Source organism: Salmo salar, chromosome 20 (assembly GCF_965601325.2).
Source record: "Salmo salar chromosome 20, fSalSal1, whole genome shotgun sequence".
NCBI classification, from domain to species: domain Eukaryota; kingdom Metazoa; phylum Chordata; class Actinopteri; order Salmoniformes; family Salmonidae; genus Salmo; species Salmo salar.
The window spans coordinates 38,329,435-38,393,782 of NC_138310.1; the positions used below are offsets into that span (position 1 = coordinate 38,329,435).

Below are 64,348 nucleotides of genomic sequence, written 5' to 3' on the forward strand. Positions count from 1 at the left end.
CAGGAGGGGGCTGAGCACACACCCATGTGGGGCCCATGTGTTGAGGATCAGCATGGCGGAGGTGTTGTTGCCTACCTTCACCACTTGGGGTCAGCCCGTCAGGAAGTCCAGGACCCAGTAGAACAGGGAGGGGTTCAGACTCAGGGCCCTGAGCTTAGTGATGAGCTTGGAGTGCACTGTGGTGTTGAAGGTTGTGCTGTAGTCGATGAACAGCATTCTTACGTAGGTATTTCTCTTGTCCAGGTGGGAAAGGGCAGCGTCCAGTGCAATGGCGATTGTGTCGTCCGTGGATCTCTTGGGGCGATATAAGAATTATAGTGGGTCTAGGGTGTCGGGTAAGGTGGAGGTGATATGGTCCTTAACTAGCATGATGACAGAAGTGAGTGCTACGGGGCCATTTATTTCAGTTACATTTGCTTTCTTGAGTACAGAAAAAATGATGGACATATTGAAGCAATTGGGGACAACAGACTCGGACATGGAGAGATTGAATATGTCCGTAAATACTCCAACCAGGTGGTCTGAACATGCTCTGAAGACACGGCTTGGGATGCCGTCCAGGCCAGCAGCCTTGCGAGTACTGACACACTTAAATGATTTACTCACGTTGGCCACGGAGAATCAGAGCACACAGTCCACGTCATCGGTTCAATGTTGTTTTCCTCGAAGTGGGTGAAAAGGTGTTTAGCTCGTCCAGGAGTGAGACATCGGTGTCCACGACATGGCTGGCTTTCCCTTTATAATTTGTACACATCCATGTTCCCAGTCATCTTGCAAGGGTTAAATGCGATGGTTTGCACTTTCTATTTTGCGTGAATGTTGCCATCTATCCACAGATTTTATTTTGGATCTAAAGTTCTAATCACAGTGGGAACAACATCCTATATGCACTTCCTGATGAACCTAGTCACAGAGTCAGTGACCACGTTTAGGTGCACACCAATATCCACACCAATATAATTCGGTATACTCAAGTATTCTGTTTTTGTGTTGCTGTATATAAAACCAATTAAACACTATTCTGATAAGACTTCAGTTTGTCTTGGGTCCGTATTTTATGTGGTTAAAAATACTGTTTGCTTGCATAAGTGTCAAACACCACATTACACACGCATTCACATTTTATCAAGAGATGCTGGAAGAAATCATATTTCTCCACTCCTGTTCCTGAGAATAAATGACCATTTGTGAAATTTTCCTGCAAGAAATGCATAATTCTGCAGGAGTTTATATTATATTACTCTACATGTGAGAGGTTATAGGCCTACAGTCAGTGTCCAGATTTCAGTTACTATTCCATTTAACCCATATGAACCAATTAGGAATATTATGTTTATTCATGGATACAGGGATACTTGTGAAAGGGATATCAAAGGTGCATGTAAACAGCATATCCCAAATAAGACTAAGTGGGATACAAGCTATCTGGAATACTGTGTGTATGTAAATGTGGTCACCGTATCCACAGTTTCTAAACCCAGAGGTGCAACATTGCAAGACTTCCCGGAATGCTTGCGAAACAGACCAGGCCATGGTTTGGGGGTTGAGAAGTCAATGATAGAAGTGAAAAATTCTTCCTTGACTGTACATTTTTGTGAAACCTAAAGGCACAACTTAGATTCGAGCCAATGTCTTAGGTAGTTGAACTTGTTATTACTCAAAACTCGTAAAAGTGACAAACTGACACGTTTTCATTTTAGTCAAAAACAACTTTATATCGAAGGAGTGCCTTTGATTTAATAGTTAGCGCAAGATGACCATTAGATCTGATGTGTTCCTATGCATGAGCTTAGCTAGCCAACACTGCCATGATGTCGCCGACACGTGTGATCTGGGATTTCTATTGAAGAAGCAGATTTAGCCCATCGTCATACTGTACTGTCTTTGGTGTATATGGAGCTGGAAAGGGCCTTGTAGCCATCCCATAAGGGAGAGTAGCAATGATCCAGGGTCCGTGTTCTACGTGTAGCATAGGAGATGTGTTGATATAATTTTGGTAGCGTCATACATAAGTTATTCTGAATTATGTAAATTATTATACCGTTATATTCCCTGAGTTAACCACAGCCAACAAAGTTAAGTCACTCACAGTATTTTTTATTTTATTTATATTTTACTTCAGTTTATTTTAGTAAATACTTTAACACTTATTTTTCTTAACTGCATTGTTGGTTAAGGGCTTGTAACTAAGCATTTCACTGTGAAATGTATTCGGCACGTGACAAATAAAATTTGATTTTGATATTTGTACATGTTTTATAATAATTTCATTATATTTTTTTACAATATGATACAATACATAGAAATGACATTGAAACAAAAATCCTGAAAATAATTTAAGACTCAAAAACCAGTGTTTTTAGTTCCTATTCTGGAATTTTCCAAGCTGTTTAAAGGCACAGTCAACTCTGTGTATGTAAACTTCTGACCCACTGGAATTGTGATACAGTGAATTATTAGTTTTGGCAAGTCAGTTAGGACATCTACTTTGTGCATGACACAAGTAATTTTTCCAACAATTGTTTACAGACAGATTATTTCACTTATATATATTTCACTGTATCACTGTCACGCCCTGACCTGAGAGAGCCGTTTTTCTCTGTTTAGTTAGGTCAGGGTGTGATATGGGGTGGGCAATCTATGTATTTTATTTCTATGTTTTGGCCAGGTATGGTTTGCAATCAGAGGCAGCCGTCTATCGTTGTCTCGGATTGGGAACCATACTTAGGCAGCCCTTTTTCCCTCCTTGAGTTGTGGGATCTTGTTTTTGTGTAGCTGCCTTTGAGCAGCCCCAGAACGTCACGTTTCTTTCTGTTTATCCTGTTTATTGTTTTGTTCGGCTTCACTTCTAAATAAAGGATGTGGAATTACCGGCACGCTGCGCCTTGGCTTATTTATAACAGGGAGTTCGAGGACAGTGATCGTGACAATGACAATTCCAGTGGGTCAGAAGTTTACATACACTGAGTTGACTGTGCCTTTAAACAGCTTGGAAAATTCCAGACAATGATGTCATGGCTTTAGAAGCTTCTGTTAGGCTAATTGACATCATTTGAGTCAATTGGAGGTGTACCTGTGGATGTATTTCAAGGCCTACCTTCATACTCAGTGCCCCTTTGCTTGACATCATGGGAAAATCAAAAGAAATCAGCCAACAGCTCCGCACCTCCCGCAGCTACTTGCACAAGCCTCCCCAGCTTCTTCTTCACCCAAATCCAGATAGCAGATGTTCTGAAAGAGATGCAAAACCTGGACCCATACAAATCAGCTGGGCTAGACAATCTTGACCCTCTCTTTCTAAAATTATCCGCCACCATTGTTGCAACCCCTTTTACCAGTCTGTTCAACCTCTTTTCCTATCGTCCAAGATCCTTAAAGATTGGAAAGCTGCCGAGGTCATCCCCCTCATCAAAGGGGGTGACACTAGACCCAATCTGTTATAGACCTATATCCATCCTGCCCTGCCTTTCTAAAATCTTCAAAAGCCAAGTTAATAAACAGATCACTGACCATTTCGAATCCCACCGTACCTTCTCCGCTGTGCAATCCGGTTTCAGAGATGGTCACGGGTGCACCTCAGCCACGCTCAAGGTACTAAACAATATCATAACCGCCATCGATAAAAGACAGTACTGTGGAGCCGTATTCATCGACCTGGCCAAGGCTTTCGACACTGTCAAACATCGTATCCTTATCAACAGACTCAACAGCCTTGGTTTCTCAAATGACTGCCTCACCTGGTTCACCAACATCTTCTCAGACAGAGTTCAGTGTGTCAAATCCGAGGTCCTGTTGTCCGGACCTCTGGCAGTGTCTATGGGGGTACCACAGGTTTCAATTCCCGGGCCGACTCTTTTCTCTGTATATATCAACGATGTCGCTCTTGCTGCTGGTGATTCCCTGATCCACCCCTACGTAGACGACACCATTGTGTATACATCTGGCCCTTCTTTGGACACTGTGTTAACTTCTTATGGGCAGGTGGGACTCTACCAACATCCGGTGAAATTGCAGAGCGCGAAATTCAAACTACAGAATTATAAATATTTAACTTTCATAAAATCACAAGTGTAATACATCAAAATAAAGCTTAACTTCTTATTAATCCAGCCGCTGTGTCAGATTTCAAAAAGGCTTTAAGGCGAAAGCACACCATGCGATTATCTGAGGACAGCGCCCCGCATACAAAACCATGAAAAACATATTTCAACCAGGCAGGTGCGACACGAAAGTCAGAAATAGCGACATAAATGCCTTACCTTTGATGATCTTCTTCTGTTGGTACTCCAAAAGGTCCCAGTTACATCACAAATGGTCCTTTTGTTCGATAATGTCCTTCTTTATATGCATAAAAACTCAGTTTAGCTGGCGCGCTTCAGTCAATAATCCACCCAGTTTCCCTCCATGAAAATGCATACAAAATGAATCCCAAACGTTACTAATACATTTTTCCAAACAAGTCAAACAACGTTTATAATCAAACCTTAGGTACCCTAATATGTAAATAAACGTTAAAATTTAAGACGGAGTATTGTTATTTAAATACCAAAGAACGCGTTCTCATTCACACGCTTGGAAACACTACAGCCAAAATGGGAGCCACCTAGAAAAACTACAATTTCTGTCTCATTTTTCCAAAAACCAGCCTGAAACTCTTTCTAAAGACTGTTGACATCTAGTGGAAGCCCTAGGAACTGCAATCTGTAAGGACATCGCCTTATAATAAAAGTGACAGCCATTGAAAATAGTGGTAGGCTGGGATGGTTTGTCCTCGGGGTTTCGCCTGCCATATCAGTTCTGTTATACCCACATACATTCTTTTTAACAGTTTTTGAAACTTTAGAGAGTTTTCCATCCAAATCTACCAATTATATGCATATCCTAGCTTCTGGGCCTGAGTACCAGGCAGTTTACCAAGAGAGGTTAACCTGTTGAGGACAGACGTTCCGCTAGCGGAACCCCGTTCCGCCTACGGAACCCCTAGCCAACAGCCAATGGCATCGCACGGCGCAAAATACAAAACCAACAAAAATACCACAATTCAATTTTCTCAATCAACTATTTTACACCATTTTAAAGATAAGACTCTCGTTAATCTAACCACATTGTCCGATTTCAAAAAGGCTTTACAGCGAAAGCAAAACATTAGATTATGTCAGGAGAGTACCCTGCCAAAAATAATCACACAGCCATTTTCAAAGCAAGCATATATGTCACAAAAACCAAAACTAAATGCAGCACTAACCTTTGATGATCTTCATCAGATGACACTCCTAGGACATTATGTTAAACAATACATGCATGTTTTGTTCAATCAAGTTCATATTTATATCCAAAACCAGCTTTTTACATTAGCATGTGATGTTCAGAACTAGCATACCCACCGAATTTACTAAATTACTCATGATAAACGTTCACAAAATACATAACAATTATTTTAGGAATTATAGATACAGAACTTCTTTATGCAATCGCGGTGTCAGATTTTAAAATATCTTTTTGGCGAAAGCACATTTTGCAATATTCTGAGTACATAGCTCGGCCTTCATAGCTAGCTATTTTGACACCCACCAAGTTTGGGACAGACAACCTAAACTCAGAATTACTATTAGAAAAATTGGATTACCTTTGCTGTTCTTCGTCAGAATGCACTCCCAGTACTTCTACTTCAACAACAAATGTTGTTTTGGTTCCAAATAATCCATAGTTATATTCAAATAGCTCCGTTTTGTTCATGCGTTCAGGTCACTATCCGAAGGGTGACGCGCGAGCGCATTTCGTGAAAAACAAATTCCAAATATTCCATTACCGTACTTAGAAGCATGTCAAACGCTGTTTAAAATCATTTTTTATGCTATTTTTCTCGTAAAATAGCAATAATATTCCAACCAGGCAACGTTGTATTCATTCAAAGGCTGAAAGAAAAAAATGGAGTAGTCTCGTGAACGCGCATCTCCAGTGTCACTGTCCCCAGGCTGACCACTTACAAATTCTCCTGCTGTTCTTCGCCCAGAGACAGCAGACACCCCATTCCACTTTCTGTCGGCTTTAGAGAGCAAATGGAAGCCTTAGAAAATGTCATGTTACAGCACAGATGCTGTATTTTCGATAGAGATGCAACAGAAGGACAACAAATTGTCAGACAGGGCACTTCCTGTATGGAATCTTCTCAGGTTTTGGCCTGCCATATGAGTTCTGTTATACTCACAGACACCATTCAAACAGTTTTAGAAACTTTAGAGTGTTTTCTATCCAAATCTACTAATTATATGCATATTCTAGTTTCTGGGCAGGAGTAATAACCAGATTAAATCGGGTACGTTTTGTATCCGGCCGTGAAAATGCTGCCCCCTATCCCAAAGAAGTTAACTAACCTCCAAACGAGCTTCAATGCCATACAACACTCCTTCCGTGGCCTCCAACTGTTCTTAAACGCTAGTAAAACTAAATGCATGCTTTTCAACCATTCGCTGCCCACGCCCGCCCGCCCGCACGCCCGACTAGCATCACTACTCTGGATGGTTCTGACTTAGAATATGTGGACAACTACAAATACCTAGGTGTCTGGCTAGACTGTAAACTCTCCTTCCAGCCTCATATTAAACATCTCCAATCCAAAATTAAATCTATAATCGGCTTCCTATTTCACAACAAAGCCTCCTTCACTCACGGCGCCAAACATACCCTCGTAAAACTGAATATCCTACCGATCCTCGACTTCGGCGATGTCATTTACAAAATAGCTTCCAATACTCTACTCAGCAAACTGGATGCAGTCTATCACAGTGCCATCCGTTTTGTCACCAAAGCCCCATATACCACCCACCACTGCGACCTGTATGCTCTAGTCGGCTGGCCCTCGCTACATATTTGTCGCCAGACCCACTGGCTCCAGGTAATCTATAATCAAATCAAATATTATTTGTCACATACACATGGTTAGCAGATGTTAATGCGAGTGTAGCGAAATGCTTCTGCTTCTAGTTCTGACCATGCAGTAATATCTAACAAGTAATCTAACAATTTCACAACAACTACCTTATACACACAAGTGTAAAGGAATGAACAAGAATATGTACATAAAAATATATGGATGAGCAATGGCCTAGTCTATGCTAGGTAAAGCTCCACATTATCTCAGCTCACTGGTCACAATAACAACACCCACTCGTAGCACGCGCTCCAGCAGGTATATCTCACTGGTCGTCCCAAAAGCCAACACCTCCTTTGGTCATCTTTCCTTCCAGTTCTCTGCTGCCAATGACTGGAACGAATTGCAAAAATCGCTGAAGCTGGAGACTTATATCTCCCTCACTAACTTTAAACATCAGCTATCTGAGCAGCTAACCGATCGCTGCAGCTGTACATAGCCCATCTGTAAATAGACCACCCAATCTACCTACCTCATCCCCATATTGTTTTTATTTACTTTTCTGCTCTTTTGCACACCAGTATTTCTACTGCATATCATCATCTGCTCATCTATCACTCCAGTGTTAATTTGCTAAACTGTAATTACTTCGCTAATATGGCCTTTTTATTGCCTTACCTCCTCACGCCATTTGCACACACTGTATATAGACTTTCTTTTTTTCTATTGTGTTATTGACTGTACGCTTGTTTATTCCACGTGTAACTCTGTGTTGTTGTTTGTGTTGCACTGCTTTGCTTTTTCTTGGCCAGGTCGCAGTTGTAAATGAGAACTTGTTCTCAACTAGCTTACCTGGTTAAATAAAGGTGAAGTAAAATAAAAAATCCTAACTGACCTAAGACAGGGAATTTTTACTAGGATTAAATGTCAGGAATTGTGAAAAACAGAGTTTAAATGTATTTGGCTAAGGTGTATGTAAACTTTCGACTTCAACTGTATTACTGCACTGTTGGAGCTAGGAACACAAGTATTTTGCTACAACCGCAATAACATCTGCTAAACATGTGTATGGACCAATAACATCTACTAAACATGTGTATGGACCAATAACATCTACTAAACATGTGTATGGACCAATAACATCTACTAAACATGTGTATGGACCAATAACATCTGCTAAACATGTGTATGGACCAATAACATCTACTAAACATGTAGATGAGCTACAGCAGCAAAGTGATAATGGCTGGAATAAATGTTGTTTGTTTTTGCTGTTCTCCAAATAGCATTAGAGTTTTTAAATTGAGTAGAAATGCATTAAATGAGCATCAATTTTATAAAGATTCCTCCCCCCTGGTCACTTTGTAATATTAAAGGTTTAGCTGAGATGATGCCCCTGAATATGTTTCTCAGCTCCCCATAGCTTATCTGGTGCTAGATATTGCAGTTGTGTCTGTTGCGGTGTTCAGTACCACCTTTCTTGAATAAGGGGACATTGCCACTAGAGCAATAAATAAAGATCACCACATATAACTCAACTTATAGAATCATACAGTGCATAAGTAAAGTATTCAGACCCCTTCGCGTTTTTCACCTTTTGTTACATTACAGTCTTATTCTAAAATTGATTAAATTACTTTTTCCCCCCATCAATCTACAAACAAAACCCCCTAATGACAAAGCAAAAACTGTTTTAAAAAAACTGTTAATTAAAAATAATAAACAGAAATACCTTATTTACATACGTTTTCAGACCCTTTGCTAGACTCGAAATTGAGCTCAGGTACATCCTTTTTCCATTGATCATCCTTGAGATGTTTCTACAACTTGGAGTCCACCTATGGTAAATTCTATTGATTAGACATGATTTGGAAAGGCACACACTTGTCTATATAAGGTCCCACTGTTGACAGTGCATGTCAGAGCAAAAACCAAGCCATGAGGTCGAAGAAATTGTCCATCAAGCTCCGAGACAGGATTGTGTCGATGCACAAATCTGGGGAAGGGTACCAAAAAATGCCTGCAGCATTGAAGGTCCCCAAGAACACAGTAAACTCCATCATTCTTAGATTGAAGAAGTTTAGAACCATCAAGACTCTTCCTAGGGCTGGCCGCCCGGACAAACTGAGCAATCGGGGGAGAAGGGCCTTAGTCAGGGAGGTGACCAAGTACCCTACGGTCGCTCTGACAAAGCTCCAGGGTTCCTCTGTGGAGATAGGAGAACCTTTCAGAAAGACAACCATCTCTGCAGCACTCCGCAATTCAGGCCTTTATGGTAGAGTAGCCAGATGGAAGCCACTTCTCAGTAAAAGGCACATGACAGCCCACTTGGAGTTGCCAAAAGGCACCTAAAGACTCTCAGACCATGAGAATCAAGATTCTCTGGTCTGACAAAATCAAGATTGAACTCTTTGGCCTTAATGCCAAGCGTCACGTCTGGAGGAAACCTAGCACCATCCCTACGGTGGTGGTGCCAGGAGCTCCCAAGTGGCACAGCGGTCTAAGGCACTGCATCTCAGTGTTAGAGGAGTCACTACCGACCCTGGTTCGATTCCAGGCTGTATCACAACCGGCTGCGATTGTGAGTCTCATAGGGCGGCGCACAATTGTCCCAGCGTCGTCTAGGTTAGGGTTTGGCCGGGGTAGGCCGTCAAGAATTTGTTCTTAACTGATTTGCCTAGTTAAATAATGGTTAAATAATAAAACAAATAAACAAAATGGTGGTGGCAGCAACTTGCTGTGGGGATGTTTTTCAGTGGCAGGGACTGGGAGACTAGTCAGTTTTGAGGGAAAGATGAATGGAGCAAAATACAAGATCCTTTATGAAAACCTGCTCCAGAGCACCAAGGACCTCAGACAGGGGCAAAGGTTCACCTTCCAACAGGACAACAACCCTAAGAACACAGTCAAGTCAACGCAGGAGTGGCTTCGGGACAAGTCTCTGAATATCATTAAGTGGCCCAGCAAGAGCCCAGACTTGAACCCGATCGAACATCTCTGGAGAGACCAGAAAATAGCTGTGCAGTGATGCTCTACATCCAACCTGACAGAGCTTGAGAGGATCTGCAGAGAAGAATGGGAGGATCTCCCCAAATATACAGTAGGTGTGCCAAGCTTGTAGCATCATATCCAAGACTCAAGGATGTAATCGCTGCCAAAGGTGCTTCAACAAATACTGAGTAAAGGGTCTGAATATTTATGTAAATGTAATATTTCAGTTTTTATTTTTGCTAAAAAAATCTAAAAACCTGTTTTTGCTTTGTCAAAATTGGGTATTGTGTGTCGATTGATGAGAAGAAGAAAACAAAATCTGCATTTTTGAAAAAGGCTATAAAGTAACAAAATTTGGAAGAAGTCAAGTGTGTGTGTGTGTGTGTGTGTGTGTGTGTGTGTGTGTGTGTGTGTGTGTGTGTGTGTGAGAGAGAGAGAGAGAGAGTGAGGGCACCTCCCTGGCACATGTCCTTCAGAGAACAAATATAAAGGCCACTCCTTTCTTCCTAATTCTAAACAGCATTATATAACTCCCATCACCACAGAAACATGATGGCACACACACACACACACCATTACTCATGCACTTAGCTATCATATGTACGAAACAGTGATGGAATACATACGTCTCCAAAGAAAATGTGTATGTTTTTTTATTTCCCATGATAGTAGCGTTTGAGCAGCCTACAAACCAAACTATATGTAAATCATGTACAAAATAAAACATCATAATTGCCAGAATTGTATTATGGTTAGGGCAGGCTATTCTATGGTCAAAGAAAGACACCAACTGATACTGTAGACTTTGCTGACTTAAATTATGAGTTTCAGTGTTCAACAGAGGAACTGAAACTCAAACTGGGCCCTATTCAATCAAATCCAATATAATTTATCTGGGTAACAAATCAACATTCCTCTTGCACTATGAAATGTTTGTTCCAGTTGCATCTACAAAGCAATAAAATCATATTTTTTTCTATTCAAACTGTAACCTGACTTATCCCAATTCAAAAATGCAATCTTTCAGCTGTCATGCCTATCGTGGATATCCAATCATGATCAAATCGCACAATGTGTGAACTCAAACCCACTGATATAAGCCAGACGTCATGGACCCGTGGTATGTGCAGAGAGATAGAGCAGAGGAAATCTGTATAGTGTAAAGGTATCATGACTGTAGATAGCTAAATTCACAGTCACCCTTCACCTCTATGGGAGTACAGTACAGTAGAGATAGGCAGCACGTTATACCACCTTTACCACAGATAGAGGCTCCATAAACCCTGATGTGGCATTGAGCAGAACCAGGGGTCCAGGTGAGTGAGTGAGTGAGTCAGAGAGAAAGAGAGACCAGTGGTATCTGGAACTGAGATCTGAAGGACATGCTGGTATGGCATTGCCATGACCCCACACTTAGTGACTAGATAGCAGCTCTAATCAAATCAAATTGTATAGGTCACATACATGTGTTTAGCAGATGTTAATGCGAGTGTAGTGAAATGCTTGTGCTTCTAGTTCCGACAGTGCAGCAAAATCTAACAAGTAATATCTAACAATTTCACAACATATACCCAATACACACAAATCTAAAGTAAAGGAATTAAATTAAGAATATATAAATATTCAATATTTATATATTTTTAATTACATTCCTTTACTTTAGATTTGTGTGTATATGTTGTGAAATTGTTAGATATTACTTGTTACTTTTAGACTTTTATTAGACTTTTTATTTTACTGGGTGACTCTTACTTTTACTTCAGTCCTTTTCTATGAAGGTATCTTTACTTTTACTCAAGTATGACAATTTAGTACTTTTTCCACCACTGGATGTGGCTGGGGGTTAAAGCATTTCTTTCACATGACCCATCAATTTGGACAAGTGTGTCTGGGTAAGCGTCATCTAATATTTATAAAATATTTTTTATCTGGACACTTTCTGTTTACCTGGGATTTTTCCTTATTGTAGGCTACTACCACTTTTAGTCTTAATCTTTACTACACTACTCACTGTTCAGCACATGACCTGGTTTAAGAGGGTGCGAACAATGCTGAATGGATGTAGACAAAGGAGAACTTTCCAGTAGGTACCAAAACATTCTAAAGCCTTTTTCTCAAAAGTAAGTTTACAAGTTTATCAACTTTCAAAGCAGAATTACTTTCTAATTGTTCCTCAAAAATGCAGTGTATGATATACAATTTTGTAGCTCTGAGTCTCTACTTTTTACCAATGTAAAAAACCCAATTTCAAATTTTGCTAAGTAAGACCGAATCCAGGTGGTGAGTCACATTTGGACAAGCAATGTCAGAGCGGCATAGACTAAGATACAGTAGAATAGTATAGAATACAATATATACATATCTTGCATTACTCATCTCATATGTAAACATTATTAAAGTGACTAGTGTTCCATTTATTAAAGTGGCCAATTCATTCAAGTCTGTGTAGTCTAGTGATGGCTATTTAACAGTCTGATGGCCTTCAGATAGAAGCTGTTTTTCAGTCTCTCAGTCCCAGCTATGATGCACCTGTACTGACATCGCCTTCTGGATGATAGCGGGGTGAACAGGCGGTGGCTCAGATGGTTGTTGTCCTTGATAAACTTTTTGGCCTTCCTGTGACATCGGGTGCTGTAGGTGTCCTGGAGGGCAGGTAGTGTGCCCTCAGTGATGCGTTGTGCAGACCGCACCACCTTCTGGAGAGCCCTGCGGTTGTGGGAGGTGCAGTTGCCATACCCGGCGGTGATACAGCCTGACAGGATGCTCTCAATTGTGCATCTGTAAGGGTTTGTGAGGGTTTTAGGTGACAAGCCAAATTTCTTCAGTCTCCTGAGGTTGAAGAGGCGTTATTGCACCTTCTTCACCACACTGTCTGTGTGGGTGGACCATTTCAGTTTGTCAGTGATGCGTACGCCGAGGAACTTAAAACTTTACATCTTCTCCAATGCTGTCCTGTCAATGTGGATAGGGGGTTCTCCCTCTGCTGTTTCCTGAAGTCCACGATCATCTCCTTTGTTTTGTTGACGTTGAGTGAGAGGTTATTTTCCTGGCACCACACTCCCAGAGCCCTCACCTCCTCCCTGTAGGCTGTCTCGTCGTTGATGGTAATCAAGTCTACTACTGTTGTGTCGTCAGCAAACGTAATGATTGAGTTGGAGGCTTGCTTGGCCATACAGTCATGGGTGAACAGGGAGTACTCCAAGCAGTTAGAGCATTGGGCCAGTAACCGAAACGTTGCTGGATCGAATCCCTGAGTGGACAAGGTAAAAATATGTCGTTCTGCCCTTGAACAAGGCAGTTAACCCACTGTTCCCCAGTAGGCCATCATTGTAAATAAGAATTTGTTCTTAACTAACTTGCCTAGTTAAATATAGGTTAAATTTAAAAAAGTATAGCAGGGGGCTGACCGCACACCCTTGCGGGGCCTCAGTGTTGAGGATCAGCGAAGAGGAAGGGTGGTTTCCCACCTTCCCCACCTGGGGTCGGCCCGTCAGGAAGTCCAGGCCCCAATTGCACAGGGCGGGGTTCAGCCCAGGGCCTTGAACTTAAAGATGAGCTTGGAGGGTACTATGGTGTTGAATGCTGAGCTGTAGTCAATGAACATCATTCTTACATAGGTATTCCTCTCGTCTAGATGGGATAGGGCAGTATCCAGTGGATTGTCTGTGGACCTATTGTAAGCAAATTGAAGTGAGTCTAGGGTGACAGGTAAGGTGGAGGTGGTATGATCCTTGACTAGTCTCTCAAAGCACTTGGTCATGTAATGAGTACTGTATTGTAAGGTCAGGGGAGGCATGATGGTAGAGATATCTCTGCTATGCACATAGTATCTCTGTGGTGCACTGTGCACACATCCTCACATTCAAACATACACGCACATCCAAACATTCTGATTATGAAAATAACCTTTTTCTAAACAGTTCTGTTGGCTCTACACGACAGGATTAGAGTGAGCCTAATGAGTCAAAACCGAATCAAATCGTTCAGGTCACTACAATGAGACCTTCAAATTATTATTTTTTCATTCAACTCAAACATCCGAGTGGTGTGTATAGACATAATAAACGAGCAGTATCAGTGACACTAGTAGAATCACCAATAAAACCAACATAGCTTACCGCAATGTGTGGTGGTTTCATTGATCAGGAAGTTATACCCTGATGAAGACATCTTGTCTGTCGAAACGTTGGTTATTAACTTACTGAATCTGAGCTTCTAGAGTGTGCGGCTCTCCTTTTCTTTTCAAGTGTTCTACTCCGCTAGAAAGCACCTCACCTAAACAGGTGTGGGTTTCTTTCGCCTCCAGATTGATTTCTTGCTTTCCAGTGTTAATTTGCTAAATTGTAATTACTTTGCTACTATGGCCTATTTATTGTTTTACCTCCTTACTCCATTTGCACACACTGTATATAGATATTTCTATTGTTATTGACTGTACTTTTGTTTATCCCATGTGTAACTCTGTGTTGTTGTTTTTTGTCGCACTGCTTTGCTTTATCTTGGCCAGGTCGCAGATGTAAATGAGAACTTGTTCTCAACTGGCCTTCCTGGTTAAATAAAATATATATATTTTTTAAATGACTGCCTAACCTGGTTCACCAACTACTTCTCAGAGTTCAGTGTGTCAAATCGGAGTGCCTGTTGTCTGGACCTCTGGCAGTCTCTTTGGGGGTGCCACAGGGTTCAATTCTCGGGCCGACTCTTTTCTCTGTATACATCAATGATGTTGCTCTTGCTGCTGGTGATTCTCTGATTCACCTCTATGCAGACGACACCATTCTGTATACTTCTGGCCCTTCTTTGGACACTGTGTTAACAAACCTCCAGACGAGCTTCAATGCCATACAACACGCCTTCCGTGGCCTCCAACTGCTCTTAAATGCAAGTAAAACTAAATGCATGCTATTCAACCGATCGCTGCCCGCACCCGCCCGCCCGTCTAGCATCACTACTCTGGACGGTTCTGACTTAGAATATGTGGACAACTACAAATACCTAGGTGTCTGGTTAGACTGTAAACTCTCCTTCCAGACTCACATTAAGCATCTTCAATCCAAAATTAAATCTAGAATCGGCTTCCTATTTCGCAACAAAGCATCCTTCACTCATGCTGCCAAACATACCCACGTAAAACTGACTATCCTACCGATACTTGACTTCTGCGATGTAATTTACAAAATAGCCTCCAACACTCTACTCAGCAAATTGGATGTAGTCTATCACAGTGCCATCCGTTTTGTCACCAAAGCCCCATATACTACCCACCACTGCGACCTGTATGCCCTCGTTGGCTGACCCTCACTTCATACTCATTGCCAAACCCACTGGCTCCAGGTGATCTATAAGTCTTTGCTAGGTAAAACCCTGCCTTATCTCAGCTCACTAGTCACCATAGCAGAACCCACCCGCAGCATGCGCTCCAGGAAGTATATTTCACTGGTCATCCCCAAAGCCAACTCCTCCTTTGGCCGCCTTTCCTTCCAGTTCTCTGCTGCCAATGACTGGAACAAATATCAAAAATCACTGAAGTTGGAGTCTTATATCTCCCTCACTAACTTTAAGCATCAGCTGTCAGAGCAGCTTACCAATCATTGCATCTGTACACAGCACATCTGTAAATAGCCCACCCAACAACCTCATCCCCATATTGTTATTTATTTTTTGCTCCTTTGCACCCCAGTATCTCTACTTGCACATTCATCTTCTGCACATCTATCACGCCAGTGTTTAATTGCTAAATTGTAATTATTTTGCCACCATGGCCTATTTATTGCCTTACCTCCCTAATCTTACTACATTTGCACACACTGTACATAGACTTTTCTATTGTGTTGGCCTACCTGTTTAAATAAAGGTGAAATAAAATAAAAACAAAAAAATTGGATCAGGAAGTAACATTTTTGGTTATTATGGCATGATCATGAATAATACTTCATTTATTACTGTATACAGTAATGTATGGGATTAGCAAATTAGAAAAATAACCATTATTGAGAAGAAAAAGAACAGACAATGAGGGCATGACGCTCACACAGGTGTGATAGATTAGGATTGGAGTGAAAACGTACAGGACGGTAGCTCTCTAGGAACAGGGTTGGCGAGCCCTGGTTTAGAGGACGTATTATAAGACATTCAAGAACTACTCACAACTCAGTTTTGACCTTACAAACATGTCTGACTGTTTTGTCTGTTACGTAAGACGTTGTGCAACACGTACATGTTGTGTACGCGCCGGGTAACAGTCCAATTTCGCGGGACATACTTATGCTCTTTTGAAAGCACAAACTCCTCTCCACAAGTAAACGTGCATTTCAACAAAATCGCATTTTTGTCACGAATAAAAGGCCAGTAAAGGTAATGTAAATACTTTATTTAGCGCAATGACGTTTTTCGGTTTTCGCAGGACACTGCTTTTGTTGGCAACAACAAGACGTTAGCAGCTAGCTCAGGTAGCTAACTAACTGAAGCTAAAGTATTTGCGAGCTAACGTTATTAACCACACTCACATTTGCAGATCACGTTACAATCATTGTAACTATTAATGAGCTGAGTTGAGGTTTAGCTAGCAGTTGTGGAGATGGCATATGGACTGTTCAAACTACCTAAACTAGCAAGGATACCGTGCTCATTACAGCTGCAATGCATGATCCCATATCATGTGTTTAATTTGTTAACCGTCTCCCCAGGCAGCCATGTTCTCTGAGGTAAGCGCCCCTCAGGAGGGTTCCTGTTCTCTTCTGTTGTGTCGTCCTGGCTCCGAGGACCAGGAGCCCTCTGTGTTTGACAGGGTCAAGCCGGCCTACTCACCCTGCTCTGAGCGTTTCAAGCTGGGGGAGCGCAGCTTCAACCGCCAGTATGCGCACATTTACGCCACACGACTCATGCAGATGAGCCCCCTGCTCACGGAGAGGGCCCAGCAGAAATGGGGTAAGTGTAGGGTTGACACCTAGCTCTCCAATTTGCTGCAACAGTTCATACACCAATACCTTGCTGAGAGTAAACTCTGTCCTGACTCCCTCCCTGTCAGGTGCAGATGTAAGGATCAGGAAGTTGTGTGATCTGCAGATGGGTGAGCAGTGTTGCATTGTGGGAACCCTGTTCAAGCACATGGAACTGCAGCCATCCATTCTGAAGGAAATCAGTGAGGAAGTAAGAAGTTGCTAACATAAAATCAATCAGACTTTGATTGTCATGAAACAAACAGGATTGTTTGCCAAAGTCTGTATACTGGTTCTGGTAGTAACTCATCAACTACATCTCTCTCTCTTAGCACAATCTGCTGCCCCAGCCTCCGCGCACCAGGTACATCAGCGACTCAGATGAGTTGATACTGGAGGACGAGCTGCAGAGGATCAAACTAGAGGGCAATATTGACGTGGACAAGTTTGTCACAGGTTTCTGTCTCCTCTGTACCTTCTACCTATTGTATCAGGATAGACACATTTGTCTCAGGTTTCTGTCTCCTCTGTACCTTCTACCTATTGTATCAGGATAGACACGTTTGTCTCAGGTTTCTGTCTCCTCTGTACCTTCTACCTATTGTATCAGGATAGACACGTTTGTCTCAGTTCTCATGATCATGTAGTAATTATGACCGCCTCCTTTGTTTTGTTGTTTTCATTATTTATGTTTCTCGCTCTCCTTTCTCACTCTTAGGTAGTGTTATTGCTATTTACGGTGCAGAGAAGAATGATGGGAAATTCACAGTGGATGATTTCTGTACTGCTGACCTCCCCCCGCAGACCCCCAGAACCACCCTCAGCTCAGACAGGTACACACAATACCTAACCTTGTGAAATGTCAAACTTTAGTAGTGTACCAGTATCACAACACTACAAAGGAAACTAAACAGGAAGCAGGCCTAAATTCTAGAGGAAAACAGTCGTAATGTTGGATTAAACAGCCTTGTGTTGTCACATTTGTTTATTTTACAAGCTATAGCACACAATATTTAACAAAAGTATGTTTTAAAGGACCAAAGCATAGTCTGCTTTTTCTTTTTTGCCAAGGAAAATGTGGTATTGTGATAACACTAAACTGTAATATATTATGTTGTGTGTAGGTTTGTGCTGCTGTTGTCAGGTTTGGGTCTGGGCGGTAGTCATGCAGACAGTATGCTGGCTTTACAGCTGCTTGTTGACATGGTAACGGGTCACCTAGGTGACCAGGGGGAGCAGAGTGGTGCGTCGACAATCTCCAGGGTCCTCCTGGCCGGGAACCTTCTGAGCCAAAGCACACAGGACAAGGACGCATCCACCAAGGTGAGGGGACTTATTTAGCTGTGACATCTATTCATTTCAGTTGATGAGAAAGTGAGCTATTACCGTAGCTAACACTTATCAAATCCTTATAGTAAAAATGTCTTGACTTAGAGGCTACTGGTTCATTTTGAACTGTCCAGTGTGTGTGATGTTTTCCTAACTGTGTATTGTCCCTCCAGGCTAAATACTTGACTAAGAAAACCCAGGCAGGCACTGTGGATGCCATGCGTCTGCTGGATGAGATGCTGATGCAGCTGGTGGTGAGTTCCAGAGATTCCTACCACCTACACCAGGGATGTCACAACCTGGGTAATATTTATCTAGTTTGCCATAGAATGTGCCATTCATTCAGTTATCTAACGTGTGTCCTCCTCTCTTCTAGTCGTCAGTTCCAGTGGATGTGATGCCGGGCCAGTATGATCCTACTAACTATACCCTGCCCCAGCAGCCCCTACACCACTGTATGTTCCCCCTCTCCTCCACCTACCCCACCCTGCTGCTGGCCTCCAACCCACACCAGGCCACCCTGGACGGGGTGAGGTGAGTCAACAACCCTGGGGCTTCTGGACCTAGGGCTGGGAAACATTTTGTTTGTTTTGACCAACTTCACAAAGCTTTCTCTGTGGAAGAGTAATGTGGTCACTGTTTTCAAATGGGATTTTGTTATTGCCATAACCTTTTGCATTAAGCTAGCAAATGTATTTCCTGATGCCCTTTGTACTACAGATATGTGCTAGCTAGGTTTAAGTTGGGTTGTGTATGTCATGTGAAGTTGTCTGTAAGGAGCCAATGCAAAGGTCTTTCCTGTATGCCGTAGGATCCTGGGGACGTCAGGGCAGAATGTGAAAGACATCCAGAAGTACAGCAGCATGGACAGTCACCTGGAGATACTGGAGAACACACTGAGGCTTAGACACCTCGCCCCTACTGCACCTGACACACTGGGTATGAACACACACCTCACCCCTACTGTACCTGACACACTGGGTATGAACACACACCTCCCCCCTACTGTACCTGACACACTGGGTATGAACACACACCTCCCCCCTACTGTACCTGACACACTGGGTATGAACACACACCTCCCCCCTACTGCACCTGACACACTGGGTATGAACACACACCTCTCTCCTACTGCACCTGACACACTGGGTATGAACACACACCTCCCCCCTACTGCACCTGACACACTGGGTAAGAACACACACCTCCCCCCTACTGCACCTGACACACTGGGTATGAACACACACCTCCCCCCTACTGCACCTGACACACTGGGTATGAACACACACCTCCCCCCTACTGCACCTGACACACTGGGTATGAACACACACCTCACCCCTACTGTACCTGACACACTGGGTATGAACACACACCTCACCCCTACTGCACCTGACACACTGGGTATGAACACACACCTCACCCCTACTGCACCTGACACACTGGGTATGAACACACACCTCCCCCCTACTGCACCTGACACACTGGGTATGAACACACACCTCACCCCTACTGTACCTGACACACTGGGTATGAACACACACCTCCCCACTACTGCACCTGACACACTGGGTATGAACACACACCTCCCCCTACTGCACCTGACACACTGGGTATGAACACACACCTCACCCCTACTGTACCTGACACACTGGGTATGAACACACACCTCCCCCCTACTGCACCTGACACACTGGGTATGAACACACACCTCACCCCTACTGCACCTGACACACTGGGTATGAACACACACCTCCCCCCTACTGCACCTGACACACTGGGTATGAACACACACCTCACCCCTACTGCACCTGACACACTGGGTATGAACACACACCTCCCCCCTACTGTACCTGACACACTACATGCACAATACCCATCAATGCAGTTGCTCATTACCATAATAACACTTCCCCATGCCAATGCAATGCATTTCCAATCTGATTATATTACAAACCAAACATTTCCAATCACATCACCGAAATCAAGCAGTAGACTTGGCAGCAACGCCAATAAAGAAAATCACGCCTCTTTCTGACATTTGCCACGCATTTCCAAAAGCTCGCAAATAACTAAATAATGCAAGCCCAGCCAGGCTGCCTGTTCTTACCCAGGCTCAAAAGAGTTGCAGCCGCCTTAAGGCTGTGTTGAACCTCCTCAGCAGTCTCGTTCCACTCCCCCCGGAATTTGCTTGTAAGATCCTTCTCAAATGCTGGTTGAATCAGCTGCGCTTTCCTCCTGTACAACATGCTCCATCTGTGCTCACTGAATACGTTTTTCAATGTTGAAAAAGAGTTCTCGCAAGTTGCCATGGATGCTCCAAATGTTAAACCCAGCTTCAATGCCATCATCACAGTAGGCATTGCTTTTAGAGTCCCGGAGTATCTATCCAAAGTGCTCTGCGTAGGCCATTTTTCTAATCCAAATTGGGCGATTTCAGTCTGTAGAAATTGCCGTGCGACAGTAAACTCAGTTTCCACAAAGTCTCCTGAGATTAAGTCCAGCAGTGGTTTCACCATTTCCACATCATAAAGGTTTCATTCTCTAGTTGCAAGGCAACTTAAATCTTGCTGACATTTCTCCCAGTACAGCATCCAGAGTGCTGAAAAATGGTATTTTGCACTGACCTCTCATTATCCCCTTGTTGTTTTGACCACGTATTCTTTCAGATTATTACTCACTACTCTTTGCCAGTTGCTTGGAGCGAGGTGTCCATGTGCTTGTAATTCCTTGCAGGAATATTCCAGCCACTCTCTGCCTTTGAACCACGCGCTACAAAATGCCCGTTTTCTCCCACAGTACAGGCGGTTGGTTATTTCCCCAGACAAACCTGCGCTGGCTCCTCATCACCAAGGTCGTCAGGCACTAATGGAGGCGTCGGTGCTTGTAATAACCTGGTGGTGCTGCTGCTAGGATCTGTCTTGGTGGCTGCAGGCCCCTCGGGTTGGTTACCTCCTATGTCACCAGGCTGCAAGACAGTTGCGCAGGTGCCTCTGCTGCTGGGCTCGGCGGCCTTGGCCTCGGTGATTTAGCGTCGGCTCGGCGGCCTTGGCCTCGGTGATTTAGCGTCGGCTCGGCGGCCTTGGCCTCGGTGATTTAGCGTCGGCTCGGCGGCCTTGGCCTCGGTGATTTAGCGTCGGCTCGGCGGCCTTGGCCTCGGTGATTTAGCGTCGGCTCGGCGGCCTTGGCCTCGGTGATTTAGCGTCGGCTCGGCGGCCTTGGCCTCGGTGATTTAGCGTCGGCTCGGCGGCCTTGGCCTCGGTGATTTAGCGTCGGCTCGGCGGCCTTGGCCTCGGTGATTTAGCGTCGGCTCGGCGGCCTTGGCCTCGGTGATTTAGCGTCGGCTCGGCGGCCTTGGCCTCGGTGATTTAGCGTCGGCTCGGCGGCCTTGGCCTCGGTGACAGGCTTCTCCCCCTCGCCGCTGCTTTGATCCGATCCTGCCGTTATACCCTGGCAAAGCATGGTGGATATTATAAAGCGGCTATCAGCTACCTACCTAACTTAACATTAGCTATATTCCATCCAGGTGCTAAGTGAAAAAAAGGTTTCTTCGCAGTACGTAACTTTGAAAGTAAACCCAAACGGTCAAATTGACCCCGCCCTTCTACGTTTTTTTTTTAACTGGTAAAATGTGTTTGACGTACGTATGATGCGTGCAAGGGAATTGCATGTATGAAGCATACACAACAAATCGGTTGGGCATGACGGAGGGGGCAGATTGTGGGACAGAATTAGGGATACAAACTGAGGGGGAACAATATTCTACCTAAGGGGGCATTGCCACCTCATACCTGACCCACTAGGTAACAACACACACACACCTCCATACCTGACCCACTGGGTAACAACACACACACACCTCATACCTGACCCACTGGGTAACAACACACACACACCTCATACCTGACCCACTGGGTAACAACACACACACACCTCATACCTGACCCACTGGGTAACAACACACACACACCTCATACCTGACCCACTGGGTAACAACACACACACACCTCATACCTGACCCACTGGGTAACAACACACACACACCTCATACCTGACCCACTGGGTAACAACACACACACACCTCATACCTGACCCACTGGGTAACAACACACACACACCTCATACCTGACCCACTGGGTAACAACACACACACACCTCATACCTGACCCACTGGGTAACAACACACACACACCTCATACCTGACCCACTGGGTAACAACACACACACACCTCATACCTGACCCACTGGGTAACAACACACACACACCTCATACCTGACCCACTGGGTAACAACACACACACACCGCATACCTGACCCACTGGGTAACAACACACACACACCGCATACCTGACCCACTGGGTAACAACACACACACACCGCATACCTGACCCACTGGGTAACAACACACACACACCTCATACCTGACCCACTGGGTAACAACACACACACACCTCATACCTGACCCACTGGGTAACAACACACACACACCTCATACCTGACCCACTGGGTAACAACACACACACACCTCATACCTGACCCACTGGGTAACAACACACACACACCTCATACCTGACCCACTGGGTAACAACACACACCTCATACCTGACCCACTGGGTAACAACACACACCTCATACCTGACCCACTGGGTAACAACACACACCTCATACCTGACCCACTGGGTAACAACACACACCTCATACCTGACCCACTGGGTAACAACACACACCTCATACCTGACCCACTGGGTAACAACACACACCTCATACCTGACCCACTGGGTAACAACACACACCTCATACCTGACCCACTGGGTAACAACACACACCTCATACCTGACCCACTGGGTAACAACACACACCTCATACCTGACCCACTGGGTAACAACACACACCTCATACCTGACCCACTGGGTAACAACACACACCTCATACCTGACCCACTGGGTAACAACACACACCTCATACCTGACCCACTGGGTAACAACACACACCTCATACCTGACCCACTGGGTAACAACACACACCTCATACCTGACCCACTGGGTAACAACACACACCTCATACCTGACCCACTGGGTAACAACACACACACTTTCTCCCTCACTCTCTCCGGTTATACAGACTGAGGTACATGGCTTATCTTGTGTTGTTCTCTCAGGGTGTTATCCGTTCTACCTGAAGGACCCTTTCATCCTGGAGGAATGTCCTCATGTCTACTTCAGTGGCAACGCCCCCTCCTACCAGGCCAAACGCATCACAGGTGAGTCCCCACCGTTACTGGAAACCTGGCGTGACTGTTTATTCACATTGGAGCATTGCACTGTGCTGGTCCAGTATTACACACTGATAGTTGACAGTTGCCTGTCCTTTCTACACTGAACAAAAATATAAATGTAACATGCAACAATTTCAAAGATTTTACTGAGTTACAATTCATATAAGGAAGTCAGTCAATTTAAATAAATTCATTAGGCCCTAATCTATGGATTTCACATGACTGGGAATACAGCTATGCATCTGTTGGTCACAGATACCTTAAAAAAAGGTTAGGGTCGTGGATCAGAAAACCAGTCAGTATCTGGTGTGACCACCATTTGCCTCATGCAGCATGACACATCGCCTTCGCGTAGAGTTGATCAGCCTGTGGAATGTTGTCCCACATTAGGGCTGTGGCAGTCATCAAATTTTGTCAGCTGGTTATTGTCATGCAAAAGACTGCCTGTCTCAGTAATTTACCGTGAATTAAGATTAGCATGTTTAGTCTCCAGGCTTCCACACATACACGCCAGCTGATGCATGCCTTAATAAAGTGGAATAAACTAGTTGAATGTACACCATCACAATAAATCCTTGATTTATTTTGGTCAGGTCTAAAACATTATGATATAATAAAACATTTTACACTTTGCCATCCGCCAAACCCAGGTTAGTCCATCGGACTACCAGATGGTGAAGTGTGATTTATCACTCAGAACGCATTTCCACTGCTCCAGAGTCTAATGGTGGCGAGCTTTACCCCACTCTAGCCGATGCTTGGCATTGCGTATGGATGATCTTAGGCTTGTGTGCGGCTGCTCGAAGGAAACCCATTTCATGAAGCTCCAGACGAACAGTTCTTGTGCTGACGTTGCTTCCAGAGGCAGTTTGGATCTCGGTAGTGAGTGTTGCAACCGAGGACAGACTATTTTTACGCACTTCTGCACTCAGCAGTCCTGCTCTGTCAGCTTGTGTGGCCTACCACTTCGCGGCTGAACCGTTGTTGCTCCTAGACGTTTCCACTTAACGATAACAGCACTTACAGTTGACCGGGGCAGAAATTTTACAAACACTTGTTAGAACGATGGCATCCTATGACGGTGCCACGTTGAAAGTCACTGAGCTCTTCAGTAAGGCCATTCTACTGCCAATATTTGTCTATGGAGATTGCATGGCAGTGTGCTCAATTTTATACACCTGTCAGCAACGGGTGTGGCTGAAATAGCCGAATCCACTAATTTAAAGGGGTGTCCAAATACACAAAAGTATTTCAGGTACATAGAATAGGAATTGTCCTACTGTAGGACTATGTTATCAGCCTATGCATCATACTGTAGGCCTATGTTATCAGGCTATGCATCATACTGTAGGCCTGTGTTATCAGGCTATGCATTATACTGTAGGCCTATGTTATCAGGATATGCATCATACTGTAGGCCTATGTTATCAGGATATGCATCATACTGTAGGCCTATGTTAGCAGGATATGCATCATACTGTAGACCTATGTTAGCAGGATATGCATCATACTGTAGGCCTATGTTATCAGGCTATGCATCATACTGTAGGCCTATGTTATCAGGCTATGCATCATACTGTAGGCCAGTGTTATCAGGCTATGCATCATACTGTAGGCCTGTGTTATCAGGCTATGCATCATACTGTAGGCCTATGTTATCAGGCTATGCATCATACTGTAGGCCTATGTTATCAGGCTATGCATCATACTGTAGGCCTATGTTATCAGGCTATGCATCATACTGTAGTACTATGTTATCAGGCTATGCATCATACTGTAGGCCTATGTTATCAGGATATGCATCATACTGTAGGCCTATGTTATCAGGATATGCATCATACTGTAGGCCTATGTTAGCAGGATATGCATCATACTGTAGGCCTATGTTAGCAGGATATGCATCATACTGTAGGCCTATGTTATCAGGATATGCATCATACTGTAGGCCTATGTTAGCAGGATATGCATCATACTGTAGACCTATGTTAGCAGGATATGCATCATACTGTAGGCCTATGTTATCAGGCTATGCATCATACTGTAGGCCTATGTTATCAGGCTATGCATCATACTGTAGGCCAGTGTTATCAGGATATGCATCATACTGTAGGCCTGTGTTATCAGGCTATGCATCATACTGTAGGCCTATGTTATCAGGCTATGCATCATACTGTAGGCCTATGTTATCAGGCTATGCATCATACTGTAGGCCTATGTTATCAGGCTATGCATCATACTGTAGTACTATGTTATCAGGCTATGCATCATACTGTAGGCCTATGTTATCAGGATATGCATCATACTGTAGGCCTATGTTATCAGGATATGCATCATACTGTAGGCCTATGTTATCAGGATATGCATCATACTGTAGGCCTATGTTATCAGGATATGCATCATACTGTAGGCCTATGTTATCAGGATATGCATCATACTGTAGGCCTATGTTATCAGGATATGCATCATACTGTAGGCCTATGTTATCAGGATATGCATCATACTGTAGGCCTATGTTATTAGGCTATGCATCATACTGTAGGCCTATGTTATCAGGCTATGCATCATACTGTAGGCCTATGTTATCAGGCTATGCATCATACTGTAGGCCTATGTTATCAGGCTATGCATCATACTGTAGGCCTATGTTATCAGGCTATGCATCATACTGTAGGCCTATGTTATCAGGCTATGCATCATACTGTAGGCCTATGTTATCAGGCTATGCATCATACTGTAGGCCTATGTTATCAGGCTATGCATCATACTGTAGGCCAATGTTATCAGGCTATGCATCATACTGTAGGCCAATGTTATCAAGCTATGCATCATACTGTAGGCCAATGTTATCAGGCTATGCATCATACTGTAGGCCTATGCTATCAGGCTATGCATCATACTGTAGGCCTATGTTATCAGGCTATGCATCATACTGTAGGCCTATGTTATCAGGATATGCATCATACTGTAGGCGTGTTCATTTATCTGACAATATATGTTTAAGTCCCGTGCCATTTTTTTTATATGATTTTATAGTAAGAAGAATATAATTTGAATTTAGCTGAATAAAATAGAAAGGATATTTTTTTCCATTGCAGAGTGAGTTTGCGTATGAAGTGAATATATTGAGCATAAAAGTGATCATTTGAAACAGGTCCTATATGCTAGATTTAGTTATTTGGCAACTTTAGATGTGAATGATACAAACCTTAGAAATCAACATATACGGACTGCATGGTGCGACTATATAGGCTATTAATGTAGCAAAAAAAGTTTGCGCTCTGTTCCTGGCGTCAGGCTGTTCTCTCAAGTATTCATATTTTCACCCATCAGACTATTCTCCAATTGAATCTTTACCAATATTCAAAATTAGTTTTAGATTAGAATGGCCCATTATCAAAATGGCAGGGGGAAAAGACATGTAATCTGTATGCACTAGAATAGTGAATGGAGGCCGCGTGCTTTCCCGCCGGTCGGTTTTGTAGCGGAGCATGTGCTTAATGAGCAGCTGAAAAATGTATATAAGAACACTTATTTCACTCCATGCATCAGCCACTGTTTGAGGAGCATGCTCTCGCTGCCTGACTGGTGATATTCCTGTTTGAGGAGCATGCTCTCGCTGCCTGACTGGTGATATTCCTGTTTGAGGAGCATGCTCTCGCTGCCTGACTGGTGATATTCCTGTTTGAGGAGCATGCTCTCGCTGCCTGACTGGTGATATTCCTGTTTGAGGAGCATGCTCTCGCTGCCTGACTGGTGATATTCCTGTTTGAGGAGCATGCTCTCGCTGCCTGACTGGTGATATTCCTGTTTGAGGAGCATGCTCTCGCTGCCTGACTGGTGATATTCCTGTTTGAGGAGCATGCTCTCGCTGCCTGACTGGTGATATTCCTGTTTGAGGAGCATGCTCTCGCTGCCTGACTGGTGATATTCCTGTTTGAGGAGCATGCTCTCGCTGCCTGACTGGTGATATTCCTGTTTGAGGAGCATGCTCTCGCTGCCTGACTGGTGATATTCCTGTTTGAGGAGCATGCTCTCGCTGCCTGACTGGTGATATTCCTGTTTGAGGAGCATGCTCTCGCTGCCTGACTGGTGATATTCCTGTTTGAGGAGCATGCTCTCGCTGCCTGACTGGTGATATTCCTGTTTGAGGAGCATGCTCTCGCTGCCTGACTGGTGATATACCGCCCAAACTGTATGTCATGGGCTCTCCAACCTTGTTCCTGCAGCTACCCAGTGCTTAATATGGGAAACCATGTGAAATTTGTTTGGGAACATCGATAGTAACATGTTTCAGCAAATGAAATATATTTCAGTAAACTGTTGACAGGCCGTCTGCGTGCTGGAGAATGGATTAAAGGAGAGCGAGGAGGATTTGGAAAGGCATGGTGGTGAGATTCTGTATAGCTAAAGGTAATGTCACCCAATTAATTATGAAAATATAAAAAAAATGCCTTATTACTAGACTATTCAAATACAAATTCACTATAATTGTAGGCTAACTCTAAGCCGCCCTTCAGTCAATGAACCAACCGCTTTGCCTAGGGCTGTACGTTCCCTCCCAGACTTATGGATAGACATTTTGGTTTAGCATAAGGTAACCAGTCCATCCAGTATGCATAAAAGTACAGTCCACACTCAAAGGCAATTACTGAAATTCTGTTTGATTTTTGGAGTATAGGTTAGACTAATTATGTACCAAAGACATCTTAAATCTGTTGAGTTTTTCTGCCATGGTTATATGGGGTAGGCTATGTATTGTACGGCACAATCATCATTTTAATTCCGTTTTTTTTCCCGGGCCTGGGCTCATTAAGCCTATGCATAAGCTCTAATGAAGCCCCCTAATACAGCCAGGTCATCTGATTAGCTGGCTGCCTCAGACAGATTTGCATATTTCGAGTTGTAACCGAACACGTGGATGTCAATTTTAAGGCAGCCTCCCGCACCTCTGATTCAGAGGGGTTGGGTTAAATGCGGAAGACACATTTCACTAAACTGAAAACATTGACTAGGTATCCCCTTCCTTTAATATGCTTGAAGGTGTTTTGAATTAATCATCACCTTATAAAGCGCTGTCTGTTGAGTTTAGGCTTTGAAACAACATCCACAGCAACCATGTTTTACAGTTTCAACCCCGTTGAACTTTTCTTCAAATTGATCATTATAGTGAGGTGAGTTTTAAAAGTATGATAGGCCTAAGTGTTGGATGTGATTTTTGATTACGTTTGCTTTGATGTCAGTGGTTTGAGGGACAATAGAGCCCTGAGTACCAGGCCATTAAGACCTGATGGTAATTAGCAGGTTGGGTACTACCAAAGCATGTCCAGGGTGCATAAAGGAGATTACCATGACTCAACGGTCACATGGAATTTTACTGCGGTCATGACTGCTGTTGTGGCGGTAATACAGTTACTGCAGTAGCCCTAGTCCCACTGCTCTTCAATGGCTGTGTGAAGTTTCTGGATATTGGTGGGAACTGGAACATGCTGTTGTACGTGTCAATCCAGAGCATCCCAAACAAGCTCAGTGGGTGACATGTCTAGTGAGTATGCAGGACATGGAAGAAACTGGGACATGTTCAGCTTCCAGGAATTGTGTACAGATCCTTGCGACATCGGGCCGTACATTATCATGCTGAAACATGAGGTGATGGCGGCGGATGAATGGCACGACAATGGGCCTCAGGATCTCATCACGGTATCTCTGTGCATTCAAATTGCCATCGATAAAAAGCTATTATGTTTGTTGTCTGTAGCTTATGCCTGCCCATACCATATCCCCACTGCCACCATTGGGCACTCTGTTCACAATGTTGACATCAGCAAACCGTTCGCCCACGCGACGCCATACTCTGTCTGCCATCTGCCCGGTACAGTTGAAACCGGGATTCCTCCATAAAGAGCACACTTCTCCAGCGTGCCAGTGACCATCAAAGGTCAGCATTTGCCCAATGACGTCGGTTACGATGCCAAACTGCCGTCAGGTAAAGACCCTGGTGAGGACGATTAGCACGCAGAAGAGCTTCCCTGAGACGGTTTCTGACAGTTTGTGCAAAAATCCTTCAGTTGTTCAAACCCACAGTTTCATCAGCTGTCTGGGTGGCTGGTCTCAGACGATCCCACAGGGAAAGAAGCCAGATGTGGAGGTCCTGGACTGGCGTGGTTACACGTGGTCTGCGGTTGTGAGGGTAGTTGGACGTACTTCCAAATTCTCTAAAACATTGGAGGTGGTTTATGGTAGAGAAAAACATTCAATTAGCAACAGCTCTGGGGGACATTCCTGCAATCGGAATGCGAATTGCGCGCTCCCTCAACTTGAGACATCTGTGGTATTGTGTTGTGTGACAAAACTGCACATTTTAGAGTGGCATTTTATTGACCCCAGCACAAGGTGCACCTGTGTAATGATCATGCCATTTAATCAGCTTCTTGATATGCAACACCTGTCAGATGGATGGATTATCTTGGTAAAGGAGAAAAGCTCACTAACAGGGATGTAAACACTTTGTATGCAACATTTTCTGGGAGCTTTTATTTCAGATCATGAAACATGGGACCAACACTTTACATGTTATGTTTAATTTTTTTGTTCAGTGTACATTGTATGGGATCTTTTGCCATATATATATGTTTTAGCAACTGGTGTACTGTAATTGCATGGGTGACATGGGGTGTAATCTAATGACCAGTTACACGCCCCACCCTCCCTAGGTGCTGAAGGTCAGGAAGTCCTCCTGGTGGCTATCCCAGAGTTCAGCAGCACTCAGACAGCCTGCCTGATCAACCTCCGGACTCTGGAGTGTGAGCCAATCCGCTTCTCTTCCTTCTCTGCTGGTGATGACGAGGAGAGTGAGATGAACATCAGCCACTGAAGGAGCAACACTCACTCATTCCTCAGCCCCTTCCCCTGGTCCTCAAATGGAATCAGGTTGTACACTATCAAAATGTTTGTAAAGTGTCTGCTGAAGTCTCTCATTGGTTTCTCTTGATCAGCAAAGATATCAGTCATTTCATATATATATATTAGTAAATATGGAGGTTCAATGATGCTGTTTGAGTAGAAGGAAACGTGTTGCTAATGAAAGGTGTGTGTGTGTGTGTGAAAATAATTGTGATGGAACGGACTGTCTACTGAAGCGCTTTGTTTGTGTGCCGGTGCCCAGACTCCTGTATTTGTCAACGCGTATCGTTTCCATTTTAGTATGGTAGATGATGTCATGAAGAAAAACAAAACACAAATTCTGTACGTAAATGAGCCTTTATTCATTGAAAAAATAACTTTCCTCAGCTAAGTTATGAGGAACATTTCAGAAAATCTCGTTCTCTCAACCTTCAACTAACATTTTAATGTCTGTCGGTATTATGGTTTTGCTGTCATGGGTGAAAATAATGTAAATAAATCCACACTTTTATAAGAAATAAACTTTGCGTCTTTGTTTTTACTCTTCAGGGGTGGAGGTGGTAAAAATAAGTTTCATTTACAACCAGCAGCAGATCTACATGATCTCTGAAGCACCTTCTCTAGGAAGGCATTGGATTGGTGTAAAAGGACTTTCCCAGATATCAGTACTGACATTTTCATTTGTGTTGAACTTCGTATCAAAAGACCTATTCGAGCAGTTATACAGAACACGGACATTAGCTTGTGTGCCTGACTGTATTCAACATCATTGTTCCTTTTGAGTTTCTGTAAATATACCTAAATGCTTCTTGTGGCCCTTTTGTAGATCTGAAAGAATGGATGGGTTCAGTAATATAGGAGGGGGAGAGTCAGTCTATCCTATTGGAGTTTAAGCCATATTGCTTAAACATATCCAGTCCATTCAGATGTTCAAGGGGTTACTTAATTGTCCAGGAATTGAGTTAACAGTCTGGGCTTGACTGACAAATTGGTCCTGTTCAACTTCTTCCTTCCGTACCTTGATTATTTTAAGGAAGTGGGGAGGAAGGATGTATTGGAACAAGGTCTTGGTGTTACCCTTAGTAATCGTCGATCTCGTAGTTGTAATCCAAGATGGAGTCTGTGAAACCTTCTGGCGCCGATGTTTGCCCCTCTCCTATGAGCCACGAGTCGTACCAGGCAGTGGTGGGCTCCGCCTCTGTTGTCGTGGGAACCGGCGTGGTTGTCGGGGGCAAAGTCGTTGTCAATCTCATCAGTTTCTGTTGTCGTAGACGACGGAGGCGGCCGAGCCTCCGCTTTTGCTGGCGCATGCGAATCGTCTCGGGTTCATTGGCGGCAGCGCCGTTGTTATGCACCACACGGCTGTTACCGTTGGAGGCGGTGTTCCGTCGTGTTCCACCGTTGCCGTGGCTGAGCAGGCGGATGGGCTTGTTGCCGTGCAGGGCCATGATCTGTTGATGAATAGATAGCATTTATATAGCGCTTCATTGGCTCTCAAAGGGCTAATAGGTAACCTAATTATAATTGTAGGTGTAGCAGTACCCACCTGTTTGATGCGGTCCCAGTTGGACTTGGCCAGGTTAAAGCTACAGGTAGTTGGCCCTGGCTCGTAGCCCACCACACACAGCTTGGTCAGGGGGGTGAAGCCTTCTGCCCGCACCGTCACACGGTACTCACCTGGGTTCAACAAGCGCCAGTAGTCCCCTGTTACAGCTGTGGAGGGAGCAGAGGGGTTAGACTGCACACTCAGTGAGGATAGCAGGCTCTTGGAGTGCTTTTGGTTTGTTCAGGGGCAAAGGGACAGCAGGCTGTTACCAATAGTGCTCACCTGAAGTTTCATGAATCTGCCAATATGGCGGTGCATGGCAACACTGATTTGTTAAGCAGTAATGCAGGAGGCAGTATGGGGTATGGCTGACATGCAGCCAGACACTGTACCCACCTGTAGTGACATCATGGTTGACCCCCTCTACAGACACTGTGGCATTAGTGATGGGGTTCCCCTCTTTGTCTTTCACCACGCCCCTGATCCCACGATGTACCTGGGTGAAGTGAAAACCAGGGGTCAAAAGGTCACGGTCACTATACAGCCACTCCATGACTAGGTGTGTTTGGTAAAGTGTGTGTGTGATATTACCTGCTCCATGAAGGTGAGCATGGCCTCTCTGTTCTTCTCCCACTCAATGACCAGCTCAGTCTGATGAGGGAACTTATCACAGCCCAGGAACACTGACAGCTCCAGACAGTTAGTGTGCAGGTAGCTGAAGTCATTCATACCTGAGGACGGAGGAGGATAGGGGGGAGGGAGAGATGGGAAGGAGAAAGGGACGAGGGAGAGACAAAGGAACCAATTATTGGCCACCAGAGAGTGGCATTATCCTCAAAAGTGGGTACTTTACTCAGATTACTGATTAATGTTTCATTACACAGTTTAAACTTGTTGAACGTAATGTTGACTATCGTAACAAATTCCTTATTGAACAGCAGACAACAATGTAATGAAAAGGGATGTTGTCGGTTTGACTGTGTACTCACTTCCTGTGATGGGCTTCCACTTGGCACGGTTGATGATTCCGACGCCGCCAGTGATGTCATCGCTGTGACAGGAGCCGTGGGAAGTGTATGTCATCGACAGGTGAGTGGAGGCATAGGAGATAGCCAACCACCTGATGGCCCCACACACACACACACACACACACACACACAAATAGTCAGATATGTGGGATAATCTGATTGTTGACCTGTGGTTACCTTCAGGCTACACACCTGAAAAAGGAGGCGTCTGCTGTGGTCCTGGGTTCATCCTCAGGCTCTGCTTCCTGATGTCCCCCTCTGTCATCCTCCTCTTCCTCTTCCCTGTGGCCATAGCCATGCCCCCTCCACTCCTCCTCCGGCTGCTGGTATCCCCTGTTCCACCGGTCCTCTTCCGGCTCCTGGTATCCCCTGTTCCACCGGTCCTCTTCCGGCTGCTGGTATCCCCTGTTCCAACGGTCCTCTTCCGGCTGCTGGTATCCCCTGTTCTGCCTGTCCTCTTCTGGTTCCTGGTATCCCCTGTTCCAACGGTCCTCTTCCGGCTGCTGGTATCCCCTGTTCCAACGGTCCTCTTCTGGTTCCTGGTATCCCCTGTTTCTATCATCATCCTCTGGCTCCTCACGGTCGTAGCCCCTATCCCAATCTGTCCCTCTGTCATACTCGTCCTCGTACCTAGAAGAATGATTTAGTTGATAGTTTATTTGGTTTCATGTCATTATTGCTCTGCCAAAAAGAGAGTGCAGGAAGAGGGAGAGTGAATGGGAGAGAGAGAGAGTGGGAGTGGGCGAGAGAGTGGGAGTGGGTGAGAGTGGGGGAGAGAGAGAGAGAGAGGGTGGGAGTGGGCGAGAGAGTGGGAGTGGGCGAGAGAGTGGGAGTGGGCGAGAGAGGTGAGAGTGGGAGAGAGAGAGAGAGAGGGTAAGCGCCTCGTACTGTCTCTTCTTGCGGCTGTGTGCCCTGTCTCTCTCGCTGGTGCTGGCGGCCTTGGTTAGGCGGTGGTTGTCGTAGGGGTAGGCCACTACCCTCTCCCCTCCCTGGAAGTTGGCCCCCAGTACAAACGGGTGGTTCTCCATCCACGAGATGATGGCTTGAGTCTCCACAGCTATCTGCAGGACAAGAACAACAAACAGCAGCTGTCATGTTGAGGCGATAGACAGAGAAAGAGGACTTCCTCGTACTGTCTCTGCTCTTCACACATCTACATTTATTTTCTTCCTCTTCCCCATCCTCTCCCTCCTTCCCTCCCACCCTCCCCCAATCCCCTCCCTCCCTTCACACACCTTGTCGTCCCCCACGGAGTCAGCAGGGATCTTGACATGGTGATTGGGGGTCAGTTTGGGCACCATACCCTTGTCCTCTGCCTCCCACAGAACACTGTTCAGGTCAGGGAAGTTGTGGAAGATGTCATGGCCGTCCTCCGTCCAGTGGCCTGTGGTCCAACCACTCAGCTCTGAACCCTGTGGTGGCAATGGGACACAATGTTATGGAGAGAACCCGACAGAACGTCCTTACAGAACGTCTTAGGATTTGCTTGAATGTGTCTAGTCTTGTTTAAAATATCTTCTCTTAAGAAAAATCCATTTGGGTGCCAGACTGTTCCTGCATGCAAGAATACTTGCCTACAGCAAGTTGGCTAAATCACAAACTGTCTGGCACCTAACTTTTCTTTTTCTTTTTAGAAAAAAACATTTGCACCCGGGAAGAGTAAAGGAGGTACAGGTGGTAATACCATGTATAGTGCCCAGTACTAACCGCTATGAGGGCCTTCTCCTGTCCGTCAGGATTCAGAGAGGGCACCAGGTGGGTACGTATTCCCTCCACCAGGCGGCGCACTCTGGGGTTGCCGTCTCTGTACTCCTTACAAAGGTACTGCATCAGAAGAAGAACCATCTCCCGCCCTGTCGCCTCATTTCCATGGAGACCAGCCGTGTATCGGAACTCTGGCTCACCTAAGGGGGGAAAACACAGATCGTCATAGTCTTTCCATGCTAAAGAGGACACAAGTACAGAGCTTTCTGTGAAAGACAGTATTTGTTTATTCCCACCTATCTCGTGTTCTGTGGGGTTGCCTGATATCACCATGGCCACGATGTCTAGTCCATTGGAGCTGCGGCCCAGGCTGTACATACTGGTGATGTTGGGACACTCCTCAGACACAGACTTCATCAGCTACAGTAGAGACACAGTGGAAAGCAGAGGTCACCAACCCTGGTTCTGGAGACCTACAGTCTGTGCAGGACCTTGTTACAGCCAAACACATCTGATTTTAACCAATCATCAGTGTCAAGACAGTGTTGAAGTCATTTGTAACATTAGACCTGAATCCAGTTCATGAAGGTGGTACTCATCACCATCTCACCGTGACCATATCTGAGTAGTTGTGATGTCTGAAGTCCAGGTACTGGACTGGAGTCACCTCATTCTGCAACCTCTGGTAGGCACTGGTGGGGTCTGAGGACACAAACACACAGCATGACTGTTTGTGTGTGTGTGTGTGTGTGTGTGAGTGTGTTTGTGTGTTGGGTGTGTGTGTGTGTGTGTGTGTGTGTGTGTGTTTGTGTGTGACTCACCAGGCAGTGGGCATCCCAGCACCTCCAGCCTCATACAGCAACTGCCGTTCCAGCTCTGAGGGATGACTCTGATGTAGCGAGCTAGTATGGGCTCAGCTAACTGATTCAGCACTGGGGTGTCCTTATCAGAGTTACCAAAGAACAACTGGAGAGAGAGAAAGGAAGAGAAAGCGAGAGATAGAGAAGAGAGAGAGAGAGAGAGAGGAGGTAAAGAGATGGAGAGATAGAGAAATATAGGACTCAATGGCCAGACAGTAAACATTTGCGCCCCATGAAGAGAGGATCAGAGTGAACCCTTCTTGGGAGCTAAGCTGACAAAAGCCTGATTTGAAAGTGTAGCTGTGAGGCTAACAGACTCACCCAGTCAGAGTAACCGTCATTCATGGTCGTCCATTCTCTGCTGTCATTACTGAATTGCACATAGTACGATGTCACAAAGTCACTCCTGAAACACAAAGTTTAGCCACCATTTGATTTAAATCTCTGTAGTTAAAACATGCCCTTACGTGTGTGTGTGTGTGTGTGTGTGTGTGTGTGTGTGTGTGTGTGTGTGTGTGTGTGTGTGTGTGTGTGTGTGTGTGTGTGTGTGTGTGTCTTACTCATTGCGTGAGTCTCGTCCTTGTGTTATGATCCCAGTAAACTCTGTTGCTCTGCGAGCGTCAATCTCAAACCAGTGAATGTTGTCCTCTTGGTTAGGACACCACGCCCCACCACGCATGTCCTCCTCATCCTCTGAAGCCTGGAAACCATACCGTTTTAGGGATGAGGGTTTACCCTCAGGGTTAATGTGTGAGAGGTTACCCTCAGGGTTAATGTGTGAGAGGTTACCCTCAGGGTTAGGGTTCATGTGTGACGGGTTACCCTCAGGGTTAGGGTTCATGTGTGAGGGGTTACCCTCAGGGTTAGGGTTAATGTGTGAGGGGTTACCCTCAGGGTTAGGGTTCATGTGTGAGGGGTTACCCTCAGGGTTAATGTGTGAGAGGTTACCCTCAGGGTTAGGGTTCATGTGTGAGGGGTTACCCTCAGGGTTAGGGTTCATGTGTGAGGGGTTACCCTCAGGGTTAGGGTTAATGTGTGAGGGGTTACCCTCAGGGTTAGGGTTCATGTGTGAGGGGTTACCCTCAGGGTTAATGTGTGAGAGGTTACCCTCAGGGTTAGGGTTCATGTGTGAGGGGTTACCCTCAGGGTTAGGGTTCATGTGTGAGGGGTTACCCTCAGGGTTAGGGTTCATGTGTGAGGGGTTACCCTCAGGGTTAGGGTTCATGTGTGAGGGGTTACCCTCAGGGTTAGGGTTCATGTGTGAGGGGTTACCCTCAGGGTTAGGGTTCATGTGTGAGGGGTTACCCTCAGGGTTAATGTGTGAGGGGTTACCCTCAGGGTTAGGGTTAATGTGTGAGGGGTTACCCTCAGGGTTAGGGTTCATGTGTGAGGGGTTACCCTCAGGGTTCATGTGTGAGGGGTTACCCTCAGGGTTCATGTGTGAGGGGTTACCCTCAGGGTTCATGTGTGAGGGGTTACCCTCAGGGTTCATGTGTGAGGGGTTACCCTCAGGGTTAAGGTGTGAGGGTTAAGGTTGAGGGTTACCTGCATGTTGAGCCGTGCCCTGCCCTGGCTGTAACGGTGGTGAGACATGGAGGAGGCCAGCAGCTGGTCTGATTCTATCCTGTGAGACTCCATACCCAGTGGAGGACACTCTGCCACCAGGGGAAAACATCTCAGTCACACACACTTCACAAACATTCATAACCACACTGGAAAACATCATACGGTATGCTAATGGTTTCTGGAAACCGATTATGTCAAATAAATTGAATTATTATACTAGTCAGATTACAAAAATGGTGAATATGAAGATGACATGGAGATAAAGGTATTTTTGTATTTGGATGGTAGTAGTTGACTTACTTTTGGGCTCTTTGAATACGGGTGGTTTCTTCTTGGCTTTTTCCCTATCTTCCTCCTCCCTCCTCTGCTGAGCTCTCTCTGTTAAAGAACACCCATAGTCAATCACTAATTACCATTCCAGTAATCGATTGTGTGTGTGTGTGCGTGAGCTCGTTAAGATTGTTGGGCCAGTAACTTAAAGGTTGCTTCTTTGAATCCCCGAGCTGAAGAAGCAACCTTTCAGTTAGGTGAAAAATCTGCCCATGTGCCCTTGAGCAAGGCACATATCCCTAATTGCTCCTGTAAGTCTCTCTGGGTAAGAGCGTCTGCTAAATAACTCCAATGAAAAGGTGCCTGTGCCGTGCCTGCGTGTGTGTGGCCAAATGCAGTAATGCCTCTGGGTTCCTTTCTATCTCTCCAAATCCAGGAATGTGCTGATTTAAATTCACATGAATTTTATTGTATTCAGTAAATCTAGAGACAGGCTGCAGCATACTCCATAAAGTGGCAGACAGACAGACACACTGTACACACCTGTTTTATGACTGTTTCAGTTGAGTGATTTTGATCACAGACACATTTAACCTCAAGGATCCTTAAAGATTATCTGTCATCCCTTTACTGGTTAATCCCACACCCTGGATATCCCACATAGACAAATGTTCCATATTATGATTATACAGTTCCTGTGGTTCTAACCTGGTCACAGTGCACGAGGTACAGAAAGAGCTGCTGGTTAGATCTCCATCTCTGCCTTCCTTCTCTAACCGGGACTCTATGCTCCTCTGTTTCTATCCCTTATCTTGTTTTTTTCTCTCTTTTCATTCATCTTTCCTGTTAGTACTGTAACATCTCTTGGCTGGCCCATCCCTCCCTCTTTCTCTGCTCCACTCCAGCTCATAAATAATTCAAACGGTACAGGTTACCACTCTACCCCAGGCCTTTCTACCCTACCATCCTTCCTTCACAACACATTTCTACGGTTGAGATTTGTCCTGTTCTGGAGAGAATTCACTTTTGTCCCTCGTCTGCAAGTCTTAGCAAGTGAAGCCCAGGCAGAGACAAACATCTGTGTTTTGGCTTTTATTGGAACCATGAACCACATGGGACTGATAAACCTCCTGTACATGAATCTATGACTAACATGACATGTTCTATCTGTGGGTCATATGTTCATCTGATTGTCTGGGAGCTTTGACAGTACAACGTTTGGCATTGCAGTGTTACTAAGTTTTACTTGTTGCAATGTGTGGTTGTTTTATCTCCCTTAATTGAATGCACTGATTGTTAGCCGCTCTGCATAAGAATTACCAAAAATATTTTGTCTTACGGCTAAATTACCAAAATGTAAACGTAATGTCAAATATTACTGTATGATGGGAAATATCCACAACCTAGGACAGATGGACGGACAGAAGGACAGATAGATCAGTCATTCAGATCATAATGGAACAGACAGATCACAGATCATAATGGAAAATATGCTGTGCATCATACCTCTATCCTCTCTCTCCTTTTCTTTCCTTTGTCTCTCCCTCTCCTCCTCTTCCTCCTGTTTTTTCGCTGTAGTAAACAAAGGAGTGAAATACTTCAATGGGTGAATCCATTTTCCCCACCTCCCCATTACAGTTTAGAGTAAATACTGTGGGGTATATTCAGATGTGAAACATTCAAAATGTTGCAGATAGAATACCAACAGCTGTCATGATTCCCTATTCTATCTGACAGATAATCCATCACAACAGGTGTGAACAAAGCATTCTTCAACTTTTTACCCTCTTCCCTTTCTTAATGTTTGCCACACAACCATAAACATAAGTGTTTTAAGAAAGGATCAATTCCATTACTCTGCTTATTTTGCAGTTTGTAACTTCAGCTGGCAAAGTCTCGCTAAACCCAAATGTATGAAGAAGATGGCAGACCATGTAACTGAAACAGTCTGACAATTATACACGTCTCTTGTTCATTCTTGTGGGGAATGAGAGAGTGTAGGCCCATTACTTTGACTCTGTGGTAGCGGTCCAATTCTTTATTGTGTCTATCTAATCTTTCATTTACTGCAGGGTCCCAATGAAATGAAAAACAGATTTCTATTGGAGATTTGGCCATGGGTTAATGTTACAGTTCATTTTGTGTGTGTGTGTGTGCGTGTGTGTGTGTGTGTGTGCGGTGTGTGTGTGTGTGTGTGTGTGTGTGTGTGTGTGTGTGTGTGTGCGTGTGTGTGTGTGTACATACTCTCTCCACCACTATATCCATAGTCATACTCCTCGTACCATGGGCTTTCATAGGTAGGTGGTGGTGTAATAGAATCCTCTGTATCAGAGGGAGAAAACACAACGTTAGAACAGTCTTAGTATACTGTATCAGAGGGAGAAAACAACACAACGTTAGAACAGTCTTAGTATACTGTATCAGAGGGAGAAAACAACACAACGTTAGAACAGTCTTAGTATACTGTATCAGAGGGAGAAAACAACACAACGTTAGAACAGTCTTAGTATACTGTATCAGAGGGAGAAAACACAACGTTAGAACAGTCTTAGTATACTGTATCAGAGGGAGAAAACAACACAACGTTAGAACAGTCTTAGTATACTGTATCAGAGGGAGAAAACACAACGTTAGAACAGTCTTAGTATACTGTATCAGAGGGAGAAAACAACACAATGTTAGAACAGTCTTAGTATACTGTATCAGAGGGAGAAAACACAACGTTAGAACAGTCTTAGTATACTGTATCAGAGGGAGAAAACAACACAATGTTAGAACAGTCTTAGTATACTGTATCAGAGGGAGAAAACACAACGTTAGAACAGTCTTAGTATACTGTATCAGAGGGAGAAAACACAACGTTAGAACAGTCTTAGTATACTGTATCAGAGGGAGAAAACACAACGTTAGAACAGTCTTAGTATACTGTATCAGAGGGAGAAAACAACACAACGTTAGAACAGTCTTAGTATACTGTATCAGAGGGAGAAAACACAACGTTAGAACAGTCTTAGTATACTGTATCAGAGGGAGAAAACACAACGTTAGAACAGTCTTAGTATACTGTATCAGAGGGAGAAAACACAACGTTAGAACAGTCTTAGTATACTGTATCAGAGGGAGAAAACAACACAACGTTAGAACAGTCTTAGTATACTGTATCAGAGGGAGAAAACAACACAACGTTAGAACAGTCTTAGTATACTGTAGCCTGGGTAACACATTGTTTCTGCATTGATTCAACAGTACTACCCCACTGGGCACAAACTGGTTGAATAAATGCTGTTTCCACGTCATTTCAACAAAACGATTATATGTGATGACGTTGAATCAACGTGGAAAACTGATTGAATTTGCAAAAAGTCATCAACTTAAGGAATTTTGAGAATGTTTGTCTTTTTTTCACCCAACTTTTAACCTACTATAAATCCAATGACATGGTTTCATTGATTTCACGTTGAATTAACGTTAGTTGACAACTCATTCAAATGTAAATCAAAACTCGACGTTGAACTGACGCCTGTGCCCAGTGGGACATAACTGCCCTGGCAAAACCACAAGTTTGCTCAAGCAGAAACCTGTCTGGTAGTACTGTTCTCTTTTTACTAAACAACATGACGGAGACTCTCTTTGGTTTTATGTGTGCTTTCCAAAGCTCTCTGAAGCTACGGCTATTTAACTAAAGGCCTTGATAATACAGTAATACAGTAATCTTCCAATACAGTGATGGTCAAATTTCTGCAGCAACAACAGACCAACGTTTGGACCAACGTAAAGCTAGTGAAACTCACTGCCTGTTATTTGCCTAGTTAAATGTTTAATTTACATTTACAAGGAATATAACAGAGCAGCCATCTTGTGAAAGGCTTCTCGATCATAAACAAAACCATGAAAAGCCTTTGATTGTGTGGAACTAAACTCTCACCCACTCACTCTCATTTAAAAGCAGAGCTATGATCTAGCTAGCCTGATGTGATTCCCTGAAGTTAGAGGACGGTTCAGCGTATCCCACACTAAAACAGGGGTTGTCTTTCATTCTTAGAAAGGAGGAACACCTGCATACACTGTGGCTCTCTAAGCACTGACTGACTGACTGACTGAGATACATTTACAGTACGTATTGATTGATTCATTGATTGATTTAATTATGTAAGTTACCTGTGACAGCGTAGCTCAAGTCGTCTTTCTCTGTGGGGACGACCTCTTTACCGTCAGGGAAAGGAAGATTCTCGGGCACCTCATCTGTTATTGAACAGAGAGAGTGAGAGAGTGAGAGAGTTAGAGAATGAGATAATGAGAGAGTGCGATAGTGAATGAGAGAGTAAGAGATTGAGAGGGCGAGAGAATGAGAGCGAGAGAGAGTGAAAGTGTGAGAGAAAGAGAGAATGAAAAAGCGAAGAGAGAAAGAAAGGAGAGAGCAAGATTGAAGACAGTGAGATAGAAGAGGAAGATGAGAGTGAGGAAGAAAGGAATGAGACGGATGAAGAAGTACGAGTAGAGCGCAAGAAGAGAAATGAGAGGATGAGAACGGAGAGAGATGGAGTGATATGGTGAGAGAAATAGAGGATGAGAACGGAGAGAGATGATGGAGTGATATGGTGAGAGAAATAGAGGGGTACTGGAGAGTAAGATACTGTAGGAGTGGAAATATGGAGCAATGGTAGAGTAAAACAGTAGTGGAAATATGGACACAGTAACGTAATGAAAACCTGTTGTAACTATCACACAAAGTACAGATGAGCTGAGCTATGAATGTCACTGACAGACCTTCATATGAGATGATCTTTCCATCATCTGATTAAAACTCATTGGTTAAAGCAGCATTTATCAAACTCGATACTCTGGACTCCAAGGGGCGGAAGTTTTGGTTTTTGCCCTAATACTACACAGCTGATTCAAATGATCAAAGCTGGATGATTAGTTTATTATTTTAATTAGCTGCGTAGTGCTGGGGCAAAACCAAAACGTGCTCACCTTGGGGTCCCGGGGACCGAGTTTGGGAAACCCTGGGTTAAAGACTCCAGGTGGTTTGATATAGAGAGGAGCTGGAGAAGAAATGTACAAGTCCAAATTGTTCAGTATGTGCTGTTATAAACTTATAAACTAATAGCTAGTATGTAAAATACTTTACTAACTACTTGGAAATTACTATTCAAGTTATTTCAAAATTACATTTTATAGTTGTTGGTTCCTTTATCCCATTCATCCATCCATTCATCCATCCATTCAGTCAGTCATTCAGTCAGTCATTTTAGGAAACTGAGGTTTAAACATACATTTGGCTTCCCAGTAGTCTTCATCTCCCGTGTCCACCTCTCCATCCACCACAAGAGGGGTGTGTGTGGCCGTCGGGTCCTCTCCCTTCCAATAGTCATTTTCTGGGTCGACCACTGGGCCTGCAGGCTCCTCCTCCTCTCCCTTCCAGTAGTCATCCTCTGAGTCAGTCTCTGGGGTGGCTGGCTTATCATCATCAGGGTTCCAGTACTCATCCTCTGAGTCAATCTCTGGGGTGGCTGGCTTATCATCATCTGGGTTCCAGTACTCATCCTCTGAGTCAGTCTCTGGGGTGGCTGGCTTATCATCATCAGGGTTCCAGTACTCATCCTCTGAGTCAGTCTCTGGGGTGGCTGGCTTATCATCATCAGGGTTCCAGTACTCATCCTCTGAGTCAGTCTTTGGGGTGGCTGGCTTATCATCATCAGGGTTCCAGTACTCATCCTCTGAGTCAGTCTTTGGGGTGGCTGGCTTATCATCATCAGGGTTCCAGTACTCATCCTCTGAGTCAGTCTTTGGGGTGGCTGGCTTATCATCATCAGGGTTCCAGTAGTCATCCTCTGTCAGAGGGACACAGGACAGTAGATGTAACATTATTATTGTGGAGAAAATCCATATACTTTTCAATGGTACAAATAAGATCAACATTTTGATTGGTATTAGAACACTGAGGCACCAGCTTCAGAGAAATGATGTGATAACATCTGCACTCACCGCTGTCTAAATAGGGGAAGTCCGGGTAGGGGTCAGGTTCTGTGGGAGCTTCAGAGGGAACAGAGAGCACAGTCTTACAAACAACTTAGCACTCACACAATACAAATAATTGTATATCTAATTTACCAATTCTAGTCTGTTTTAAAAAACCAGTGAGGTCAAAAACGTGATTTCCTGTGTTTCATATATACAGTATTTACACACAATGAAGTTGGAATAATACTGTGAAATTGTGAAAATTACAATAATACTTTTTTAGCGTTAGAGCTGTTTAAAAAGATTGCCTGAAATTTTAGCCTGTTTAGGTGGGATGGAGTTTTGGCCTGCCTGGTGACATCACCATCCAAACCTCTCTGCCAATAACAGCTAATTGCCAGTTTTCCCCTCTCCACTCAGAACACTCCCAGGCAGTCCTAGCAAAATTCTTGCTTGAGAAATTGCTCTTAACTAAGAAGCTGTTTTTCGTTTCTTTTTTACAATTTTAATTGAAAATAATCACAGTAAGGTACTTAATTGTTACCCAGAAATGATTTGATACTGAGATGAAAACGGCTGCATTGAACCTTTAACTAGAGTGGTGTGTAACTAAATTACCTGGTTCTGTGTACACCTCTGTGGTAGTGGTCGGTGGTAGTGTGGTAGTGGTCGGTGGTGGAGTTGTTGGTGCTTTGCCGCGGCGGCCTCCCTTGTCCTTCAGCTTTTTGTCTGCTTTAGACTCCTTGTTCTTCTTGTCCTTCTTGCCCTTTTTTTTCTTCCCTTTGCCTTCCTCCTCCTCTGGGGCTCTCCTGACCCGGGCTTGGAGATGGACGAAGAAGCAAAGGAAAGTGAATAAACTCGATCATGTTGACCCCTGAGGGCCCAATATGAGGCCTTACAGCTCCTACCACTCCTATTGCAGACAGATATGTAAGTTGCTCTGGATGAGAGTGTCTGCTAAATTACTCAATTGTAAATGTAATATAATGAAAATGTTGAAATTGATAGGACAATATGGCATTCAAACAACAGCTATAAATCAACACCAACGTTCTGCAATTGAAACAGAATGATGAGAGACAGAGAGACAGAGAGAGACAGAGACAGACAGAGAGAGACAGACAGAGATCCCAGTCCAGACATGTGTACCAGGAAGTGGGTCTGCCAGACAGCATCACTAGCAGGGGGCACAGCTGAGCTAACGTCTGGCAGACAGGATGTGTATGTGTGTGTGGTGGAGGGGAGATGACGGTGTCCTGTGCAGAAGAAAGCCTCCTCTGTTCTCTCTACAAAAAAGGTTTGGGGTAGTTTTCCCCCTTTTTCCCCCCAATTTCGTGATATCCAATTGGTAGTTAGTCTTGTCCCATCGCTGAAACTCCCCTACGGACTCGGGCGAGGCAAAGGTCGAGAGCCATGCGTCCTCTGAAACACAACCCTGCCTAGCCGCACTGCTTCTTGACACGTTGCTCGCTTAACCCGGAAGCCAGCCGTACCAATGTGTCGGAGGATTCACAATCCAGTTGGCAACCAAAGTCAGATTGCAGGCGCCCAGCCCGCCACAAGGAGTCGCTAGAGCATGATAAGACAAGAAAATCCCAACCAGCCAAACCCTCCCCTATCCCAGACGACACTGGACCAATTGTGCTCTGCCTTATGGGTCTCCCGGTCACGACACAGCCTGGGATCGAACCCGGGTCTGTAGTGACACCTCAAGCACTGCGATGCAGTTCCTTAGACCGCTGCGCCACTCGGGAGGCCCGGGACACACAAACCTCAAGGAGAGGAACTGTAGCGACATCATCACACTCATGGTCAAGGAGATCTGGGTTTATCTCAGTGTTACCACATTATGTCCCATTCGAATATTCCAAAATCACATACTAGGACTGTAGGTTTCTATTTGATGTGGAATGGATAACGAAGCTGTTCTTCTTTCTGGCCCTTTCTCTGAATAAACATATTTACAGAATTTTGCATGCTATGAATAATATGCGGATGTAATTATCCTCTTGTGCTGCTTATGGTGCTGCCTCAATCGCCACTGGAGGGCATTGTACTGTATGGTATTTTAATGTAACATATTGGGAAGCAAAAAGTTGTGTAAATCCAGAAGTCAGTGGAGCCTCATTGGCATTTCACTATCTCTCTTCATGGCTGTCTGAATATCAGTGCCAGTGACATAACTGTGGAACGGAGGCTGTCTTCATGGAAAATATTCCTCTCCATTAGTAAACCCAGTCAAACTGTAATGACATGCTGTCAGGGAATTATCAACATTGTCCCGTCTGACTCTGTGTGGTTGGTAATTCTCATATCTTCTCAATTGTGGACAAATAGGTATAACAGTAGTAGCAACTATTTCATAGCACACTACAAACTATGTAACAATGTCTACCTACTCTACAACATACACTGAACCAAAACAATGTACGCGACATGTTAAGTGTTGGTCCCATGTTTCATGAGCTGAAATAAAATGTTCCATATGCACAAAAAGCTTATTTCTCAAAAATGTTGTGCACAAATTTGTTTACATCCCTGCTAGTAAGCAATCCTCCTTTACCAAGATAATCCATCCACCTGACAGGTGTGGCATATTAAGAAGCTGATTAAACAGCATGATCATTACACAGGTGCAACTTCTGCTGGGGACAATAAAAGGCCACTCTAAAATGTATTTTTTTAAATGTTTACCTTTATTTAACAATGAACATTTTAACCCATTTTGAATGGGTTAACTGCCTTGTTCAGGGGCAGAACAACAGATTTTTACCTTGTCAGCTCGGGGATTTGATCTTCCAACCTTAACACTCTAACCACTAGGCTACTTGCTGCCCCAGCTTTGTCACATAACACAATGTTACAGATGTCTCAAGTTTTGCGAGAGCGTGCAATTGGCATGCTGACTGCAGGAATGTCCACCAGAGCTGTTACCAGAGACTTGAATGTTAATGTCTCTACCATAAGCCACCTCCAATGTCATTTTAGAGAATTTGGCAGTGTGTCCAACTGCAGACCATGTATTCCCAGGGCCGGTCCTGGCCATTCTGCCACCCTAGGCAAGCCCAAAAAAATGGCCTTCTCATGCAAAATTAGAACAGTCCCAGTAAGCAAAATGACATCTAAAACATGTACACTGCTCAAAAAAATAAAGGGAACACTTAAACAACACAATGTAACTCCAAGTCAATCACACTTCTGTGAAATCAAACTGTCCACTTAGGAAGCAACACTGATTGACAATAAATGTCACATGCTGTTGTGCAAATGGAATAGACAACAGGTGGAAATTATAGGCAATTAGCAAGACACCCCCAATAAAGGAGTGGCTCTGCAGGTGGTGACCACAGACCACTTCTCAGTTCCTATGCTTCCTGGCTGATGTTTTGGTCACTTTTGAATGCTGGTGGTTCTTTCACTCTAGTGGTAGCATGAGACGGAGTCTACAACCCACACAAGTGGCTCAGGTAGTGCAGCTCATCCAGGATGGCACATCAATGCGAGCTGTGGCAAGAAGGTTTGCTGTGTCTGTCAGCTTAGTATCCAGAGCATGGAGGCGCTACCAGGAGACAGGCCAATACATCAGGAGACGTGGAGGAGGCCGTAGGAGGGCAACAACCCAGCAGCAGGACCGCTACCTCCGCCTTTCTGCAAGGAGGAGCAGGAGAAGCACTGCCAGAGCCCTGCAAAATGACCTCCAGCAGGCCACAAATGTGCATGTGTCTGCTCAAACGGTCAGAAACAGACTCCATGAGGGTGGTATGAGGGCCCGACGTCCACAGGTGGGGGTTGTGCTTACAGCCCAACACCGTGCAGGACGTTTGACATTTGCCAGAGAACACCAAGATTGGCAAATTCGCCACTGGCGCCCTGTGCTCTTCACAGATGAAAGCAGGTTCACACTGAGCACATGTGATAGACGTGACAGAGTCTGGAGATGCCGTGGAGAACGTTCTGCTGCCTGCAACATCCTCCAGCATGACTGGTTTGGCGGTGGGTCAGTCATGGTGTGGGGTGGCATTTCTTTGGGGGGCCGCACAGCCCTCCATGTGCTCGCCAGAGGTAGCCTGACTGCCATTAGGTACCGAGATGAGATCCTCAGACCCCTTGTGAGACCATATGCTGGTGCGGTTGGCCCTGGGTTCCTCCTAATGCAAGACAATGCTAGACCTCATGTGGCTGGAGTGTGTCAGCAGTTCCTGCAAGAGGAAGGCATTGATGCTATGGACTGGCCCGCCCGTTCCCCAGACCTGAATCCAATTGAGCACATCTGGGACATCATGTCTCGCTCCATCCACCAACGCCACGTTGCACCACAGACTGTCCAGGAGTTGGCGGATGCTTTAGTCCAGGTCTGGGAGGAGATCCCTCAGGAGACCATCTGCCACCTCATCAGGAGCATGCCAAGGTGTTGTAGGGAGGTCATACAGGCACGTGGGGGCCACACACACTACTGAGCCTCATTTTGATTTGTTTTAAGGACATTACATCAAAGTTGGATCAGCCTGTAGTGTGGTTTTCCACTTTAATTTTGAGTGTGACTCCAAATCCAGACCTCCATGGGTTGATACATTGGATTTCCATTGATTATTTTTGTGTGATTTTGTTGTCAGCACATTCAACGATGTAAAGAAAAAAGTATTTAATAAGATTATTTATTTCATTCAGATCTAGGATGTGTTGTTTAAGTGTTCCCTTTATTTTTTTGAGCAGTATATTTTCCAGACATTGAAGTTAGGTTCAATTTACATTCTGAATGAAAGGTGAAAATACATATTTTCCCGACATTGAAAATATGTATTTTCCCGATGTTGAAATCAGAATAATTTTTGGTTCTGAATAAAAGTTGAAAAGACGTAATTTAGAGACGTCTATGTTTGGACCAAATCAAGGCCGGTCCAGACCGGACCAAATCTGAACAAAACATAGACATCTATGTTTGGACCAAATCAAGGCCGGTCCAGACCGGACCAAATCTGGACAAAACATAGACATCTATGTTTGGACCAAATCAAGGCCGGTCCAAAATAGACCAAATCTGAACAAAACATAGACGTCTATGTTTGGGCCAAATGAATGCTGGTCTAGACCAGACAAAATCTGAACCAAACATAGACCTCTAATCTGGACCAGACTAAAAACCAACGTCCATGGACATGGAATGCAAGGCCAGACCGGATTGCACCAAAAAAAGACATCCAGTCCGGACAGAGCAAAAAAAAAAGACTTCCAGTCCGGACAGAGCAAAAAAAAAAACATCCAGTCCGGACAGAGCAAAAAAAAAAGACATCCAGTCCGGACAGAGCAAAAAAAAAAGACATCCAGTCCGGACAGAGCAAAAAAAAAAACATCCAGTCCGGACAGAGCAAAAAAAAAGACATCCAGTCCGGACAGAGCAAAAAAAAAAGACATCCAGTCCGGACAGAGCAAAAAAAAAAGACATCCAGTCCGGACAGAGCAAAAAAAAAAAACATCCAGTAGACGTCGGTGTCGGTCTGTGTTTACTGGGGTGTAGCTTATCGTGTCCATTCTCTTATTTGCCGCTGACATGCGGTAATAATAAAAAGTGGTGTAATAGCTTACAGTTTTCTTGACATTTAGTTTTAATTATTGTGAATGGGTTATGTTTTACCCTGGCTATATCTGCTACATGATTTATGTTACATTCATTTGGGGACGGAATGTTGGTAGAGCGCCGCAGCGATGCTTCTCTCCAACAGAGAGGCGCGCTGGGAATAAACAATCAAAATATTTTGCAACCTTGCCTTTGACAAAGTGGGAGCTGCTTATCACAGGGCGGTATCAGCGCTCACCTAAAAAGCCCAAATGCCACTGTTTAAGAGAAATTGACATTGTTTTTGGGCAGAACTATGAGGCATGTTGTGTTTATATATTTTTTCAGTGTGGTTACACAGTACCTACTAACTAATATAATTACCATATAAATACATGGTTTTAGTGCAACCAAATTGGGAAATTGTACTGATTCAACCAACAGATGTGTGTGCTGAAGTTTACTCGATTTTAAGCTGTGAAACCTCGGAAACAAATGTACTTTATGATTAAAACTTCATCATCTCTGTCTCAGAGGGTGATTCCTTCCACTGTAGAGTGGGGTTCTGTGGTCACTGTTCACCCATGATTACAGCACAATCAGTGGAAAAGAAAAGTTGACTGTACAAATCTGTTTGCAAGATGCTCAGCTCAGAGCCCAGCCAGGTCTGTTACTGCAGCAGCAGACTAAATCTTCCCCAGTCCCAGTCTCAGTCCCAGTCCCAGTCCCAGTCTCAGGCCCAGTCCCAGTCTCAGGCCCAGTCTCAGGCCCAGGTATACTTTGCTCTGCTCTGGTGCGTGCCAAGAGACACGGTCCAGATGGGTATGACAAAAGACAAAAGAAACATCTACGTGAGAATGCTGTTCATTGACTACAGCACAACGTTCAACACCATAGTACCCTCCAAGATCATCACTAAGCTAAGGAACCTGGGATTTTATTTTATTTTATTAGGATCTCTTTTAGTCCTCATTTGGACTGATCTTCCAAGAGTCCTTAAACATTAAAATACAATTTATAACACAATCATATTTTCACATATATCACACTGTTACAAACAGACATAATACACTGACATATTGACCAGATAAATACTCTAACAGTCTGAAAAGATTGATTCTTCATCTACCATAGTCCAGCACAGCTTTCCTATGTATTATATTTAAATGGTTTTAAAGTATTGTTTGAATTTATATATTGAAAAGTTTCTGGTTTGCTCAGATAAATTATTCAATTTCTTTATTGTTCTAAATCGAAATGTTATTTTGCCTATTTCCCTTTTCTGTCTAGATAACACATAGATGGTGGACAATCTATTCCTAGTATTTACTGAATGTCTGTCTCTGACTGAATACTGTTGTGAATAGAGTTTGGCCGTTTTAAATGGTGTATATTATGAAATAAAATAAGCATGTTTTTTTCAATTATCTTGTTGACTGATGACCAACCAAGAGCATTGAGCATGACTACAACCGAATAACCATATCTCCACCTTAAAACAATCCTTGCTGCTTTGTTCTGTTCAATCTGCAGCCTACAAATTTAACTTGTGGAAGCATTTCCCCAGAACACAGAACAGTAGATCACCCGACTCCCAATTAATGCTTGGATTGTTTACTTAACAATCTTTCCCAGTAAATATTTAGCTATCCTTCTGATCATGCATGCATTTTTTTATTTATTTTTCTCCATAGATGAGTTATTTGAGACGACCATGGTAAGCAGTTGTCTAGCTGCACTCCTAGTAGTTTGGTTTCTGCCACTGCCTAAATTTGTACTCCCCCCATACTGAATTGTATCCCATACTGTGTTGGCCAGTTACTAGTGGAACAGACCAACATAACTTTGGTTTTCTTAGTGTTTAAAACAAGTTTGTTCCGGCAAACCCACTCCCTGATATTTTCCAAATCTACTTGTTGAGCTTGCTGTACCTGTTGAACCGATTGGAAAAAGAGGACCAAGCACGCCCCCATTCTCATCGACGGGGCTGCGGTGGAGCAGGTTGAGAGCTTCAAGTTTTTTGATGTTCACATCACAGAGGGCACGACAAAACCTATTCCACCTCGGGAGACTGAAAAGATTTGACATGGGTCTTCAGATCCTCAAAAGGTTCTACAGCTGCACCATCGAGAGCATCCTGACTGGTTGCATCACTGCCTGGTACGGCAACTACTCGGCCTCAGACCGCAAGGCACTACAGAGGGTAGTGCAACCGGCCCAGTACATCACTGGGGCCAAGGTTCCTGCCATCCAGGACCTCTATACCAGGCGGTGTCAGAGGAAGGCCCTAAAAATTGTCAAAGACTCCAGCCACCCTAGTCATAGACTGTTCTCGTTGCTACCGCACGGCAAGCGGTACCGGAGCGCCAAGTCTAGGTCCAAGAAGCTTCTAAACAGCTTCTAACCCCAAGCCATAAAACTCCTGAACACCTTTTCAAATGGCTACCCAAACTATTTGCATTGCCACCCCCCCTCCCTAATTCACCGCTGCTACTCTCTGTTGTTATCTCCTATGCATAGTCACTTTAATAACTCTACCTACATGTATATATTACCTCAACTAACTGGTGCCCCCGCACATTGACCTTGTACCGGTACCGCCCTGTATATAGTCTTACAAGTGTTATTTTAATTCTGCTCTTTAATTACTTGTTACTTTTATTTCTTATTCTTATCCGTATTTTTTAAACTGCATTGTTGGTTAGGGGCTCATAAGTAAGCGTTTCAATGTAAGGTCTACACCTGTTGTATTCGGCACATGTGACTAATACAATTTGATTTGATTTGATTATCTTGCTGTATAAATTGTAGTATCATCTGAAAATGTAGTGGTTTGAGTTTCAGATAAGGCATAAGGAAGGTTGTTGGTATATATTAAGTAAAGAAGTGGACCAAGGCAGCTGCCCTGTGGTATGCCACGGTTTAAAGCATGAGGGGAAGAAAATGAACCATTGATATAGGTGGTCTGTTTCCTGTCAGTTAGATATGACTGTACCCAATTCAATGCTACCTCCTTAAAACTAAAATGCAATAAATTAGTCAAAAATATTTAATGATCCACTAAATCAAATGCTGCACTAAAATCTAAAAATAGTACACCCACAAACCTGCCATTATCCATAGCATTGAGCCACTGGTCAGTCATGTCAACCAATGCAGTGGTAGTGGAATGGTTTTTGTTATTGGCTGTAATCAGATAATTATTTTCCATGTACTCCCATATTTGTCTACTCACAATACCCTCCAATATCTTACTGAGTGAAGAGAGTAGACTAATTTGTTGACTATTGGCAGGAGTAATGGATTCTTTGCTGTCTTTTGGGATAGGACATATTTTAGCATGCTTCCATACATTTGTAAACGTCCCTTTTCAGTGACCAATTAAATATGTGTTTCAGTGGAGCTGCAATCTGGGGAGCAGCATAACGAAGTAAAATGTTTTCCATAAGATCATAACCTGTAGATTCACCATCTGGTAATGACTTCAAGAGGTTTAACACCTCCTCCACTGACACCAATTGTAGTCAAAATAGCCAGTTTTTTTGCTCATAATATGATCATCAATCCATTGGACAATAGCTTGTTTGGAAGAATGGGTGTTTACATTATCTCTCAGTAAATACATTTTCTTTGTAAAAAAATCTGCAAAATGTTAGGCAATATCAGCTGGTTTTGTTATTGTTCTCCCGTCGACCTCCACACTAGATGGGCATGATGAAATAGATGTACCAAGTAAGCCCGTAACTGTATTTCATACCTTTTTAGGATCATTAAAAAAAGAAGTAAAATAACATTTTTTTCTTACCATTTAATTTAACTGCATAATTACGTAGTGTTCTATAATTCTGTTCATCAATTTGTAGTTTAGATTTGGCTGCTAAGACTTTTGCCATATTTCCCAGTTCATCATCAATCTATGGTGATGGACGAGCCCCAACTGTACTCTTTCTTACTGGGGCATGATGGTCCATTACCTCAGTGAACAAATCAATAATTTGCTCATTGATTAAACACCTCCCTCTGCAATTGGATACTGGACTTTCTGATGGACCGTGGTGAAGGTAGGCAAAAACACAACTGCCACGCTGACCCTCAATACGGGGGTCCCTCAGAGGTGCATGCTTAGCCCCCTCCTGTACTCCCTGTTCACCCACGACTGCATGGCCACAAACGTCTCCAACACCATCATTAAGTTTGCTGACGACACGACGATGGTAGATCTGATCACCGACGCTGATGAGAGCCTACAGGGAGGAGGTCAGAGACTTGCCAGTATGTTGCCAGGATAACAACCTCTCACTCAACGCCAGCAAGACAAAGGAGCTGATCGTGGACTACAGGAAACGGAGGGCCGAGCACGCCCCCATTCACATCGACAGGGCTGTAGTGGAGAAGGTCGAGAGATTCAAGTTCTTCGGTGTCCACATCACTAAGGACTTATGGTCCAAACACACCAACACAGTCGTGAATAGGGCACTGTAATGCCTCTTCCCACTCAGGAGTCTTAAAAGATTTGTCATGGGCCCTCAGATCCTCAAAAAGATATACAGCTGCACCATTGAGAGCAGCTTGACTGGCTGCATCACACCTTGGTTTGGCAACTGCTCGGCATCCGATTGCAAGGCGTTACAAAGGGTAGCCCGTACGGCCCAGTACATCACTGGGGCCAAGCTCCCTGTCATCCAGCACCTCTTTATCAGGCGGTGTCAGAGGAAGGCCCTACAAATAGTCAAAGACTCCAATCACCCAAATACCGTCTGTTCTCTCTGTTACTGCACGGCAAGTGGTACCGGAGCACCAGGTCTGGGACCAAAAGGCTCCTGAAAAGCTTCTACACCAAAGCCATAAGACTGCTGAACAGTTAATCAAATGGCTACCCGGACTTTCTGCAAATTCACCCCTACCTACCTACATTACATGTACAGTACCTGTCAAAATTCTGAACACACCTACTCATAGAGCGCGAGATGTAATGGAAATGTTGCACATGGGGAGAGAGGGTGGAGGAGGAAGCTTGGCTCCACCTTCTCTCTATCTCTCCCCACCTGCAACATTTCCATTGCATCTCGCGCTCTACACTTGTCTGTCCAATTTATGTAAATAGCTTGCCCGCTCCATAGCAAGCTTCTCTATCTGAAGTAATTTAATGTTGAGCTAAATGTAAAAAATACACACCTACTCATTCCAGGGTTCTTCTTTACTTTTACGATTTTCTACATTGTAAAATAACAGTGAAGACATCAAAACTATGAAATAACACATATGGAATCACGTAGTAACCAAAAAAGTGTAAAACAAATCCAAATATATTTTAGATTTTAGATTCTTCAAAGTAGCCACCCTTTGCCTTGATGACAGCTTTGCACACTCTTGGCATTGAGTAGGTGTGTCCAAACTTTTGACTAGTGATATACAGAAGATAGCCCTATTGGTAAAAGACCAAGTCCATATTATGGCAAGAACAGCTCAAATAAGCAAAGAGAAACGACAGTCCATCATTACTTTAAGACATGAAGGTCAGTCAATCCAGAAAATTTTAAGAACTTTGAAAGTTTCTTCAAGTGCAGTCGCAAAAACCATCAAGCGCTATGATGAAATTGGCTCTCTTGAGGACTGCCACAGGGCAGGAAGACCCAGAGTTACCTCTGCTGCAGAGGATAAGTTCCTTAGAGTTACCAGCCTCAGAATTTGCAGCCCAAATAAATTCTTCACAGAGTTCAAGTAACAAACACATCTCAACATCAACTGTTCAGAGGAGACCACATGAATCAGGCCTTCATGGTCGAATTGCTGCAAAGAAACCACTACTAAAGGACACTAATAAGAAGAAGAGACTTGCTTGGGCCAAGAAACACGAGCAATGGACTTTAGACTGTTGGAAATCTGTCCTTTGGTCTGATGAGTCCAAATTTGAGATTTTTGGTTCCAATTGCCGTGTCTTTGTGAGATGCAGAGTATGTGAAAGGATGATCTCTGCATGTGTGGTTCCCACCATGAAGCATGGAGGAGGAGGTGTAATGGTGTGGGGGTGCTTTGCTGTTGACACTGTCTGTGATTTATTTAGAATTCAAGGCATACTTAACCAGTATGGCTACAACAGCATTCTGCAGCGATATGCAATCCCATCTGGTTTGCGCTTAAAGGGATCATCTCCAGGCTCGAGGGCGCCAGGCTGCCTTTCATTACGCACACCTGTCACCATCATTACAGGCAGCTGCACAATATTGGACTCACCTGGACTCCATTACTTTATTGATTACCCCCTCTATATTTGTCTGCTCTTCAGTTTGTTCCCTTTGTCAGCATTGATGTCGTTATTTTTCCCCTGTCCAGACGCTGTTCCTGATCTGTTTCATGTCTGTGTTTCATTAAATGTTCACTCCCTGTACCTGCTTCTCGTCTCCAGCGATGATCCTCACAGTAAGGGGCAGCAGGTAGCCTAGTGGTTAGAGCATTGGGCTAGTAACCGAAAGGTTGCTAGATTGAATCCCCGAGCTGACAAGGTAAAAATCTGTCATTCTGCCCCTGAACAAGGCCATCATTATAAATAAGAATTTGTTCTTAACTGACTTGCCTAGTTAAATATATATATATATATATAAAGTACATTCCAAAAAAGTAAGGGCTATTTGACCAAGAAGGAGAGTGATGGAGTGCTGCATCCGATGACCTGGCCTCCACAATCACCCGACCTCAACCCAATTGAGATGGTTTAAGATGATTTGGACCACAGAGTCAAGGAAAAGCAGCCAACAACTGCTAAGCATATGTGGGAACTCCTTCAAGACTGTTGAGAGAATGCCAAGAGAGTGCAAAGCTGTTATCAAGGCAAAGGGTGGCTACCTTTATAGAATCTAAAATATATTTTGATTTGTTTAACACTTTTTTGGTTACTACATGATTCCATATGTGTTATTTCATAGTTTTGATGTCTTCAGAAAATTGTAATAATAAAGAAAAACCCTTGATTGAGTAGATGTGTCCAAACGTTTGTCTGGTACTGTACATAGTAATTCAATCAACCACCTAATCAAACCTACATGTACATACAGTGCATTCGGAAAGTATTCAGTGTTATTGCGTGTAGATTTAATCCATTTTAGAATAAGACTGTAACAACAAAATGTAGAAAAAGTCAACAGGTCTGAATACTTTCCGAATGTACTGTATTACCTCAATCAATCACCCCAACTACCTCGTACCCCAGTACACTGATTCGGTACCGGTACTCCATGAATATAGCCTGTATATAGCCTTGATATTGTTATTTTATTGTGTTACTATTTTCTTTTTATCTATTTGCTAATTTTCTTACTTTTTAACCGCATTGTTGGGAAAAAGCTTGTAAGTAAGCATTTCACGGTAAAGTGTACACTTGTATTCGGTGCAGGTGTCAAATAAAATGTGATTTGATTTTGTGAGCTGGAGACAAACAGGTGAGAGTGGTGTGTGCAGTATATGTGTGTGTATACTGTTGGACAGGTCATAGTGACTGAACAGTGCCTGGGTAATTCAGGAAACCGCCGGCTTCTTTTGAAACCCATGCTCTCCATTCATCTTCCTCCTCCACCTGCCATGTTCTCTGTGCCTTATCCCTGTCCTCTGTGCCCTGTCCCCTGTCTGACGATGTAACATAATGTTCTCCAGTCCTGCTCCTGGAAGGAGGCATCTGTTCCAGCCCAAAAACCAGACGATGTAGATGATTTTTTTTATTAATGGTTTCATCATTAGTTGGTAAGGTGTGTTATTGCTGGGCTGGAACAAAGTCCTGCACTTCTTGTGAGTCTGCAAGACTAGGATCCAAGAACACTAGTGTAACACAAGCCAGGGGTTCCAAAACAGTTTTCAGATTCTTCTTGAGACCCACCAAGTAGATAAAACCATCCATGTTTCTAGCCACAACTCAATTTGGACCTGCCAGTGGGTCCCAACTCTCCACTTAGTAACATGTATTATAATAGGTAGGTTGGCTTTGTTCTTACCTGGTACGGCTTCTTCCTCTGTGGCTCTCTTTGCGTTGCCAGTCTGTCTTTGTGTCTCTGTGAGCTCCTGTTCTTTAGCTGGCTCATCCTGGGACTCCATTCCTCCGTCCATCCCTCTGTCCTCCACAGCCTGGCCTATAGAGACTATGCCTCCTGCGTTCTCACCTCCTCTGAGCAGTAGCACACAGCATAGGCCCAGCAGAACCAAACACACTACTGCAGTATGACCCCCCATCCTCCCTACTCTACAGTACCTACCTCAATGTTCCACAAAATACTTGATCAGTATTCCGATCAAGTATTCCACCACAGTATTCTACTTCAGAATTAAAGTTATTGCTAACGTTCCAGCTCAGAACCCTACTCAGAAATTCTACCTCAGTGTTCTAAATCAGCATTCTGCAAAATAATTATACCTCACCAAAACACCTCACTGTTCTGTCTCAGGATTCTACTCCTGTGTTCCACACCTTCACTCTAGTGAGGAATATTCTGGAGCTCCACGCGTACTGCAAGCCACAGCCAAACCCACTTACTCAAAGCATGAGGCAGGGCTGAACACAGAGAGGAGGGAGGGAGGGAGGAAAAGCAGACCAAAAACAATGGCTGAGGGAGACAGAGAAAAAATCACCTTCACCTGGCTGACGAGTTGGAACAGGTGCCAAGATCAAAAGGAGATCTCAGCACAGATTGAGCAGAGCAGCTCACTGGAGAAGCCAGGAGAGGGAAGGCAGAATCCAGGTTGGCTCTAGAGATTTGAAAATAGAGCTTAGTCCTGTAGCAGAGTGCTTCTACCAGCTCTTCCCTCCGCAGACTGCCACAGACAGGCACGAATGGAAAGGCTCCCAGGACACTGGATTCCAGAAGAGGAGAGGGGGAGGGGAAAAGAGTGGAAAGAGGGTGGGGGAGGACAGAATGTGTGTGTGCTAACAATACTGAACCCCACAACATCTGTGGACTCATGGAGTGGACTTAGTTCAAAGCAAATGAAAACAATAAAGAACATATTCCACCTCAAACTGGATTTTTTTTTAGGAATGTCCTGCTCTCCTTACTATCCTGATTTCAGGGGAACTGTAGCATTCTTTCCTTAGGATGTAGCTCAGCAAAGTCTCTCATTAGTTTGAAGGAAAACTCATTCCCAGCCAAGGAGCCCCCCCCACACACACACACACACACACACACACACACACACACACACACACACACACACACACACACACACCACACACACACACACACACACCACACACACACACACACCACACACACACACACACACACACACACACACACACACACACACACACACACACACACACACACACACACACACACACACACACACACACCACACACACACACACACACACACACACACACACACACACACACACACACACACACACACACACACACACACACACACACACACACACACACACAACAGAAGTTTGCCCTTTTCGGGGCTTTGTGTTTTCTTTGCTCTGCCCTGTGGCCTCCCCCAGAGAAGTAGTCTCCACTCCAGTACCAGTCTTTGCTCTGCCCTGTGGCCTCCCCAGAGAAGTAGTCTCCACTCCAGTACCTCGGGTTAACTGAGACGAATGAATTGGAAAACAAACTGAATTGGAAATGTGTTTTTCAGCACTAAATTATGGTGCTGCAAACAGAAACAGACAGCCTAATAATTCAGAAGAAAAAAACAGTTACAAAAATAAATCTGATTCTAAGCAGGATTGTTTAGATGGTGAGTAGTAGTAGTATCTCTTGAGATTTGGCCAAAAGGGCTTAATTATAAATGTGTTTAGAGTTATAACTCACAAATCAAATTATAAGCATCTGGTTGGAAATGACTCAAAGTGAGTAAGAGGGCTTTGGTTTTGTCCAAAGTACTCTGATTCAAGTCTACCTTCCCGTACACATCACAGATTGACCTTTTTTTTATAGAGAGACAGTAGTTTTTCCATGACACACAGTTTATTACCAACAAGCTGTGATGTTGGGGGATAAGGGTAGGACAAAGATTGCAAGTACATGAGGACCATGCCACGCGGTAGAGGAACAATTTATATTGCTCAGATGTCATATTGACCTTTATTCCAGACAAGCATGCGTTTAATGTGTGTGTGTGTGTGTGTGTGTGTGTGTGTGTGTGTGTGTGTGTGTGCGTGCGTGCGTGCGTGCGTGCGTGGATGGAGATAACTGTGCTGTTACACCTGATAGATGACTAGGTGATGAGTCCTACTACTGTAGCATGTCTGAATAAAACATCTCATCTCTGCCATTTTTACACACACACAAAGACCTCCCTGCGTGATGAGGTAATTCACTTTGCTATGGAATTATAATGGTGACAGAACTACATGAGTTTGTATTTAGAATTTTGTTGTCACACATTGAGATTCGTGGTTGCAAGTACGCTACGCAAATGTGTAATTTAATTTTGCAAGCTGCCCACTCAAGAAAATGTGTGAAAGATTTAACAAGGGTCGCAAACCTGTAACTTGACATTTGAATACATTCAATAAGATTTGCGAGTATCATTTATTTTCAGAATTATTACAAGTCCATTTACGAGTATGAATATTCTGCTGTGAACCAAAAATACACGCTGGGAGTTCTGTCACTGTTGTCATGCTAACAAGATATTAGTAAACTTGTAAAACATTTTGTAAATTTGTAGAAAGACATTTGCAGGTGGAAATGTGATTTGCGCTCTGCGAGCATGACCTTTTACTCCTGACCAATCAGTCCCTCTGCCAAAACCACAATTGACGAACCATTGGCTTGATTGTTCCATCAATCAAATCTCAGAAATTAGCTCCCCACATGAGAAAGAGGATGAGGTAAATTAACGAAAATGATCTACTTGAAAGTAATCGTCTCTTTTATCTGTGTTCATCAAAAATGTTTTGTGAAAGGGCATGGCAGTAGTTTGCTCATCATGTGAATCATAATGGTACATTTCAGACGAACTCCAGACCAGCCATTGCATTGACAGCCGCTATTGTGTTAGCTAGCTGGCCTCTGACATTCTTCCAAGTTTTACTATCAACAGGCTAGCTTTATCAGGCAGCTTTAGATGCGAGGGGAAAACTAATATATTTTCTAGTTAGTTAACCATCTGATTGATGAAGTTGATTGGAAATGCCATTAGATAGTTAAATTGAAACAGCTGGGGGAAATCTAGCTAGCTAATTCCCATCATCATCACTGTAGCGTAGCTAATGTTAGCTAGGTTTCTAGAAAATATTAAATATATATTTGAAGCTATATTTTAAAGACTTGTTACTGACTTTTGAACACTTGTCGAAGTACTTCATTCCACTGCTTGTTTATTGATTAATTGGTGACTGAAAAAGTTGGCAATAAAAATGCCCCTCCCAATTTCACTGCAACTAGATTAGCTAGCTAAAAGTTAACTCATGCTTATGAATATGTAAAACTGTCTACAAAACTATGGTACATTAAAGGTAGTTGGGGTTCTCAGCGACTTGAACCAGAACTGAAATTTGAGCAGTGAGGTTAATTTCTTCCCCCCTCCTCTTTTCCTCAGGTTGAAGCACATCCCTAACACCCAGACTGATCTAAAGAACTTGGGAACCTCCCAGCCACCAGGAAAATCATATTTTCCTTGGAGTTTATTCATAAGTTTAGATAGAAATAGATCCACATGTTATTTTCCTTCATGCAGAATTGTCGTTAAACTTTTAACTTGGAAAGCTCATTCAATAATACAGACGTGGGTGATTTCTGTCCCAGGGGACTGAACTGCGTGCACATTTTTGTTCAATTTAGACCACAATTAGTTGAATGAGGTGTTAGTGAAGTCCTGGAACAAAACCATGTCCACTCCTGTGTAAAGAACCTATGGCTGTCATGACTTCAATTGAATAAATACAAGTAACCATTTTCTTTTGTTAATCTATACAGATTTGTCACATGTGATTTCCAGGAGACTGGTGGAGATGGATGCAACCATAACCCAATGCAGTACATTTCCCTGCATCCAGGTTGAGGCCTGCTACCAGCAGGAACATGGAGCACTCCATGTCAGTAAATCATGTGTGTGTATATATATATATATATATATATATAGCTAATGCTCCACTCATATGAATGGTGAATACATTTTTATTCATGTATAAAGGACATCACACAGGTGTGCCAACTAAAATATATATCCCAGACGAGACTGAAGAATAGGACAAATAGGCTGTGTTTAGATAGGTAGCCCATGCCTGATCTTTTTTTCACATCTCTGAAAAAGAGCTGATGTGAAAAGATCTGATGTAATTGGTCAAAATACCAATTAGTGGAAAAAAGATCAGAATTGGTTTGCCTGTCTAAACACAGCCAGGGACAAGAGAATATAAATTAATTATTGTGTTTGTAGCTGTTTCTATGAATTTTAATGGTCTCATACAGTATGTGTTAGGGAAGCGGGTAGCCTAGTGGTTAGAGCGTTGGACTAGTAACTGAAAGGTTGCAAGATCGAATCCCTGAGATGACAAGGTAGAAATTGGTCATTCTGCCCCTGAACAAGGCATTGAAAATAAGAATTTGTTCTTAGCTGACTTGCCTAGTTAAATAATAAATACATATTAAATGGCTATGAGATAAGGAGACTCTTGCTCTAAGCTAAGGTACCACTGAAGGCCCCAGACTTCAGGCAGATAGCTTGACGCACGTGTCACAATCCAGGCCCTTGTCACAGCATGAAGTGGCCTGTTAGGGAGATGATAATGAATACATTATGTACGTTTCACCATCAAATCCGTGTTAGCATTTACTGCACGTTGCTGAACAATCCAACCATTTTGTTAGTGTCATTGATATAAATGGGCAATTCAAATACAATATCCAGTTCATAAGCATTGACTGTAATACCTCTAGGGTCCTTTGGTGGTCTGGCAGCATGCTGTTTTCTAGTGATATTTATTAGGATCCCCATTACTCTTCCTGGGCTCCACATGAAACATGACATAATACAATATCAGGTTAAGAGGTAAGACCCAGATGCAGACTGTGTCAAAGTAACAATGTTTATTACAGCAACAGGGGCAGGCAAACGACAGGTCAAGGCAGGCAGGGGTCGATAATCCAGAGTAGTAGGGCAAAGGTACAGGACGGCAGGCAGGCAGGCTCAGGTCAGGCAGAGGTTGGTAATCCAGAGGTGGGGCAAACAGAGACAAACAGAGAACACAGGTATAAGTACCCAGGGGATAATGGGGAAGATAGGCGACACCTGGAGGGGGGTGGAGACAAGCACAAGGACAGGCGAAACAGATCAGGACGTGACATACTGTTACGTTCCCCAGTTTCTGTACTGTTGTGGGTTTGTATGTGTGTGTGTGTATATTTCAGGAGATGGCTTCCTGGATTCCTGAAGCAGTTGATTGGTCGGCCCTATCGCTGATTGGAGCTCTGACCCCTCCCTCTCGTCAGGGGATACAGCTGTCTCTTCATTACCAACTCCTTCTCCAGCTTGATTAAAAGCCAGTGTTCCTTCATTAGGGAAAATACCTTATTTTTTATGTCCTGTGTTGGTTGTTGTGGCGGTCAGTGAAAGTTTTGATGATATTATTTTGTAGCCGCTCCTTCAGAGATATGTGTATGCCAATAGGACTTAGTGTTTTTGGTTAATTGAAAGTGTTCACGTAAATTATTCTGTTTAATTTGTTCCCAGGGGGAAGGGGAACGCACCTTTAGGCAAGAGGCCTGCGGGCATACATAACCTGTAGTATATAATCTGTCTATGCACACTAGGTAAGACCTGGGCAGACCACCCCCTGTATTTTGGTTAGCGCGCCAGTTGGTGCGGCTAGGTAAGAAGTGGGAAGGCAGGTGAGGTAGGAGAGGGGACACTAACTTTTACTTTCTTTGCTTTGGTTCCATCCTGCCCCTTTTCCCCACATTACAGGGAATTTATTATTCCTAAACACGGTAAACAGTGTTTTTCTCTGCTTCTGTTGTCCTTCCCCGCACCTGCTATCACATACTTTTTTTCACTCCACGGGGAGTTGATGTGGAGGGGTGTTGCGTTCCCTCCTCCAAGAGGCGTACGTAACGCATACATAGTACAGAACATTATTAGTCAAGGACTGAAATAAAAACATTTTAAATGTCACACACAGCCTACATACCAGTACATACAATATCTAGGTCTAATAAATAGTGCAGTGCAAATTACAATGCAATATAAAATGGCTGTCTCTTACTCCCTCTCCACCTGAAATGCAATAACAAAAACATGAATAACATTAATCCAACTTTTTCATTCACCAATTAATCAATAAACAGGCAGTGAAATTAAATAGTTTGACAAGTGTTCAAAAGTCAGTAACAAGTCTTTAAAACAGCTTCAAATATACAATGTGAGCAAATGAGGTGAGATAAGGGAGGTAAAGGCAAAAAAGGCCATGGTGGCAAAGTAAATACAATATAGCAAGTAAAACACTGGAATGATAGATTTGTAGTAGAAGAAAGTGCAAAGTAGAAAATAAATAATGGGGTGCAAAGGAGCAAAATAAATAAATACAGTAGGGGAAGAGGTAGTTTGGGCTAAATTATAGATGGGCTATGTACAGGTGTAGTGATCTGTGAGCTGCTCTGACATCTGGTGCGTAAAGCTAGTGAGGGAGATAAGTGTTTCCAGTTTCAGAGATTTTTGTAGTTCGTTCCAGTCATTGGCAGCAGAGCACTGGAAGGAGAGACGGCCAAAGGAGGAATTGGCTTTGGGGGTGACCAGAGAGAGATACCTGCTGGAGCGCGTGCTACATGTGGGTGTTGCTATGTTGACCAGTGAGCGGAGATAAGGGGGGACTTTACCTATTAGGGTCTTGTAGATGACCTGGAGCCAGTGGGTTTGGCGACGATTATGAAGTGAAGGCCAGCCAACGAGAGCGTACAGGTCGCAGTGGTGGGTAGTATATGGGGCTTTGGTGACAAAACGGATGGCACTGTGATAGACTGCATCCAGTTTGTTGAGTAGGGTATTGGAGGCTATTTTGTAAATGACATCGCCGAAGTCGAGGATCGGTAGGATGGTCAGTTTTACGAGGGTATGTTTGGCAGCATGAGTGAAGGATGCTTTGTTGCGAAATAGGAAGCCAATTCTAGATTTAACTTTGGATTGGAGATGTTTGATGTGAGTCTGGAAGGACAGTTTACAGTCTAACCAGACACCTAGGTATTTGTAGTTGTCCACATATTCTAAGTCAGAACCGTCCAGAGTAGTGATGCTGGACAGGCGGGCAGGTGCAGGCAGCGATCGGTTGAAGAGCATGCATTTAGTTTTACTTGTATTTAGGTGCAGTTGGAGGCCACGGAAGGAGAGTTGTATGGCATTGAAGATGGCGTAGCAGTCAGACGTCTTTGACCTTCGTCATGTCCCATGTATATATCTTTTTCTTCGCATATCTTTTTTATATTTTTCTAAACCTCAACTTCAAAATACTCTCCTGCAACCCACCTCACCCAATGTGGTGTGGATCTGTTTTTTCTAAAGTATTTTTATTTACCTCGGAACTGGAATCCCCCAACAGAAGCTAGACAGCTCTCTAGCTACTAG

General features: G+C 43.8%; 2 protein-coding genes across 2 annotated transcripts; one reads left to right on the forward strand and one right to left on the reverse strand.

Annotated features, from left to right (window-relative positions):
* The first annotated feature begins 16,112 nt into the window (after positions 1 to 16,112).
* Positions 16,113 to 30,823, forward strand: pold2 (polymerase (DNA directed), delta 2, regulatory subunit). The gene is given in 11 exon segments (NM_001142711.1): positions 16,113 to 16,216; positions 16,549 to 16,789; positions 16,890 to 17,011; positions 17,133 to 17,256; positions 17,519 to 17,633; positions 17,925 to 18,123; positions 18,303 to 18,383; positions 18,506 to 18,663; positions 18,941 to 19,068; positions 23,285 to 23,386; positions 30,112 to 30,823. Coding segments are annotated over 10 exon segments (1,425 nt in total). The 5' UTR covers positions 16,113 to 16,216; positions 16,549 to 16,554; the 3' UTR covers positions 30,273 to 30,823.
* LOC106580579 (uncharacterized) lies at positions 30,640 to 57,613 on the reverse strand. The gene is made up of 23 exons (XM_014161790.3): positions 56,776 to 57,613; positions 43,858 to 44,058; positions 43,264 to 43,311; positions 42,552 to 43,109; positions 41,434 to 41,517; positions 39,520 to 39,597; positions 38,782 to 38,847; positions 37,306 to 37,383; positions 36,985 to 37,094; positions 36,000 to 36,139; positions 35,761 to 35,845; positions 35,401 to 35,545; positions 35,190 to 35,281; positions 34,876 to 34,999; positions 34,583 to 34,779; positions 34,111 to 34,287; positions 33,764 to 33,936; positions 33,068 to 33,505; positions 32,837 to 32,967; positions 32,439 to 32,578; positions 32,244 to 32,343; positions 31,848 to 32,014; positions 30,640 to 31,752 (listed from the first exon to the last, which is right to left on the reverse strand). Exons 1-23 carry the CDS (start codon positions 57,008 to 57,010, stop codon positions 31,381 to 31,383), a joined length of 3,939 nt encoding a protein of 1,312 aa, XP_014017265.3. The 5' UTR covers positions 57,011 to 57,613; the 3' UTR covers positions 30,640 to 31,380.
* Between the last annotated feature and the right edge of the window lie 6,735 nt (positions 57,614 to 64,348).

Coding starts and splice junctions, on each gene's coding strand:
- LOC106580579 (XM_014161790.3), bottom strand. CDS start 57,010: ATGGGGGGTCATACTGCAGTAGTGTGTTTGGTTCTGCTGGGCCTATGC. Junction 32,968..33,067: donor GCAGACGCCTCCTTTTTCAG/GTGTGTAGCCTG, acceptor TGGGGCCATCAG/GTGGTTGGCTATCTCCTATG. Junction 32,015..32,243: donor CAACCATGATGTCACTACAG/GTGGGTACAGTG, acceptor CTCCCTCCACAG/CTGTAACAGGGGACTACTGG.